This window comes from Spea bombifrons, chromosome 1, assembly GCF_027358695.1.
Source record: "Spea bombifrons isolate aSpeBom1 chromosome 1, aSpeBom1.2.pri, whole genome shotgun sequence".
In the NCBI taxonomy this organism is placed as follows: Eukaryota; Metazoa; Chordata; class Amphibia; order Anura; family Pelobatidae; genus Spea; species Spea bombifrons.
Window position 1 is genome coordinate 20228411 of NC_071087.1, and position 62368 is coordinate 20290778.

The following is a 62368-nucleotide window of genomic DNA, read 5'->3' on the forward strand; positions in this document are numbered from 1 at the left end:
GGGCTAAGATTGAATAGTATACAGTAAAAGGTACAGTGTAGAAAAGCACAATTAGGTTTTATATTAACCTCTTAATGCCCAGAGGGAAGGGTGGTTCTTTCCAGTGTCCTAGTTAGTGTGCACAGGTTTATGCAGTGGCAAAGCTGTTGTTTTTTTTTTTTACATAGTAAGAAGAGAAAATTATGTCACAGACACTGTTCATGGCATTGCGATGTCACAATAGAAGCTGCCTATATAAAGGGTTCCAGTCCGATATATTAATACTTATGTTGTGATCTTAGTGATTTCAGGTTCGCTGGCTACCTGGCAGTTTGTGAGATATCTGAAGATGGCTGCTGCTACTGAATGAGGAAGGAGTAACACCTACAAGGCGTATGAAGACTTCCGACAAGAGGCCCTAGAGATATCAAGTTCGCTGGCTACCTGGCAGTTTGTCAGGGTTCCAGTTGAGATATCTGAAGATGTCTGGTGCTGCAGAACGAGGAAGGAGTAACATCTACAACAAGGCGGTCACTTCTTTTTTTATTTCATGTTAACTTTCTGATTTACAGGGCTAAGAAACATATAGCAAATATTGAATAGACTACAGTAAAAGGTGCAGTGTAGAAAAGCACAGTCAGGATTTATATTAACCTCTTAATGCCCAGAGGAAGGGCAGTTCTTTCAGCCATGGTCCCCCAGAGATTTCCTCCAATGAGGTTTTGTCTCTCCTGCGAGCTGAAGAACGACTCTCTGTGAGTCCAGAGGTAGCCCAATATTTTACCTCCTTTGAGGTAAATGTCTACTTTTTGCTTCTGTCCGCATATTGTATTTGATTTAATAATAAACCTTTAGTAGTCTCCTAATTCTTTTTGTGTGTGTTATTCTTTTAAATATTGCAAAGGAATATGTCGCCTTAATTGTGAGAAAAATGTTACAATTGTCTACTGTTAAATAGAAATGTATACTGTACAAACATTTGGAAGGGAAGGCTCTTAATGGCCCTGGGTCCCAAAGGGAAAAAGACAACAAGATTTTTGCCTGGATGAAAAAAAGGAATTGTATACGTCTGTATTTAAAAAAAAAAGTGGATGACATGCAAAAAAAAAACAACCTAAAAACCCCCCAAAACATACTTTAATTCAAATAAAATTGTCTGCTACCCCCAAGCAGTAGCATAACACAAAAACCTTGGGACCCCTGGAAGGCTCAAGTGTGTAAATATGTATGTTTGTCTCGGTATGTGTGTTTGTGTGTCCGGGTATGCAGATTTATCTGCTCCTACGTTGCTCTTTACATTAAATCAGGGGTATTATCTTAGAGATAGCTGTGGTAATTGACTTTATGAATTGATTTATTACAATTAATACACTTAGTGCATCAAAACATTCAAAATAATAATTCCAGTAACCTTTATAATATTGAAACAAATAAACATTTTATATGCCGATGGAACCTAAAATCGAATATTTTGCGGTGTTTTGGTTTGAATCAGACTACTTACATAATCAACAAACGTATCGCTATGAAGAAACACTTTATGACGGTTATGCAGCCAGTAAAGTTCAAAACTAATTGACAGCAAGCTCTTAAGATCAAATCACAGCATGTAAAATAACATTTTTTATTTTGAGGGGTTATTGTCAAATGCACTAGAAGTGTAAAGATTGGCTAATGGGGCAGCTAGGGCTCAAGAGTAGAGATAGACTTCTGGGGTATAATTTCCGAGTGCAGTATAACATACAAAAATATCAAGTGTGACAACAGGAACTTTAATAAAACCCAAATAATAATAATAATAACAAATAAAAAATATATAACTTTTTTATTAATAATTATTATTATTTGGGTTTCATCATAGTACCTGTTGTAATATGTAACGGGTTCACCAAGAGAGCTGTAGTAACTCCCAGAGATCACCCAGATGTATCCTCCTGTTGTCCTCGAAATCACTTCCAGCACCAGCTAGCATGCACACCATGGAACCCTGCTATGAGTACCCAATAAGTAGACACAACTACCTAGAATTGAGTACAGCAGGAATGAACATTTAATAGTTGTAAAATATAGCCTCATATATCCACAGAACTGCATTAACATAGATAACCAGATACATGTATACAACCCAACCTTTAATCCCCTGGCAGCAATCCTATAAATGGGATTAGTTTAAGCACTGGGGTTCCTATCTGTGCTATCTGTTTGACAGCCAGGCTGGAGCCATCTCTGAGTACCTTGGGGGCCCTGTATAACAGGTCACATCATATATCATATTTTCCTATGTTTCTACCCATTTAATTAATATCTTCTTTCCCTCCACTTTTCATAGATGGGTAGTTATAGGTAAACACCGGGAATGGGAATAAAACTGTTAAGGCAGGCAGGGCAGGGACTATGTGAGAATCTAGTATTTCCAGTACATGCTCCTAGCTGCAGTTTGATTGAGTGATGTGTTATATACACTTTACATTTCTTTTTTTTTTTTTTGGTGCGTCTTCATTTTAGTGTTTAATTTAAAGTTACGTTTTTACAATCTATTTTTTTCTTTTAGTAAGACCAACAAATAAAATGCCTATGTATGTTGTAAACTGTGGACCCCTGAACACTGTCTTTGATGAATGATTGTTTTCACAGCTAGCCCAGAGCTAGTGTCCTAGTAAGTGTGCACAGGTTTATGCAGTGGTAAGTAATTTGCAAGGTTTTTTTTTTTTTTTTTTTTTTTTAGAGTAAGAACAGGAAATGATGTCATAGACACTGACATTGTGATGTCACAATAGAAGCTGCTTATATGTAGGGCTCCAGTCAGATATATTAACACTTACGTCGTGAACCTAGAGATATCAGGTTCGCTGGCTACCTGGCAGTTTGTCAGGGTTCCAGTTGAGATATCTGAAGATGTCTGGTGCAACAGAACGAGGAAGGAGTAACATCTACGACAAGGCGGTCACTTCTTTTTTTATTTCATGTTAACTTTCTGTTTTACAGGGCTTTCGACAAGAGAACCTTGAGATATCAAGTTCACTGGCTACCTGGCAGTTTGTCAGGGTTCCAGTTGAGATATCTGAACATGTCTGGTGCTACAGAACGAGGAAGGAGTAACATCTACAACAAGGCGGTCACTTATTTTTTATTTCACGTTAACTTTCTGTTTTACAGGGCTTTCGACAAGAGAACCTAGAGATATCAAGTTCTCTGGCTACCTGGCAGTTTGTCAGGGTTCCAGTTGAGATATCTGAAGATGCCTGGTGCTACAGAACGAGGAAGGAGTAACATCTACAACAAGGTGGTCACTTCTTTTTTTACTTCATGTTAACTTTCTGTTTTACAGGGCTAAGATTGAATAGTATACAGTAAAAGGTACAGTGTAGAAAAGCACAATTAGGTTTTATATTAACCTCTTAATGCCCAGAGGGAAGGGTGGTTCTTTCCAGTGTCCTAGTTAGTGTGCACAGGTTTATGCAGTGGCAAAGCTGTTGTTTTTTTTTTTTACATAGTAAGAAGAGAAAATTATGTCACAGACACTGTTCATGGCATTGCGATGTCACAATAGAAGCTGCCTATATAAAGGGTTCCAGTCCGATATATTAATACTTATGTTGTGATCTTAGTGATTTCAGGTTCGCTGGCTACCTGGCAGTTTGTGAGATATCTGAAGATGGCTGCTGCTACTGAATGAGGAAGGAGTAACACCTACAAGGCGTATGAAGACTTCCGACAAGAGGCCCTAGAGATATCAAGTTCGCTGGCTACCTGGCAGTTTGTCAGGGTTCCAGTTGAGATATCTGAAGATGTCTGGTGCTGCAGAACGAGGAAGGAGTAACATCTACAACAAGGCGGTCACTTCTTTTTTTATTTCATGTTAACTTTCTGTTTTACAGGGCTAAGAAACATATAGCAAATATTGAATAGACTACAGTAAAAGGTGCAGTGTAGAAAAGCACAGTCAGGATTTATATTAACCTCTTAATGCCCAGAGGGAAGGGCATTTCTTTCAGCCATGGTCCCCCAGAGATTTCCTCCAATGAGGTTTTGTCTCTCCTGCGAGCTGAAGAACGACTCTCTGTGAGTCCAGAGGTAGCCCAATATTTTACCTCCTTTGAGGTAAATGTCTACTTTTTGCTTCTGTCCACATATTGTATTTGATTTAATAATAAACCTTTAGTAGTCTCCTAATTATTTGTGTGTGTGTTATTCTTTTAAATATTGCAAAGGAATATGTCGCCTTAATTGTGAGAAAAATGTTACAATTGTCTACTGTTAAATAGAAATGTATACTGTACAAACATTTGGAAGGGAAGGCTCTCAATGGCCCTGGGTCCCAAAGGGAAAAAGACAACAAGATTTTTGCCTGGATGAAAAAAAGGAATTGTATACGTCTGTATATATAAAAAAAAAAAGTAGATGACATGCAAAAAAAAACAACCTAAAAACCCCCCAAAACATACTTTAATTCAAATAAAATTGTCTGCTACCCCCAAGCAGTAGCATAACACAAAATCCTTGGGACCCCTGGAAGGCTCAAGTGTGTAAATATGTATGTTTGTCTCGGTATGTGTGTTTGTGTGTCTGGGTATGCAGATTTATCTGCTCCTACGTTGCTCTTTACATTAAATCAGGGGTATTATTTTAGAGATAGCTGCGGTAATTGACTTTATGAATTGATTTATTACAATTAATACACTTAGTGCATCAAAACATTCAAAATAATTCCAGTAACCTTTATAATATTGAATTATTATTATTATGCAGCCAGTAAAGTTCAAAACACTGGAACCTGCGTTTGGTCTCCAAAATATGTCTCCGGAAATGAGGCTACGATCTTAACGCAGCTCTTGTACATAGAACTCGACTCAACGAGTCTCCCACCTTTCTCTGTTGTAATTGGCTGAGCAGTTGCTACGGAGATCGAAAATACTGTGTCGACTTGAACGCCTGCGGTTGCCAAGGGGACGCGCATGCGCAATACGGAGCTGTGCCGAAAAGGATGAAGGTAAGAAGGCCGTGCATGGGCTATCTTCGAGGGGTACAAATGGCTACAAATAAAGACAATTATATCCGAGTCATGGAGAGGAATCTGCTGGGTTAGGCGGGGGCTGCGCTCTTCAACAATTCCCGAAACTGATTGGGGTTCCGCTCTACTAGTCTGAGGGGTGCAGACAGATACACCGTGGCTTGCTGAGATTCAGGAGAGTTGTAGCCGCTGCAGCCGGTGTCCCATAGGTTAACCAGGCGTCATAGGAGTTGTAGTCCACAGCACGCAAGGCTGTATGTCTTAGGGCTCTATTCACTAAACAGTTGTGAGGAGAGTTTGGACAGGACAGCTGAGTTTCAGCCCATTGACTCTGTGAAGGGCCAATCCCAGGGAGCTTCTGCTGCAGAGACAGCTTGGCTGGTCCTGTATGATGTATAATACATGAGAGCTCATCAAAGTCTCCTGACCCATTGAACTACTGGAACATTCAGGGCCGGCTCGACAATGGAGCGGCCCCAAGTCCCTTTTTTATTTTTTATTTTTATTTTTTTTTTAAGGGAAGAGAGAGAGAGGGGCGCCGAGTGGTTTTCACTTACCAAGTTATCAGTACCCGCTCGGCGCCCCTCTCTCTCTCCTCTGCGAGCCCTCTAGCTCGGTCTTGGTGCCGGCTTGTAATGCTGAGCGCCGGAAGATGACGTCATTTCTGGCGCTCAGCATTACAAACCGAGACCGAGCAGGGTGACTCGCCGCAGGACTGCTGAAAGTACAGGGTGAGTAATGGTAGTTAATGGGGGGGGGCAGCATTTTGTCTTGGGCCGGCCCTGGGAACATTATACATGCCAGCTCAATCATTCTTGCTGGAGGAACCTGCCGCTGTTGGCTCTTCATAATGAACACTGGAGTGAGAGACTTCAAACCACAGCTCTCCTTTAGTAAATAAATCCCTTATTTTCAATCTATCCTTTGGGATAGCCATGAATCTTTGGTATAAGATGTGTAGGAGATTAAAGACATCCCTACAAGCTGTGTGTGGCCCCTGCCGCTGCTGTTCTCCTTAATGCTGATAGGACTCATGACTAACTCCTTACATATAGTTATGGTTATTACCATAACGTCAAGGCAGAGCTAATTGACAGCAAGCTCTTAAGATCAAATCACAGCATGTAAAATTATTTTGAGAGGTTATTGTCAAATGTACTAGAAGTGTAAAGATTGGCTAATGGGGCAGCTAGGGCTCAAGAGTAGAGACAGACTTCTGGGGTATAATTTCCGAGTGCAGTATAACATACAAAAATATCAAGTCTGACAACAGGATCTAGAATAAAACCCAAATAATAATTATTAACAGATGCGCTGTATAAACTTTACATGTGGTTTTTTTGTACTCTTTTTAATGTTAAATTCACAGTTAAGTTTTAATTATATTTTTTATCTTTTAGTAAAACCAACAAATAAAGGTCCCTTCTTATGTTTTTAACTGTGGATCCCTGAACACGCCTGTGTCTTGTGATCTGAATACATATAATCCTAAATTTAAGGGCAAAGGTTTGACCGGCATTTGGAAATCTTCATTAATTAGCTTTTGTTCTGCAGCGTGTATTTGCTTTGACGGAAAAGAGCTTGCTTGGATCTCCTATCCAGTATGTCTGGCAGAGAACGTTGGGGAACTACATTGCAGTGACAGGGTATGTCAAGGAAACCTTTTCTTCCATACTTTTAATGTCAGCGTAACTTGTTTTTATTCTCCAAACAGAAACCTTTTTTAGCGTATATTATAAAGGGCAATTACTTTTTTTTTTACTTTAAATAAATATATATACACACACCGATCAGCTATAACATTATGAGCGCTGACAGGTGAAGTGGATAGCATGGATAATCTTATTATCATGGCACCTGTTAGTGAGTGGGATAGATTAGGCAGCAAGTGAACATTTCGTCCTCAAAGTTGATGTGTTAGAAGCAGGAAAAGGATCTGAGTGACTTTGACAAGGGCCAAATTGTGATGACTATTTGACTGGGTCAGATCTTCTCCAGAACTGCAGCTATTGTGCGATGTTCCTGGTCTGCAGCGGTCAGTACCTTTCAAAAGTGGTCCAAGGAAGGAAAAGCGATGAACCGGTGACAGGGTCATGGGCGGCCAAGGCTCATTGAGCTCGAGTTGCTGAAAAAGTTAATGCTGGTTCTGATAGAAACGTGTGTGGAACACATAGTGCATCGCAGTTTTTTGCGTATGGGGCTGTGTAGCTGCAGACCAGTCAGGATGTCCACGCTGACCCCTATCCGCTGCCGAAAGCGCATCCATGGAGACCCTTCCTAACAACTTACAGGACTTAAAGGGTCAGCTGCTAACATCTTTGTGCCAGATACCAAAGCACATCTTAAGAGGTCTAGTGGAGTCCATGCCTCAACTCACACACATATAAATACAAACACCCACACCGTACACAACAATATTAAGTGTGATAAGTAAATGAAAGCTAAATATGTTTATGTATTGCTTAATCTGCCTGATTTTACCTAGATCATCTCAAAGTGTGAAAATCTATGATCGGCATGGGGTGAAGAAAGATGAAATTAAATTACCAGGGTGAGTAGTTTGCTCGACAGATCTCCATGCCGAAGCTGTTCATATAACTTTAGTTCTTTGACGTTTAAAAATTCCATATTCGATGTAATACTGTGTTGACGTTCGTGGTCTTTCATTTACTTTAACCCCAGCACGTGTTTTGCTATGGACTGGGACAAAGATGGGAACGCTCTCGCTATCATTGCTGATAAATCAAATTCCATCTACATTTGGGATCCAAACACAAGGAAGACCAGTCAGTTAGACAGCAGCATGAGGTAAGGGCGACTGAATGCCACGCCAACTCCAAGAGGAAACATTTCAACCTGACATGTATGATAATCTACAAGGAATCCGTGCATTAATTATTATTTCAAGAAATTGCGGTTGTCTAAATGAATGCCTCCACAAAGGACATAGTTCTTAAAATAGTGTCCTAGTTATTGTGTGCACGTTAATGCAATGAGGGAGTTAAACATGCATAATTAGCCATAAGGCTGTCCTGGATGTAAAACAAGTATAAGGGCCAGGTAATTCGCAAGGCTTCTACAGAAGGAATATATGGACCATATGGTGCTTTCCTGCTGTCAGATTCTATATTGATGATTCTGTTTCCCAAATATGAGATCCCTGCCCCTTTATCCTCAGTCCTGTATTACCGTACCATATATAATGTCGATGTTCATTGAAGGCTTATTTTCATACCTAATAATTAAAGGCAAAATTGAATTTGAGTAAAAATGTTTTAAAGCTCTGATACCCAAATGCAGTAAAGTCTCATGGACGATAGACTCTCTTCAACTAGGCCCAATTCTTGGTTGTATTCCAAAGTACGGTACTGCTGCCGAACCCTGCCAAATGTCATGTTGTGTACATATTTTTGTGTTGCTCGTTATTGAAGAGTTTGGTAAATGTCGCTGTTTATTTTAGGGATCAGATGTCCTTCTTGCTTTGGTCAAAGGCTGGATCTCTGTTAGCCGTTGGAACATCTAAAGGAAGTTTGCTCATTTACAACCTACAGACGTCTCGTAAGGTCCCTGTGCTTGGTAAGATATTGGCAAATTTCTGGGAGCTTTCTTTAAGAAATATCCTCTTCAGGCTATCATCCAGTACAGGTTTCCCCGCTCAAATATATATCTTCCAGTGCTTCCAGAATCTCCCGGTCCACAAGGGTTGCTTTCTCAGTTCTGCGGAAAAAGACTGCTTTGGAATTTATATGCATAATTGTGATATTTTGTTGCACTTGTGCATATGAATTTGTTTGAACAAATATGAAAAATAACCACACTTTTTTCCCTTAGCTAATCGGGTTTTATATTATAATGGCTTATTGCTTGCACATGACATCTTATTACATCACATCAGTTTAGAGTAGTGGTGTCACTGACATTATAATCTATAACAGTGTAATTAGGGGTTAATATGTAATTAAACTATTTTTTTTAAAACATGCTTATAGTGAAGTAATGTTTTCTTCTGTATTTGGTGTATGTTGAGACCATCTACAGCAGCTCCCATTCAGAATTATGGACTTTGCGGTTCAACAAAAGCTAAGAACTCCATGCTGACCACATCTGATTTTGTTAGCTGAGTGTACAATTTCTGAAATGTTATTGTTGTTGTTATATATGTTTGTTGCAGGGAAACACACCAGACGTATTACATGCGGTTGCTGGAGCTCTCAGAACTTGCTAGCCTTGGGCAGTGAAGACAAAATGATCACTGTCAGCAATCCGGAAGGAGATACTATCAGACAGGTATGACAGCCAGCAGTCTGTAAATATCCTCTAAATACAGCTGCGTATACATTCTAACCTAGAAAATTCAGATGGAATGACTGCACCTTTCAATCATTTAAATGAGGTTTCTGCTCAATTATTAAATGTGCATAAGCAATGAGAGCTTACATAGTTATATAGACTGAAAAAAGGCATGCGTCCATCAAGCTCAGCCTTTCCTATATCTGTAAATTTGTTGCTGTTGATCCAAAGGCAAAAAAGCCCCAGTTTGTGTCTCTTTCCAATTTTGCGCTAACCAGGGAACAAATTCCTTCTTGACCCCAAAATGGCAGTCAGATTTCTCCTTGCATCAATAAGCCGTTTCCCCATAATTAAAGATCATATCCCTGAATATTCTGTTTTTCCAAGTATTCATCCAGTTGCAGTTTAAACGTCTGTACAGACTCCGATAAAACTACCTCTGCAGGCAGAGAATTCCACATCCTTATTGTCCTTACTGTAAAAAACCCTTTCCTCTGCTTTAGACTAAATCTCCTTTCTTCCAGTCTAAGCGCGTGACCACGTGTCCTATGCATAGTCCTGTTTATGAACAGATTTCCACACAATGGTTTGTATTGGCCCCGAATATATTTATATAAAGCTATGATATCCCCTCTGAGGCGACGTTTTTCTAAACTAAACAGATTTCATGCATTTTCCAAACAATACATAAATAATGGCAGATACCAATTATGCAGGAATTGTTAGTCTACTTTTGTCATCAGAGGCAAGTTTCAAGGGTATTTCTATGAAAAAATGTGATTTTGTTTGTTTATGGCACAGACGTCGGTGAGGCTCGAGCCCAGTGATATACAGTTTTCTGTGATGAAGACAGACGAGCGGACATCGCCGGGAGAAAGCACAGTAAGACCGTTTTCTAATGGGCACAGGGCCCCTGGGCTCAGTAGCCGTGTGGCTAGGTTTACTACACATCTTGTGGCTATGTTTATTGATATTTTTCAATATAATCATGTAACGCTTTCATTACCAAACACTTAACTTTTACCTACGGGAAGGACATGATTTCAACGGCCTACCTACCATGAAATGGCTAATGAAAAGGCCTATATGATCGGAATTGCAATAAATTACAGTAACATAAGCTCTGTTTCTGAAAGTATTTTTTGTTAATCATATGCATAACCTCTCCCTAGATAAGTGTTGTTGTGGGGAAGAAAACGTTGTTTCTGTTCAATCTTAACGATCCAGACAATCCAATTGAATTGGCGTTCCAGCAGCGCTACGGCTCCATAGTATCACACAGATGGTGAGTAACGAAAGCCCACATTAGGAAAGGCATCATAACTCCCTCTTCTTTCTTATGTTCTTTTTTCCCCAATAAGTTAACTTTCCTTGCGGTTAATTTGCTGATTGCTGTTAATTGGTTCCGGCAGCCTTTTGTGGGGGGGGGGGGGTGCAGAAAATTGATCAGATAACTCCCACCCTGTCTCTATGAGAAGCAGATCTTGGTTCTATGAACCGTTTAAATTAAATATCTCCAAACCAATTTCACTTACAAAACAGAAGCACAAGCTATAGGTAGTTTTCATCCATGTAGCCATCATTTAGTAAAAGCTGCAGCAGTTCCTGTATAGGGATTTGGATTATTATACTTTTTCTTGCATCCCGCACTTTATCAGTTTTTTAATATGTACTTGGAGTAACAATAGGGTTTTGCTCATGGGGAGCATATTAATAGTTTAACATGTATGCGCCATTGAAAATAGAGGTTCAGAGGCTTTCTTTATAGCTTTTGTGGATCCCTCATTGTTAGCCTTATCACAGAGCGCTATACATATGAAGTATGAGGGCTGCTTGCACGCTTCATTTATCTGTCGGAGCATACGATTGTTTTAGTTGTTAATATCTTCAAGATGCTGCACATTCAGCTCCCTGATGGATTTTAGGCCAACTAGTGCAAGGACTATTTTCCTTTAAATGGTTTTCTACGCATTTTTATTTATGGCATTTCTTGTTAAATACATTTTTTCATGTAGGGATTGCGTTACTTGTTTTAAACTAAATTAGATTGTCAGGGCTTTACAGAAGACCAGGGCTTGAAAAATACCCAGAAGCTAGGCAGCCATGACTATAGATCTAGCTTCTAGCCAAATTTGTTGTAAATCACCCACTATGGAATGTGCATTTTCCAGTAGGCAAGAACCACACTTTCGATTAAATGAAATGGAAATATTACATAAGCTGGAGTATCGTGCAGTATTTCGCTAATAAACCTCTCTCTTTCATATTTCTGAACAGGTACGGTGATGGTTACATCATGATCGGGTTCTCTCTTGGATTTTTTGTTGTGATTTCAACACATATGCGTGAAATTGGCCAGGAGCTGTTTCAGGCGCACAACCATAATGATAACCTTACAAGTATCTCCATATCGCATTCGCTAAACAAGGCTGCGTCATGCGGTGACAACTGGTAAGCCACTGGGCAAATTATTGACGTGGACAAAGTGACTTTTTTTCTATATATGTTTATTATAGATGGGTAGTAATGAGCTTAACAAATAGAGACGCATGGAGTCAAGCGAGTAGAAACACTGCATGGTGCAAGAAAATATTTAAAAGGGTGTTTTTAAAGTCTATTTATCATTAATATTGATGATACTCCAGCACCCAGAAACAGTCTACATAGCTGGCTGAGCTTTTAGTTTGATGGCGCACTATTCTGTTCAGATGCGGCCTCTTGTGATTTTTTCAGTCTGTGTGATGAATAATTCCCTTGAAAGACCATGTACTGACCTATCATATAATGGAACAGTATTCAAGTTCCATTATATTTATCTTTTTTTAGTAGTGATTTTTATTTTACCTATGAAGCTGTTTATGTAGACTACAGTATTCTGTGATAATCTTTTGTATGTTTCTGTATATACACTGTGTTAATTAGTATATTGGAGTGTTTTGTGCACAACCAAATCTTCAATTTTTGAGTTGTATTTTTGTGTCTATGCTGTCACGTGCAACACTAATATTTTTATTATATTCTAGCATCAAAATCCATGACTTGACGGAACTTAAAGATATGTACGCCATCATAAATCTGGATGATGAAACTAAAGGTAACAGACCACTTAATGTTTTTCTTTTTAAAATGTTGAGGAAGAATTGAGGTTAATATTGCCCATTTATTAAACCTCGCATACGCTGCCCATTACTCTTCTGACACCGATGACTTCTTCCACCAATGGAGTACTTTAAACTGTTGTATCTTTCATGTAATGATGTTGTGCAGTTGTCATAAACATCTATAAAATATTTGTATTTTCTAAAATGCATTTACATACAAGATATTTATTGATAGAATAACTTTTGGGGTTCTTTTAATAGAAAATTTGGGCTAAATATATTCTTAAATATATTTGCTACTTTTCTCCTTTTTGGTCCCTGTTTGTGATATATTTCTTTTTTCAAAAATGCACACCAAATAAATAAAATAAGTAGGGTAAGGTGTAATGCTAGATAAGTCCCCTGCAGGCCATAGATAATGCCATAAATACCGTATATATAATTTAAAGCGTGGCCACCAAAAAGCAAAAGGAAAGACGCATAATAAATATGCTTAAATAATATTAACATGTATGTACATACCAAAATCAACAAGGCTTGATTATTTTGATAATTGTGCAAGTGGAATAGGTCAGGCAATAGGAGGACACTTGTTATAACAAGCAAATAACTAATAACTACACAGCTTTTCCCCTTTTAGAAAGCTTTCATTTCAAAACCATAACTGAAAATCTAATACGTGTCCCACATTCTGATTTTGAATCTTTTTTAGGTCTAGACAAACTTTCTTGGACTGACGATGGTCAGTTACTGGCTGTGTCCACGCAACGAGGCTCCCTCAATGTCTTCCTGACCAAGCTTCCAATCCTTGGGGACACTTGTGGTACCAAAATTGCGTACCTTACCTCTCTTCTCGAGGTGACAGTAGCCAACAATGTGGACGGGGTACGTGGCAGTTGTTGACTTTGTTTTATGCTCTTTGATTATATAGTATAGTTTATATGAGTAAACTATTACTAAGGTCTTAGTGCTTATTCGTAGGCAGTTAAATATTTGTGTGCATCGTGTGGTTTGTACCTTTATTTGCTGGCTCCTATAGAAGTCTCCTGTCTTCCTATTGTTGGTCGGCGCGTGGTGGTTGTTGGTCGGCGCGTGGTGGTTGTTGGTCGGCGCGTGGTGGTTGTTGGTCGGCACGTTGTGGTTGTTGGTCGGTGGGTGATGGTGGTTGTTGGTCGGCGCGTGGTGGTTGTTGGTTTGTTTGGACCAAGCAACGTGGGGAGGGTGTAGTCCACAGAAGTGAAATGGTATTAAGCAGGAAAATGGGAACAGCACATTTGATAGCTACCAGTGCCTCTTTGCACTCTTTATTTTGTCTCAGTTACCCAAATAATTCCTGATCTTTTGTGCAATGAATTTGCTTTTCAAACAGGAACTACCAATCGTGGTTTCGGTTGAAGTAGAGCCGAACTTCGTGGCTGTTGGTCCGTATCACTTAGCTGTAGGAATGAATAACCGCGCTTGGTTTTACGCTCTCACTGAAAACGGTAAGCAAGCCTGACTTTTCCTTGAAACCTGCTATTACCGTAGGTTATTACTAGATGTGGAAAGAATGAAACTGAGTTTATCATGGATAATTTGACTGTTCCAGAGCCTGCAGATTTTAAAGGCCGCTTCTGACTGTGATCCAGAATTTGCGGCATTCTCATCTAAACCTCATTTTTTTGCATTCAGTGTGTTATTGACATAATTGCTTGGTACTCAGCAGTAATATTTGTTGTTTTATGCCCCCTGTAGGGGTAGAGAAGTTAAAGGACATGGAGTACCTGGGATCTGTTGCCAGCATGAGCTTAAATTCAGACTACGCTGCCGCTCTTTTTGAAGGAAAAGTTCAGCTTCATATGGTAAGGATTTTGTATCAGGACTGTGGGTTTTAGAATGTGTTTGTAAGTACAGATAAACTGATATTCATACTTTCTGTTGTCCAATATGATGGATAGTAAGCTCCGCAAACAAAAACTCTTGCAAAATCCATGTGATCTGTGCTTTGTATGGCAAGAAATGTCTGAAACCTAATATGCCTGAGGCATAGGCAAGTATAATTGTGATAATAAAATGTATAACCACGCTTGAACTCTAGGAAAGTTTCTGGATTCAGGATCAAACAATTCTGTGAGAAGAGGTATTCATTACACATAACCCTAGATTTTTTTCTATAGTAAACATATTTTTATACCTTTGTAGGTCATTAAACATGGTAATTAATGTGTTTTGTTACAATGCACTTCCTGCTGGTGTGTTCCTATTATTATATATTATAATATTATATTATTATAGCGTGTAACAATCACGCTAATTGGTCTCCATCCAAAACACTTTCATGCTTAATTGGATTTTCCAGCCATCACATGCACTTTAATTAAGGCTTTATCACAGCCCGCAAGGTTTTTGTTCTGTTGAGATTGTCCGTCAATGTTATTTGCCGCACAGAACTTTTTGAAAGCCTCAAAGATGTGACAGTTTCCTCTTTTTCACTTTAGATTGAAAGCGATGGTTTAGATCAGGAGGAAAGAGAGACGCGGCTTTTCCCCAAAACAGATGATACGTATCGGATTCTGTGCCATTGTCTGACTTCAGATTTCCTTATTTATGGGACAAATGTAAGTGTTTTCTTGTCTTACTGCCACATTAGATATGTTCTAAAAGAGGTATTGTGTGCCATATGTGATGCTAATTAACAACATCCCTAACAGGATAAACATGGGTAGCTTTTTATTTACGATTTTACATAGGTTGCCTGCTTTAGCTAGAAATGTAAGCAATATTTTTGTAGATTTTGTCTGAATTTTCTGAAACAGCAACCTGTGGCAGTGAATTCCACATCTGAACAATCCTTGATGTAATATATTGTAATATATTACTTCCCAGTAATGTTAAAGGATGCTGCCTTGGCAGCTATACGGTTCCACGCATTCATTAATGTATAGTTTATTATTGTATTGCTATCATACTCTTCTTTTTTTTTATTTAGACGGGGCTTATCAAATACTTCTACCTGGAAGACTGGCAGTTTGTGAATGAGTATCGGCACAATGTGAGCGTGAAGAAGGTCTTTCCCAATCCCTCTGGAACACGACTGGTTTTAATTGATGAGAAGGCTGATGGTTTTGTGTATTGCTCTGTAAGAAAAATAAATGTCTTTATTCCGAACTTCTCACTAGTGCGTTTGCTGCTTAGATGTATAAGTCTTATTAAGTCCAATGACGATTCAGATTGCCATACGCATTATTTGGAATTGAATGTTAAAACCACATCATCACACAGCTAATTAGTGATGGAGAGAGGAATACAATGTACACATCAGTCTTAGTGTCTGTGTATGTATGTATGTGTGTATATATATTACATACACAGACACTAAGACTGATGTGTGTGTGTGTGTATATATATATATATATATATATATATATATATATATATATATATTACACTTAGATGTACATATATGAATAGCAAATAATCAACCTTTTTTTTTTTTTTTTTTTTTTATTTGCAGCTAAATAATAATTTATATGAAGTCCCAAATTTCCCTCCTACCATTAAAGGCATTTTATGGGAAAACTGGCCAATGGATAAGGGTGTCTTTGCTGCCTATGACGATGATAAAATATACACATATGTTTTCCATAAGGACACAATACAAGGTAAAAAAAAATTGTGAATGTTGTGAATCGCCATAACTATAGTGAGGGTGTCAGGGGCATTAAAAGTGTATGATCTGCTTTTTGTGTGAAGGCGTTGCTTTCTGTATTAAGAATTATGTGTTTGGGGTATATAGTTTTGGTCTTGTGGGCATTGTAAGGACAGATGGGTGATGCCTGGGAATGAGCAGATGAAACGGCTCTGTTCTGCGGGCCTGGCGTTACAGCAAACAGGGCCAGTGCCAGAACTCGGTTCCTGGGCCAGTAATCACTCAAACTGTGGGCTGATCTGCTTTAAATACCCAGGACTTACCTATATATCCACCATTATAGTATACGATTCTATTCTAAGAACAGGTTAGTATTACAAACTCGCCAAGGTTTAATTATTCTCACGTAAAGCCGTATATCTCGCCGTTAAATTTGTGTATCTTCTATAGGTTCCAAAGTGATTTTGGCAGGCGGCACCAAACTCCCCTTCTCTCACAAGCCGATCCTGCTCCATAATGGCGAACTCACTTGTCAGACTCAGAGTGGGAAATTAAGCAGCGTCTATCTCAGCACCCACAGCTTTCTCGACAATATCCGCGAAGCAGGGCCCGGGGAGCTCCAAAAAATGCTAACTCAGTCTTTAATGCTGCGGAGGTAAGAGAAATTCCCCAAAACGGTTTTGTTTTCAATAAAGGCGATTGTGTTATTTGACATGAAACGTTTTTGAAGTGATTTGAAATCTTCAATTATATTGGTCTAATATTCACATATAAAAGCAATGTGTTTGAAACTGTGCTATGATTTAATAAAAACCCTTCAAAAGATGGGCTATAAATATGTCTGCAACATAAGAACTAGCAGAGTTAAGACCTTTTTTTCTTAATTTAATTCTATATGGAATTGAGCAAATTGTGGATGCACTTTATCTACGAGGTAATATTGGTAATACTTGCTGACCGAAGTGTATAAAGTTCTGTGATTCACATCAGTGATGATTTACGGTGGCTCCAAGCTTGTTTCACAAGTATTTTTGTGGAGATAAAAATGAAGCGATAAAATCATATACTAAATGCATTTTAAACGTTCACATAAAATGAAGGGTTATAGATAATGTCCTATTAAATTAACTGAGTCAAAATCCTGATGAAGCCCAGCCTTGACGCATAGTACTATTTTTAAAGCATTTTACATTTACGAAATGGTGAGTAATTTCAGTTTAACTGATAAAGGGATTTTTTTTTAAATTTAAGTAACGATACATTTTTTAACAACATACTAAAGGAAAGGAGCCGTTTTGAGTCTGGTTGGCTTCAGCCCGCACTTGGTAGCTCTTTACAGCGATGTTAATATGGAGTCTGGCTGAGGCCCACGCTCGCTCGCTCAGCTAGAGCTTACGTTTTTATAAGCAGACTAGACTGACCTAATGGGTCTTATGTTTGTGTCGAATGAGCCATAGACCCATTAGAGATCAGCAGAGCCCCTAAATGTAACAGGTGGCGGGTAAAGAGTTTCCTTTGCCGGCACATTACTGTCCTACCGAAATGAAACTTTTTTTTTTGCCTGAATGTAGATTTTCCGACGCGTGGGAGATATGTAAACTCTTAGGGGATAAATCTAGCTGGAACGAGCTGGCGAGAGCCTGTCTGCATCACATGGACGTCGAGTTTGCTGTGCGAGTTTACCGCACCATCGGAAATGTCGGCATGGTGATGTCCCTCGAACAGATAAAGGTACAAATGGAGCAAAAAAAACCCCAAGACATTAATTAATTATTATATAAAGTTCTGAATATTCTGCCTCAATAGAATTTAATAGTCGCATACCCCAACATGCAGTACTTTTCTTCCAGGGTATAGAGGATCACAACCTTTTAGCAGGACATCTTGCCATGTTTACCAATGACTTCAACCTCGCGCAGGATCTGTACCTGGCGTCCAGCAGCCCGATCTGTGCCCTTGAGGTAATTATTGCTATCTGCCACGCTATATATGTGTGTGTGATAACTTGGGGTATTTTGCACACACTCCATATTGTTCTTTATCATATATAGTACATCATGTTTTCTAAAATATTCCAATTTCAATAACAATTCTGTGATGTTATGCTTTTTCAAAGATACACTATGACTATGACATAATAAAAATATACAAGACAAAATTAGTTCAATAATATGAAAATGAGAGAATCTGAGCAAGAACGGGAAAACAGAAGGGTCACGAAATTCATCTAACGTAGCTGCTGAGTAATAGTCTTATCATGCATAATGTTTAACCCTTGTGTGACTCGGTAGGGATGGTACTAACATTTAATTTCACCCATGTTTTTTGTGCCCCTGTTACCCATTGGATCAACTTTTCAGATAGTGTCCCTATTTTTTTATATATAGTAAAAAAAATGTATCTCATCCCCTCTTTGCTATATGAGCATTCCAATTGGAATGACTATTCCTCTCTTTATATATGCTTTATGGATTGATGCACTTGAAGTCAGTAGTTTCTATTATTATTTTTTTTTCGCGTGGATGTGTTTATGAAGTTTTGAGTAACTCGGCATTCACCCCCCGATACGTGTCCTGTGCAGGTGAGACGGGACTTGCAGCATTGGGACAGCGCCCTGCAGCTGGCCAAACGCCTGGCACCGGACCAGATTCCCTTCATTTCTAAGGAGTACGCCATGCAGCTGGAGTTCACGTGAGTTCTCACAGTCGATAACGATCACACTTACATCATTACTGTGTTATAAAGCACTGTGTTTGTCCAAATGCAACATTCTTTGCCATTGCAAGTTACAGAAGAAGGTTTCCATTACTAGATCAGCTAGTTTTTAAAGTCCAGAAAATGTTGAATACATAATGGTGTTCTCGGTAAACATATGAGTTTGCAGGACATCAGAGTAATTTACAGGGCCGGCCCAAGAGATAATGCCGCCTGGAGCGAATTTTAAAATACCACCCCCCCCTGCCGACGTCAGAGGTCATTATCCACCCTTCCTCCTCCTCCCTCCCTATTATCTACCCCCTTTGTACTTCACTTACCTTTCAGCAGTCCTGCGGCGATTCTCCCTGCTCTGCCACGGTGCGCGCTGCTTCACTGCTGAGCACCGGAATATGTTGTCATATATTCCGGCACTCAGCATTACAAGCCGGCACCGAGACCGAGCTAGAGGGCTTGCAGACGAGCCTCTTCAAAAGTGCCGCCTGCTGGGGCAATTGCCCCACTCTGCTCCGTGGTAGGGCCGGCCCTGGTAATTTACTAACTTCGCTATGCTCTATATATAAAGAAAGGCTGACCTGATACAATTTTATTTCTAATTCTCTCAAATATTAGTGCCTTTTTTTTAGTAATTGTGCCATTGACCGCACAAATAAAAAAATGATAGATACAAGCAATAAAAACACTGTTTTACTGCGGATTTAAGTGATCAATAAGCACTTGTTTTTTTGTAGGGGTGATTATGTGAATGCACTCGCTCATTATGAAAAAGGAATCACGGGAGACAACAAGGTGAGGCCTGTTACAAACACTTTCAACATTTCATCCAGAATGGCCACAAGTATTTTCATACCTGAGCAGTCACATTGAGAATCCAATATATAAGGCCGATCTGCACTACGTCGGCTATGCTTTATATGATCCTCGGACAGCTACTGTCATAGGCTGGTTAAGGATCATAGAAATTATAGATTAATACCAACTCAACCCAGGCACGCAAATTACTTTAGGTTTAGGTTACTTTAGGTATACATTGTTTTATCATAAGAAAACTCTGACAAGTGTCTCCGATAAGAAGGGTTGAGCTGGCCCTGCATATTGCATAGATTAGATAGGCGAGTTGCATGAAATCTCACTAATTTAGGTATGTATGTGTCCAAGGCCAGCTCGGCGCTTGTTGCAGGAGGTGGCTAGGAATGGCCCTTCATAATGCTTCATAAAGTTCATGGGCTGAAACCCCAACTATACTTTAATGTCCCTATTTTGTGAAAAAACATCCCTAGTGAGAAAGAATATGGTGTATGTGTATATATATATATATATATATATATATATATATATATATACACACACAACAATAGAAGACCCTAAGACAAAGGGGTTTGCAGGAGAGTTGTGGTTTCAACTCCTTGATTTCACTATACATTATGAAGGACAAACCCCAGTGAACTTCTGCTACAGAAAGAGCTTGCCCTGTGCAATGTATAGTTAAATCAGTAGGATTTTTTCACACTATGCATGGTCAGCTTGGTCCTTCATACTGTAGAAACCTGTCCGAGTTCTCCCATGTGACATGGATAAGATAAAACAATCCATTTGTGCGTCATGCTGGTCTTAATCCATTCATCTTCAAATACTATACTAGCATGTAATACACGAGTGCGATATGTTCTGCTGCGCAGGTTAATAAACCTATTACTTCAGCTATGGGGATAAGTGTTTTATGGGGTTGTATTGTGTGCCCTGAAGTACAGTGCTCTGTATTCCCTGCATGAGACCAGATGAACGTTCTAGGTAGACAAGCTGTATGTTGGTAATTGTTAAACCCCGTAAACTATGTACGTTCTGTCTGTGGTTCTTTCGCTGACTGTCTTCTTGCCCCCAAATTGAAATCTGTTTTGCCACCCAGTTTCTGGAGCACGATGAAACATGTCTAGCTGGTGTAGCCCGAATGTCCATCCGAATGGGAGACATCCGCCGCGGAGTTAACCAGGCCCTCAAACACCCCAGCCGATTACTAAAGAAGGACTGCGCGGCCATTTTGGAGAGCATGAAGGTAGCGGAAATTGCGCTAATATGTTAAATGTGGCCTTTAATGAAAAACACAGTTATATACAACTATTATGATTTCGTTCCACAACAGCAATTTTCAGAAGCGGCCCAGCTGTACGAAAAGGGGCAATACTACGACAAGGCGGCCTCTGTGTATATTCGCTGTAAGAACTGGTAAGGAAGCTTCACTTTGTTCAGTCGGATATATAACAATTTGTTGAATGTGTTTTGTAGCCTGTGTGATATCCTAGATGGCCCTGGACTGGTTTAAAAAATCATGTGTTATTTTGTAATGATGAATTCATGTTTTTTGCAATGATGAATTACTAGCCCTAGATCAGGTAATGTGTAAAAAGTAATTCCATTAGAAAGTTAGGAAAACCGGTCTCGACAGTTCTATCGCCTGATGTGAGATCAGACTTTGCAGCAGAATGACTTTTTCTTCACAATCCTCGGGACCTGGAATATACCATATGTTTTATTTCTTTATTATTGGATGTTTGTATTGGGGGAGCCATGTGGCTTGTGTTCTATGTCTTCCCAAATAATGAATCTCTATTGTATGATCACTCCCGTTTTTTATTTATTTTCAGGGCAAAGGTGGGAGAGCTGCTTCCTAATGTCTCTTCTCCAAAGATTCACTTACAGTATGCCAAAGCGAAGGAGGCAGATGGACGGTGAGAACGCTGGAGGAAACACTAGGGTTTTTAGTATTGCATGTAAGCCACTAGAGGGAAGTTTTGAAAGTTTTGGATATAAAGCTTCCAGTTAAGTGCAGTTTGAGATGAAGGCTGCGTTTGGTACATTCAGCATCTCTGGATTGGATTGTGTCCACACGGGGAACATATTTCAATGTTTTAGGTTAAAGGTCTATAGCCCCAAATGGCACTGAATGAAGTACCACCGAGCTAAAATGTTCTTTATATTTTGAATTATTATTTTGAAGGTGGGTGCTTTTTACATTTCTTATAGAAATGCCTCTACTAGAAACAGTTTAGCTAAATCTTTCTAATAAGGTCCATGTAGAAACAACGTTACTGTGAGGGTGTGGGGATGATGTGTGAAGTATCTTGTCTTATTCTAGGTATAAGGAAGCCGTCCTAGCGTATGAAACTGCCAAAGACTGGGATAATGTGATCCGAATCTACTTGGATCACTTAAACAATCCCGAGAAGGCTGTGGGTATTGTGAAGGAGACGCAGTCTCTTGAGGGAGCCAAGATGGTTGCCAGGTAATCATATAAATGTTTCGGCCTGCGTAGTATTCAGGGACTGGACTCTGCCCTTCGGAATCTATTTACTAATTTTCAAACTGACCCACGTTGTGTGCCTGGTTGGCATTACTCCAGTAACTGTCTGGGATTTATGGAACAAGCAGTCTGTTAACGGGATGCCGGAGGCTGCTCAGATGGCAGGATTTGGTGGAAATTCGATTCATGGAAAGTCGGCTAAATTTACATCAATAAAATATTCAGTTTCCAAAAGCTCCCAATTTATACCATATATACATGTACTTTAATCTGCTGTGGAAAAAATAATTACTGTATTTGCTCGAATATAAGACAAGGCTTTTTTCAGAGCAAATGAATTGAATTGAGGTCCAGATACCCCGCATCGCTGCAGGGGACCCGGATCCTCCTCTCAGGCAGCCGGTGAACATCTGCACGATGCACGCAGGCAACCTCTGCTGCTGCCAGCACTCCAGTGATACAACCTTCCGGTGCTCAGTCATAGAAGCCCTAGCGGAAATGCCGGGTGGAAGCGGAAGTTGTCCACGCACATCGCGCAGACGTCCACCGGCTGCCCCTAATAGACACCAGGGAGTCTGAAGCATGGGGGACAAGTCTGGGGGGCAGAGTGGCATATAGGGGGTTATAAGGCATATTGGGGGGCAGAGTGGCATATAGGTGGGTATAAGCCATATCTGGGGGCAGAGTGGCAAATAGGGGGTATAAGGCATATCTGGGGGCAGAGTGGCAAGCCTGGGAGCAGATGTGCATAACTGGGGGGAAGGTTGGCAAATAAAAGGAAAAAATAAAAAAGATTTTTCTCAATCATACTTTTTATTAAATATGATAAAATAGTTTACTTGTGAATCAATTTACTAGTAAATCTTTTTTCCTATAGGGTGGTCTTATACTCTACTTCTTTTTTTTCCTAAATTAATATTCAAGTTTTTTGGGGGGGGTCTTTTTAGAATTGAGTAAATACGGGATATGACTCGGGTCCCTGTAAACACATATCATGTGATTGTCACTTTGTGCTGCTTGTGGCTGGTTTGGTTGTTTGGTTGTCTTTATTTTTCAACCAGTATATATTGTCGTCTTAAAGACAACATTGTAAAAAGCGTCCCAACATACATATAACCTTTTCCGTCTCAATTAACGTGGCGTACAATGTAAACAAGTTTAGCCTCTAGTATGGTCAGAGACTTACCTGAACCTTTACTGTTTAATACAAGTTTGGCCTCGTGCCTGCGTCTTCCTTTTCCGGGGTCTCCAAATCAGGTTCTTCTTGCGGCTCAGCGACTACGGCTCTGCCATCCAGTTCCTGGTGATGTCCAAATGTAACGACGAGGCTTTCCAGCTGGCCCAGCAACATAACCAGATGGAGATTTATGCGGATGTTATAGGTAGGTACACCGCCGGTTACCGGTAAACTTCTACGCACATCTTGGAAGAAACGCCGCATTTTAAAACCACCGGCCGGAGACAAACTGTGTTCATTCTACTGTCTCCAAGCTGAAGGACTATGCCAAGTCACAGATATTCCTACCTGTATGTGTATGTAAACGAAATATAATGGTACAGTAAGTTTTATATTTATATTAGAAACGTGGATACCATGGATGGTGTCAGGATCTGCATAATTATTTCTCTCCATTTAGTTGGGTCTGTCTTTGTTGGGAGAAGGGAGAGAACTAAAAGCCATTATAATAACTTAGGCCAACGAAGATAAAAATATAGCTTTACATCTTTTTCTATGTTGGGCCAATCAAAGGAAAGAACTGTGACGAAACATCCATTTTTCTTTAACTACAGAACAGAAAATCCATCGGTGACATTTAATTAAAGCATGAATGTAGTGAGTCCTTTATGTGCTTTTATACAGGATCCGAGAACACCAGTAATGAAGATTACCAAAGCATCGCTTTGTATTTTGAGGGAGAGAAGAATCATTTTCAAGCAGGGAAGTTTTTCTTACTTTGTGGGCAACATGCAAGAGTAAGTGAGAAAAATGATACATACATACGATATTAATCATATTATTTTGTAATCTCGGGAATCACAATGCTATTAATCATTATCTGTTGTGTTAGTCGTTTCTAACATCGTTTTCCTGTTACAGGCGCTGAAACACTTCTTAAAATGCTCAAACACTGATGAAAATATGGCAATAGAAATGGCAATTGAAACTGTGAGTAAATGCTTTTTTAAGAATTCTGAAACTAATAGCAGAAATATGTTAAAAGAACTGTGAAAATGTATAAGAAGTTGGTGAAATCATAGTCTGTAGGAATCACTAGACAGGTTGTACAGCTGTATAAATAGGGCCGCGTTTAACGGGGGCTGCACTGAGCCCAGACTTACCTTAGGTGTCCGGAGAAGCTGGAGGTAGGGGGCCGCTCCACAAACACGTATAAATGCCATCCCTATTGCTTTTTGAACATTGTTTACTTACAAGCAGGACATGTCTATTCACAGAAAATGACTCACCTGGTTTTTACGTTCAGTGCCGCAGGATGGTAACGTTAGGGATGGTGGAACAGGAATTTTAAGCAGTGTAAATCTGATTTTTAAAATCATAAATATTGGTTCGTTTTTGACCGATTTACTATCATGTCCTTTTATCCCTTCCATTAACTTTGTTTTCCGATAGGTTGGACAGGCGAAGGATGAGCTCCTGACCAATCAGCTCATTGACTATCTGATGGGTGAGAGTGACGGGATGCCAAAGGTACCAGTTCTACAGTATTTTAGCGGTTATTGCCCCAAAAAAACAGCCCTAACCAGCGTCTGTCCTCCTAAAAGTCTGAAACTTAATGCAGAGTTTTAAAATCATGCACATATCTGCCATTCACAAATGTTTCTTATTCTAACTCCTTTATTGCAGGACGTATTTAATCTATTATGGTCTTACCATGCTTGTGTTTCATTCTAGTTACCTAACTCTGCATGTGTCTGAGTATAGATTTTACCTCTTAAGCCAAACAAAAATGGGTCTGAACATTGTTACCTCCGTGATCCTCTGCAGTTACCTGTAGCAATCTTTCATGTGCCTTTATTAACATGTTTTATTATATTTATTAATATGTTATTGTATTTGTCCCCAGGATGCGAAATATCTCTTCCGCTTGTACATGGCTCTGAGACAGTACAGAGAGGCTGCCCGGACGGCTATAATAATTGCAAGGGAGGAGCAGTCAGCAGGTAGGTTGTCCAGAGTTCTCCGTCAGTGTAAGGCAGCGGGTGATAAACCACTCTGTAACATTAATGATCATTATTTTAAAGCACGTTGTTTGTTTGGCCGTTAAATCTCTTTGCTGGAACCTTACAGACCCCTTACTTGCCTTTTCCCTCAAATTACAGTGAAAAGAAATCTGGATGAACACAAATAGTTAATAGTTAATTACTATAAATGTCTTAAAAGAGCTAAAAAGGGAAGAAATGTAAAATCAGAAATAAACAAAAATAGTATTTTCAGTCAAAGTGAGTGAAGGGATCGTCTAATAAACTCTGATAAAACAGTCAAACAAAAAGTACAGATCCCTCTCTCCCTCAATCTCTCTCTCCTTCTCTCATTATTGTTAGCGGGATGTGACACTTCTTTACATTTGTGTGCCAACAGATTCAGATGTGGGTAAAACTACAAAAAAAATAAAATTCTCTATATATAAAAATTCCAAGGCGTGGTCTTGGAATTTGAGTGACCTGTCTTTTGTGTATACGTGGATGACTTGAAGGCATGAGTTGAAGTTCACTTTCTCTGTAAGTATTTACCGGTAACGATTTCTTTTATTTCTTCCAAAAGGTAATTACAGAAATGCGCACGATGTCCTTTTCAGCATGTACACAGAACTGAGGACCCAGAAAATCAAGATCCCGTCCGAAATGGCCACAAACCTGATGATCCTGCACAGCTATATCTTAGTAAAGGTATTCCAGCGGTTCTGAATGGCCTACATCCTAAGAATTCATTGTTTTTTTTTTCTTGATTTCAAGCCAAACTAAAAAGTCTGTGATAACCCCGTTATATACTATTCATGGTCCTAGCAGAGTCACCCTGGCTTTTATCTAGACCAATGGAAGGGCAACCAACATATCCGTTTAGATGGACTTGTGTCCGCTTTACTAGTTGTGTAACTATAGTGGCTTGCATGTTCCGTCCCAATAATAATGAATGCTCATTGCCCGGCAGATTCATTATTTAGTAATGGATGTTCGTATACTGAATCTTGTACTTGGCTGGAGCAGTTCATTTATACCTGAATGAGGAATCGTTAATATTTCCATTTAAAAGTGAAAGCCATGTTGCGTTAAGCACTGCTTGCGTATGGCAGCTTTATTATTGATGGCAGAGAGGCACATGGGTTCCCCAGACTACAATGACTATGGAATTGTTGGACGAATGCATAGAATGTGATGATAAGAACCACTCATTCCATTCAGTCTGCCTGTTTCTTCCCGTTGGACTCACACGTTAATCGGTCATTGGTCTTGTCTTTTTTATTATTATCTATAAGTTTTCAGTAAATGAGAATTATGGGTCCTTTAGCGTCTCCACTGGTACGAGATTTCTCGCGGTGTTTGGAAGTATCTGAAGTTCACACATTAGAAACATCACATGATATAAAATGCCATTTGTATTTTTTACCCATTTTCTCCCTAATTTCTTTCTTTTAGATCCATGTAAAACGCGGAGACCATATGAAAGGAGCCCGCATGCTGATACGCGTTGCAAATAATATTAGTAAATTTCCTTCTCGTGAGTATTGGCAGGACGTGCCGCTGGGTTTCAGATCCTTTTATAATATTATTGGGGGTTGAAATAACACAACAGGCATGAAACACACACAGAGTATTTATTAAACGCGAGCATTTATATATAATGTGTATGTGTAATAAGGCTTAAACATTGACTATTTTTCTTCAAAAATGCCTACCCAAACACCGCGAGTAACTGATCCACTCACTCATCGTGAGTTTTCCCTTTGCGATAAGCAGCTTTGTGACTTGTTCACGTAAAGTTCACCTCTGTGGATTTCGTTATCACGGTTTCTATGACGAATTGTATAAAAGTTCTGTTTATGACCAATTTTTTATATTCTACCTTTCAAAGAGGTCGTGAATTAGCGTTAGAGTAACTGTGGTCGGAGCAGAAATTTGTAACTCCTATTCATTTTTAGATGGTGGAATCTGAACTTTTGAATTTTCAGGGTTCTTAACCAGCCATCGCACCATGGAGATTCGTCCGTATCAGACAAGGGGACTTTACAGGGCATTGTGGTTTTACCCCTACCATTTTAGGCAAGGGCGGTATATAGTGTGTGTTTTGGGGAATTTAGTGGGAATCTTTGTACCGTATCGCTCTGATAAATTGGGTGCAGGGTGATCTGAATACTTGCTCTTTGTTTCATCAGACATCGTCCCGATCCTGACATCTACTGTGATTGAGTGTCACCGAGCAGGCCTGAAAAAGTCTGCATTTAGTTTTGCAGCCATGCTCATGAGACCAGAATATCGGAACAAAATAGACATCAAGTACAAGAAAAAGATTGAATCGATGGTTAGGTGAGCAGAAAGTGGACAATTCCGCTCTATACCTTATGGTGGTAGTAGGAGGCACATCATGGCTTTTTACCGGTGCTTTGTTCTTTAGGCGACCTGACACCACAGAGGTGGAAGAAGACACCAGTTCGTGTCCATTCTGTGGCTTCCAGCTCCCAGAAAGCGAACTTCTCTGTCCGGGCTGCAAGAATAACCTCCCGTATTGTATTACCACTGTGAGTACACGACTCTGCACAGCCAGAGTAGCAGTGTATGGCAGATGTGCAGGTTATAACAAGACTGACATTGTTATTGGATACATAGAGCGGCCCCCAAATGGTTAAAACCTTATCACCTCCTCTCTTTGGATTTCTGAGCTCATTGAATGATGTAATGAAGCTATGGGACCAACGATACATTTTGCTTGTGTTTTTATTGATGTGTTGATCAGCGGCCTCCTGATCTGTCCAGCCAGGGCCACCTGGTATCTGTGTACAGCATGTTTACACCGGGGAATGTGATGTACCCGGCTGCCACCCTCTTCATATCTGAGCTGAGCAGCGACGCATGAAAAACACATTGCAGGCCACGGGAAATCTTGGCTGTTTGAATAGAAGGGCATTTTTTTTCTTTTATAGCCTGGCAGGTTGAACTTCTGCTTTTAACCACATAGAAAATACGTAACCTGGTTCCTTACCCTCCCAGCATGTCTGAAGATGCACTAAGCTGTGATAATGTACATAATAACCCAACGTGTCTTTGTATGTTTATTCCGTAGGGTCGGCATATGGTCAAGGAGGACTGGTGTGTTTGCCCTCACTGCGAATTCTCAGCGTTATACACAGAGTTTAAAATGTAAGCTGGAAGGGGTTTACTAACAGCCAGATATACAGTGTGAGACCATCAGACAACAACCGCAAACGGTGTAACGGGGGTGTCTGTATGACACATGCGTGCAATCTGTGCGCTTATTTGCATGAGTATGACATGTACAATAACAGTGTTTTCTGACCCGATCAGGTTGCTTGAATCTGAAGCCACGTGCCCCATGTGCTCGGAGAGAGTAACTGCCAGCCAGCTGAAGAAGGTCCTCGACTGCTCATCATTTCTCCGCCAGGACCAGGAGGACTCTTAAGGCGCTGTTCACTCGCACAGCATCTTCTGATTTCCCCATAGTGTAATGTGGGGGGGTTAGTCAACAAGCAGGGGTAACCTTCCACGGTACATTATTTCTACATGGTAAACATTTTCCTTGGTCCTGCTACATGTCTCCATCCCCACGTGTACTGAGGTTAAATTAGCAAAAGTGTAAATTTGCTTCATTGGTATTATAAGATAGTTACTAAAGGGTACCAATCTCTTCCGTGCAGGCTTGCCGTCGGTATCCTCCCCCCCATCTATTTGAGGTGTTTGAGTTCTAAGCACCTTCAGTGGGTGTTGTACCTCTTTCATCCTTGGCCTCCTTCTTTGGGGGAAGGGATTATTTAATTGACCAGTACCATGGGTCACACCATTAATCAGGGTCAGCAGGAACCTCAGGACCAAGGCCACAAAGTAGATGCCTTCACCTGTAGGCAAGGTGGGAAATCGGTAGATGGGCTTTTAAAGTCCACATGTCTAGCAGGATTGGAGGTGGGTCTAATAGAGTACACTTTATCTTACACATATATGTACCAGTTTCCAACTAAATTTTGCCTTTTCCCTTAGTCCTAGGAAGTAGCTTGGGATCATAAAAACCAAAGTCAACACCCTATGGGGCAATTGAAAAATTCAGATGGGTGTCAACTGGTATAAGCAGTTTAAATAACTCTGCATTAGATGTTATAGGAACAGTTCAATCAATCAGTCAGTCAGCTCTACAGACCTGATAAAGTGCTGCTTTTGTGCTTATTTCTCATACGAGTCCGCATTCTTTTTCTAGGTCTTTCCTTATCAGAACATTGAATTGTGTGTTTAAGGCTTTTAAGATATATATTTATATAATTCAGTAATTATGTATTTTTCTAAACCTATTTATTGTATAATTATGGATCATGACAAACAAGCAATTTGAGGAACCGTATGTAAAAGTTTCAAATAAATCATTTTAAAGTTATCTGCGTTCCAACTCATCCCAAAGGTGTTTGATGGGGTGGAGGTTAGGGCTCTGTGCAGCCACTCGAGTTCATTCCTGAAAACCCAGCTTGACCCATTTCAAATACCGTATATAAAGATATTAAAAAGCTATTCAGAAAAGTTCCAACCGTTTATCTTCCTATTAATCAGTGGGGTCACTAAACCTCTTAGCTATTGATACAAAAATGTGATGTAAGATTTGGTATGGAATATGTACATTACATGTAGGTTTTGAATGGAAATCACACAAACAACAATTACCCCGAGTGACAGTGATGGTTGGCGCTGCAGCCTTTGCCTGATGATGTCATATTTACAGAGCATTAAAGTTGAAACCTCTAGGCTCAGCGAGCCGATGTGCACTGCTGGGTGCCGTAACATCTCATGGCGTGTCAATGTATAACAGAGTACCCCAACCTCTGTGCCCGTGATGGATGGCCGCACACATCCCTCAATTTACTTATGGTGTAAACATTGATGTAGAACCCAGCACAGAGGAATCAGTAATTTGCAATGTGTACCAACCCCTATCACAAGAAGCCAGGTAAAGGAAGGTTTAAATAGTATCTAACATTTGTTTCATTTTTTTTTTTTTAAAAAAGGGTTTGATTTGCTCAACTTAATCTAATGATTGTGGTATTCAGTCCATTTTGAAAGTGGTTGTGGCTCTTTAATAGAGGCTGATTAAGATTTAACAAACATCACGTAGAAGCCCTGAAGCAGAGGGCACTGGAAATGATTCGGAGAGGAATTACTCCAATAAACACAATAAGCAAAAATGACAAATAAAAGTCAACAGGTTTTCTGTTAAACTAATTTTAATGAAGATTTATAGTTATATTAAAGTATAATACAAAAGGAAATGTTATTTTAATATGTTCTATGTACATACAGAGCGAGGCTCTGTAAAATAAGCATCAGGTCCATTTATTCACCTGTAAATCTGCTGGAGAGAGGAACGTAACTATCATGTAACTATACATTATTCCGAGGGGCAGACTCGGGCGCCCTCGCAGGAGAAGCTCACCGGGGGTGGATCTGCATAGTAAAAAATAAACTCATGCAGCCGAAACGTTCAATTCTCCTCCAGCTCCTGGGTTCCTAAACGCACCCGGATATAAGCGAACTCGTTAAAAAGAAACTCTCCAGCACACTATGGAAGCCGGCAGGCTGACTCTCGTATATACAGTAAGATGTACGCCTGTGATGTACCCGCATCGTATCATATATCCTGGCCACAAGCTTCGGGGGGTAAGGGAAGCAGATCAGATGCTGACCCAGTTAAAAAGTGGAGCTTTTGCTGCCCTCCCCCGCTTTTGTATGTAACGATACGCGACATTTCACACAAGAGCCAAGTCGCTTCGCTTACTAAATGAATCATTTGGCTTTCTTTGCTTTAGCTTTTGCTTGTTTTTTCTCCCCAACTTTTTCTGACTTTGAAGCTTTGGAAGTCTTCGCCTTTTTTGCCTGCAAACAAAAATATAAAATGTAATTACTCTAAGAACGTCTTATTGGTTTGCAACGCGCTTGGTGTTTAAGCCATCACTCTGTTTTCATATCCGATATTATTTCCCAGTAGGTGAAACATTATTATTATTATTATTAACACAGAAGTATATGAATAACACCCCGATTTAAAGCTCCCACCAACTGCTTGGAGCAAACGGAACCGACTGCAATCATAATGTAGAGAACCAATATAGCACACAATGCAGAAGGGGTGGGTCAGTCTCACTACAGCACTCCAGCCCTCTTTTCTATATAGTCCGATCCATTTTACTTTTATAAAGAGGGTAGCAGTTAAGTGGAACAGGCTCCCGGCAGAAGTGGTAGAGGCTAATAAAGTAAGGGAAATGTAAATATGCATGGGTTAGATTCGAACTTATTTTATTGATCCTGCACATGATATTTTGAAGAAGAAATATAGTTACATAAGAATACATTAAAAATAATGCATTAAGAGAACGTGGCAAATTTCCCACCTTGATCATGGCATCTGTTTCCATGTCATCTGCTTTCTCTTCAGTCTCCTCGGTGTTTAACTCTTCATTGTACTCCGTGTCCAGTGTTGGCGCAGCTCCCCGTTTGGAAGTCTTAACGGTTTGTAGCGAGTAAGGAGTCAGGTGGGATTCCTTGTTGTAGCCCCGGGTGAAGGCAGCTTTAACCTGGGAGAAAAGATCACGGCTTTCATCTCACAACGTGACGGACAACCAGTGCAATATCTTAACAGCTTACGGATATTTCTGATCCGCTTCAAATTACAAGGAAGTGCCCAGTGATTCATATGACAGATTTACCTATACATTGTCTAACTATAATAGTCATATGGCATTCTCTGTCCTATCATCTGCTAACAATACAGCTCCTACGATGGTCAGAGATTTGTTTTATCTCAGAGTGAGCTCCGGGCTGCACAATGTTTTCGGGTAAGAAATGGCCACCCTATTACCATTAGTACGCAAGATTCCAATTCCTAAATATTCTACCTTGGGATCCAGTTTCGAAAAAGGACTTGGCTTTCCTCCCCAGCTGCAAATTTCCATAATGTTATCAAAGTCTTCTTTCATTAAGTAGTAAGCGTCCATAAAATCCACCACTTCCTGCACACCGTCCGCTCCGGACTCCGACAGGGGCCGGACCAGCGCGTCCCTCATGTAAGGCAGATAATCCAAGTTCAAAGCCACCTTGCTTGTTCGTGTTCTGGAATACAAAGATCCCGCTTATAAAATTCATCTGTTTCACATGTATTGCGGAACAGGAGCAGAAAATAATGAAGTAAAGCAAATCCTCATTTAAAATTAGTGCTAAGGGAGCCACACTGGGCTGCAGCCAATACCCGACTCGGCCCAGATAGACGGGGGGGCAAGATAAAACCAGATTAGATTTGCCGAAATAAGGCAAATCTAAATCTTTTAAAATCAGTGAAATGCCTGGACGTATATTTATATCAAAACCTTTACCTTTAGGACCATTTTTTATTACCTGTTGAAGCGTTGTCTATTCTACCCCATATTGCATCTACGATGCCCACCTTAGTCCCTGGGCGGCTGGGGAGCCCATGCACAATACATGCAGCCGTTTTTCCTAACAGGTAAAAGTTTGGTGGATTACCACGTATATACAGAATGTTCTTCTCATTGTAACCACGCTACCAAGGTTGCTGTCTGTCAGTTTGGCCCTCAGCGTAATAACGGGTATCCTAGGCACATCCCTTTGTATACAGATTTTTCAGGGTCCATAAACTAAGCATAGAAGGCGACACAAGCCTCTTACCGGAGACACATATGCATTGCGAGCTCCTGAGTGATGCGATCGTGTTTGCCTGTTGATGAATACTTCCCTAACCAGCTCGGAAAGTTAGGAAACTGAGACATGTAGCCTCTCATCAGCTCTCCGGGCAGCACGCTGGCATAGACTGCCTGCAATTTAAAACACATAATTGTCAACGCGCGATAACAATCCTAATGCCAAGTAAACCGAATCATTCAAGAAACAAATGGAATAAAATTCTGTTGCATTTGTTTGCCAGTATTACAAACAACAATCTCGCAAGTGGTCCCTTCATTAGTAATTACACAGTTCTGGATCACATTTTTCTAGTGATAAAAAAAAAAACTATAATTTGCCATATCAATCCATATCTGACCACTATAAAGGCCAGGTTCCATTAACATTTAGATTAAAAGTAACCCCATCACGTGCATCAAGAGGCCGTGTAAATGTTCTCCCAGTGCAACAGCCCTGATGGCATCCATCCATCCGCCTCAACAGAACAGGGGGCTAACAGGACAGACTGTTTCTATGTGAAGCCAACGCCTGAGGGATGCTACGGCCCAGCAAACGGAGTAGACGTTGCCATTTGTGTGTTCTCTACATTTTAGCAATTAATATTTTTAAACTTATGCTGCAGCCCGTAACAAATGAAAGAAATGCAAGTCTTAGGAAGCGCTGGATACCCAAACTAAATTAGCAGTGATAAAAAGAATGGGTAACTGTCAAAATCCTATCCGCTGGGGCAAAAGGCAAGAAACCGTATATACCTGTGTGGGCAGGAGGCTCCAGATCTGCCTACTCCGAATAGCCCGGTCGACAAGGTCCCCGTCGCATATGCTGTCGGCTGTTTTGCTTAGGAGCAGTAGGTGTTTTTTCACGTTTCCACTAAATACAAAATACAAAGACGGCTGGTTTAGCCAGTCAGCCCGTGCACAATAAACACAAGAAAGACCCGTAGACGCTCACCCAGCCGCAGCAGGCTTTACGTGGACATAGTTCTCCTGCACAAAGAGAGGCGCCAGCGAGTAGTCGTGGAAAAACAGATCCGATTTATCGATGAGAGTCATGTGAGCTGTTTCCTCCCCGCTGCTAAACACCTTCCGTACCACGTCAAAAGGACCCTAGAAAACCAGCACATGTCGCAACTAAACAGCTTGTATTATGGTACACGAGCAAAAGAAACCAACATCACATCTTAGACGGTTTCAGTCCAAGAACCCCAAGATCTGAAAACAAAACGCATCCAATTTTATCGCAGTGTTCCTTACCACTTTAATATCCTTTTTAGCATTTTTGGCACTACTCTTGGCTTCATCATAGGACAAAGATTTACTGCTTGAACACCACATACTGAGGTTATGCAGCACCTGAGAACATATAAGGCAGGTGTTTGTATGCAGTAAAGCTAAATTCACACAATGTAACAATTTTAAAAGCATTCACCTGGCGGATGTCCTGATTTGCCCCAAGAATAATTTCGTTCATGGCTGGCGGTGGAATCTTTAATCCTTCCTTAAAGGCCACAGACATCATGGCGCCCTACAGGATACAAATTATAAATGTGGAGTTAACGGCAAAATAGGAAAAGTTTGCGTGTGACAAAATAATGCAATAAAGGACAGTTTCCTAGTCAGTAAGTTTCCATCAGTAAATCAAAACAAACCTTGATCTGTTCAACTCTTGGTCTCTGGAAGCGAAGATCAAAGCAGTAGTTTGCCAGGGACCGGATCTTGGGATGGTTTCGGTCATTACACATGCAGATTATGGGTATTTTAGACTGTTTGATCAGACCAATTAATTCCTGAAACAAAAGTGGAGAGAGACAATGGTAACAAGTGTTACGGCATCACGTTGAGGTTCCTACCATTAAAAAAAAAAATGTAACATCAGAAATGGTCTCAATGTAAGGCTGTCGTAATCTTTACCTGTACTCCTCCCCTGTCTTCATTTCCAGCCATGCCATCTACTTCATCCATGATCAGGGCGTGCTTCGTGCTGACAGATTTTGAAGCCCCTGACGGGAAATAAAGAAATCTGTTAACAATGGCCTTACAAAGGCTGGGGGCCTGTGCTGGAAGGTATTTTTTCCCATCCTGGATAAGTATTTGGTACAGAGCATACCTGAGTAAAATCCTTTAATGCTGGTGTTACTGAGCGACTCTGCCACCACCTCCTTCATGCTGTTCTTACTGCGAGTGTCACTGGCATTCAGTTCCACGTAGCTATAGCCCAGCTCCTAATCCAAACCAAGAAGAATGCTATATCCACATATACTGTATCAGATCAGTAGCGTACCTAGCGGGGGGCGGGGGGGGCGGTCCGCACCGGGTGCCGCTCATCAGGGGGGTGCCAACTTGCCGGCACCCGGCACCCCTCCAGAGACGGACAGTAATGTCCGCCGCTGGAGGAGCAGGCTCGCAAGGGAGCGGTATCGGAGGTCTTTAACAGACCACCGGCTCCCTTGAGTGATTTTAAGCCGGTTCAAGGATCTCCCTTGAACCCGGCTTAAAATCACTCAAGGGAGCCGGAGGTCTGTTAAAGACCTCCGATACCGCTCCCTTGCGATCTGCGCGGCAACAGCTGTTGTGCGCCGGGGCTTGTTGTCAGATCCCGGCGCACAACACTGAAGCCGCGCCCACCGCTGTCCGTGCCCTCTGACCCGGAAGAAGAACTGAAGAAGAAGAGGAGAGAAGAGCAGGAAAAAGAGGCTGTAAGGAGAAAAGAGGAAAGGTAGGAAAGCATACAGTGAGAGTGGATTGGTATGTGTGTGTGGATTGGTATGTGTGTGTGGATTGGTATGTGTGTGTGGATTGGTATGTGTGTGTGGATTGGTGTATGTGTGTGGATTGGTGTATGTGTGTGGATTGGTGTATGTGTGTGGATTAGTATATGTGTGGATTGGTATGTGTGTGTGGATTGGTGTATGTGTGTGGTTTGGTATATATGTGTGGATTGGTATATCTGTGTGGATTGGTGTATATGTGTGGATTGGTGTATATGTGTGGATTGGTGTATATGTGTGGATTGGTGTATATGTGTGGATTGGTGTATATGTGTGGATTGGTGTATATGTGTGGATTGGTGTATATGTGTGGTTTGGTGTATATGTGTGGATTGGTGTATATGTGTGGATTGGTGTATGTGTGGATTGGTATATGTGTGTGGATTGGTGTATGTGTGTGGATTGGTGTATGTGTGTGGATTGGTGTATGTGTGTGGATTAGTGTGTGTGTGGATTGGTATGTGTGTGGATTGGTATGTGTGTGGATTAGTATATGTGTGTGGATTGGTGTATGTGTGTGGATTGGTGTGTGTGGATTGGTATGTGTGTGTGGATTGGTATGTGTGTGGATTGGTATGTGTGTGGATTGGTGTATATGTGTGGATTGGTGTATATGTGTGGATTGGTGTATGTGTGTGGATTGGTGTATGTGTGTGTTGATTGGTATGTGTGTGGATTGGTGTATATGTGTGGATTGGTGTGTGTGTGTGGATTGGTGTGTGTGTGTGGATTGGTATGTGTGTGGATTGGTGTATATGTGTGGATTGGTGTATGTGTGTGGATTGGTGTATGTGTGTGTTGATTGGTATGTGTGTGGATTGGTGTATATGTGTGGATTGGTGTGTGTGTGTGGATTGGTGTGTGTGTGTGGATTGGTATGTGTGTGGATTGGTATGTGTGGATTGGTGTATGTGTGTGGATTGGTATGTGTGTGGATTGGTATGTGTGTGGATTGGTATGTGTGGATTGGTATGTGTGTGTGGATTGGTATGTGTGGATTGGTGTATGTGTGTGGATTGGTGTGTGTGTGTGGATTGGTGTATATGTGTGGATTGGTGTGTGTGTGTGGATTGGTGTATGTGTGTGGATTGGTGTGTGTGTGTGGATTGGTGTATGTGTGTGGATTGGTGTGTGTGTGTGGATTGGTGTGTGTGTGGATTGGTATGTGTGTGTGGATTGGTATGTGTGTGTGGATTGGTGTGTGTGTGTGGATTGGTGTGTGTGTGTGGATTGGTGTGTGTGTGTGGATTGGTGTATGTGTGTGGATTGGTGTATGTGTGTGGATTGGTGTATGTGTGTGGATTGGTATGTGTGTGGATTGGTATGTGTGTGGATTAGTATATGTGTGTGGATTAGTATATGTGTGTGGATTGGTGTGTGTGTGTGGATTGGTGTGTGTGTGTGGATTGGTGTGTGTGTGTGGATTGGTGTGTGTGTGTGGATTGGTATGTGTGTGGATTGGTATGTGTGGATTGGTATGTGTGGATTGGTGTATGTGTGTGGATTGGTATGTGTGTGGATTGGTATGTGTGTGGATTGGTATGTGTGTGTGGATTGGTATGTGTGTGTGGATTGGTATGTGTGTGTGGATTGGTGTGTGTGTGTGGATTGGTGTGTGTGTGTGGATTGGTGTGTGTGTGTGGATTGGTGTATGTGTGTGGATTGGTGTATGTGTGTGGATTAGTATATGTGTGGATTGGTATGTGTGTGGATTAGTATATGTGTGTGGATTAGTATATGTGTGTGGATTGGTGTATGTGTGTGGATTAGTATATGTGTGGATTGGTATGTGTGTGGATTAGTATATGTGTGTGGATTAGTATATGTGTGTGGATTGGTGTGTGTGTGTGGATTGGTGTATGTGTGTGGATTGGTGTGTGTGTGTGGATTGGTGTGTGTGTGTGGATTGGTGTGTGTGTGTGGATTGGTGTGTGTGTGTGGATTGGTGTGTGTGTGTGGATTGGTGTATGTGTGTGGATTGGTGTATGTGTGGATTGGTGTATGTGTGTGGATTGGTGTGTGTGTGTGGATTGGTATGTGTGTGTGGATTGGTATGTGTGTGGATTGGTATGTGTGTGGATTGGTGTGTGTGGATTGGTGTGTGTGTGGATTGGTGTATGTGTGTGGATTGGTGTATGTGTGTGGATTAGTATGTGTGTGGATTGGTGTATGTGTGTGGATTACTGTATGTGTGTGGATTGGTATGTGTGTGTGGATTGGTGTGTGTGTGTGGATTGGTGTATGTGTGTGGATTGGTGTATGTGTGTGGATTGGTGTATGTGTGTGTGGATTGGTATGTGTGTGTGGATTGGTGTATGTGTGTGTGGATTGGTGTATGTGTGTGTGGATTGGTATGTGTGTGTGGATTGGTGTATGTGTGTGTGGATGTGTGTGGATTGGTATGTGTGTGTGTGTGGATTGGTGTATGTGTGTGTGGATGTGTGTGGATTGGTATGTGTGTGTGTGTGGATTGGTGTATGTGTGTGGATTGGCGTATGTGTGTGGATTGGCGTGTGTGTGTGGATTGGTATGTGTGTGGATTGGTATGTGTGTGGATTAGTATATGTGTGTGGATTGGTATGTGTTTGTGGATTGGTGTATGTGTGTGGATTGGTATGTGTGTGGATTGGTATGCGTGTGGATTGGTATGCGTGTGGATTGGTAAGTGTGTGAGAGTGATGGGTGTTATGCTGTACCATTTCCAATGTATTTTTCATTATATAATTATGCTCTAAAGTACATCATAACTCCCATCACTCTATACTGTTCCATACAGTGGCAGAGCTGGGAGACAGAGGCCTTGCACCCCCACCGCAGGACTCCTGAAAGGTAAGTGAACTTCAAAGAGGGAGAGGGTAGATAGTTAGGAGGGGTAGATAGGGAGAAGGGAGTGAGAAGGGGTAGATAGGGCAGAAGGGAGCGAGAAGGGGTAGATAGGGCAATCATACTCCTATCATGCCAAGTCTGCGAGTGCCTCCTGGAATCTGGGTATGCCTGGGCATGATAGGAATGTGATTGCTGTTAATTATATATATATATATATATATATATATATATTGTTATTTAATTGTTTTGTCCTATTTTGGTGTGTTACTTACTTTAAATTTAAATAAAAGTGTTATATTTTTTATGGTGTGTGGGGGGGTCATATTCAGTTTCGGCCAGGTAGTTTTAAAGTGTGTGTGTGGGGGGGTGCCATATACAGGATCCGCCCCGGGTGCCAAATACTCTAGGTACGCCCCTGTATCAGATAACATCAATTATTTCCCTTCCTTTGTAAGCAACTGTTGCATTGAAGGTTTGTTTCACTAACATGAGGGTTGTTGGGTAAATGGGCAGTAAGGAGAGAACAAATGGACAACTAAAACATAGACATCAGCATCAGTCCATCACCGGTTTCTTTGAAGTCTAATATTTCGGTGACAAGCACCCCATATTAATGACGACTTGACACGGACATAAAAATATGGTTCCGGATCTTTGGTTTTTTTTAATCCTTGAGTAATGGCACCTAGATTCTTTATTCAGTGAAGAGCTTGTCTTCAGGTACACAGGATTCCAGGTCTGTCCTTCATACCATCTACCCATAAAACACCACATCAGCTTCATACAGCTCATTACTATGACTTAAACATGTTCACCAATTACAATAACTCCTTATCTTTGTTTTTAGTGATGCCAGCATATTTATCTAACCGATATACCTGAGTGAACGAGAGGATACTCGAAATCTAGGTAGAAGCTGTACCTCCTTAATGCTTTCTCCTTGTGGTTCAGGATATTTGGAAGGAATATGACCATCTGTAAAAAGCATCGCTGTGGAACAATGGATTAAAACTATTTACCTGGCATACGAGGACTGCTGTTGTTGTCTTCCCGACACCTGGAGGACCAGACAATAAGGCTGCCTTAAATATAGACCCGTCATCCTTTCCTCCAAATTTGTTAGGTTTTGCTGAAATTCAAAATGTAGAAATAAGACTCACAACGACCCCCAATTATCAACAATAAAACATATCAAACTACAGCGTTTCAGTTACTTTAGTCTTCTTTGCTGGCAGCCTTTTAACTTAAAGAGGAAATGACAAAAGAGAGAAAAATAAAACATGGCCACAGAGAGGTTTGAAATAAAGTATGGCCCTAAACAGGCGATCTCTGCGTGATATAGTATGACACAGTATATTATATACTGCCAGTTACGATGTGTATTTACCGGCGGGTTTCTTCTCGTCAGACATATGGTTCTTATGCCAGTTTTTAAGCCATTTTATGAGTTTGTTGGCACAGCTCTGATCTCCTTGCTGTCCGATAATCGTCTTTACCGAGGTCGGTTTGTATTTATCCACCCACAGCAGGCTCTCGGACTTGCTGCCGCTTGGCTGGAGATCCTGGGACTTGGTAGATAGATTCTTTGCCTCTGGCTCGCTTTTCGGCGTTGCCATCTTGTGTGATACACTTGGTTCTTTTTTTAGCGGGGACACTCGCTTTTCAGGAGTTTTCTTCTTATTTGGACTGGGCCTCTTTATTGCCTGATCAGTTTTTTCGGGTGTTCTTTCTGTTTTTAGTCTCTTTACCTTAAGTATTAAACAGAAAAATGTAGGAATCACTAAGCAGAAGACCAATTATTCCTGTGTTTTCTCTGATGTGAGCATTTTTTCTTTTTTTTAGCTAAAAAGTAGGATGTGGGATCGCACATATGGACTCAAATACATGAATAAGTAAAACAAATATTAGACAGTGTATCAACCTGACCTTTAAAAGGAGTCCATGAAGGTAACCGTAGGTAGTCAGAGTCTGGGCTTACCATTGGTTCTGCCTTGATTTCATACTTTGACCTCTTTCCAGGCAGAGTTCTGATTAGATTAAACAGTCCATCCTCGTCGATAATCTTTGTCCCAAAACCTTCTGCCTAAATAGAGAAAAACATTTAAAAATGTAAATAACGTCTGCAGCTCCAGAGGACTTGAATGGTCCCCGGTCCACCCATGCTGTTACGAGTTAATAAAATTTGCAATTACTGCATGATTTCCATCTATAGAATGCAGTTTTAGCTACTGTGTCACTTCTACCAGAATTATATTAAAAAGCTTCTTTAAGCCGTCTTGTCATGATGTTACAGTTATCTCACACAAATAAGTATGAGTGAGGTAACTAGTGAAAATCAGCCAGGCTTTACAGCTATGCTCCATAAACATAATATGTGCACTTACCTTTTCTCGTTTGGACTCCCCGCCATCGCGGCCCATTATAAGATAATTAGTCTTCTTGCTGACATTTCCAGTCACTTTTCCTCCATACCGTTCCACTAGTGACTTCGCCTCATCTCGTTCCACAGACTCCAAGACGCCAGTGATCACAAACGTCATGCCTTCCATGCAGTTATCTGCTCCCTAACATGGAAAAATAGACATTTATATAAAAAAGGCCAACCCAAAAGCAAATATGGAAACAGCAATGAAGTACAATTGTGGGAGATTTTATATGGTTTATACTGGAGCAGTAAGTATAACAAGAGTTGCAGAGACTTCTTAGCTTGGACATCCCAACCATAGCTGCAACAGTTCCTTTTTGGGGTTTTTTGTTTAAAAAAATTAAAAATAAATTAAGGATGAAACTTCTGTACCGGTTAAACATCTTCCCCCAACCTGCAACAACTGGGTCTGTAACAACCGCCTTAAACATATCTGTCCCTGTTATATATTCTGCTCTCCCCGGCCGCCATAGGCAGCACACTCAGCGAGATATTAACGCTCTTAACGTAGACGAATGGTGACAGAAGCCATCAAGTGTAACGACAGCAGCAGAATATTAGATGAAATGACTATTATTTCTTCCTTCGCATGAGGGTTATTGATGGTTTAGCCTCACAAGCGTAAGAGAGACATGTATATATGGTTGTTATTATCGAGGCAAGTAAAAGAAATAACAATAAATGAAAATCCCGGCTGTGTAGCTGCCTGAGGCACCTGGATGGTTATATCTCTACCAGTCCCCTCGGAACACACAATATGTTCTTTCCGTGCGTATTGCATTATTGGTAACGAACGGTCTTTTATCTCGTCCTCAACTCTCCTGCCACCTCAACAAACAAGTCACTCACCACAGGAATCTCCTTAGAGCCCAGCGCTTTAGGACCCTCTCTATTAAGGTAATTCCGATAGGCTTTATAATTGCCCTTTTTCTTCTCAGAATCCTCCGGACTTGACTTTAAAATAAGAGAAAGCAATGAGTTATGCTCACTTGTTAAATCTACAACACAAGTTAAAGACTGAATGGAAAATCATTTCCTAGACTACAGTATTTATAACACATTCTAAAATTATTGTGAAAAATGTATAGTCCCTGGAATCAGCATATGTTAAACTACTTGATATTACGTAATGTTATATTCTATTTTCTTACCTCTGCCTTGGGAGAAACTTTTACGGGTGTAGTCTGCTCCTTCTTTGGAGATATAGTCTTTCCTTTATTCACCGGGGTAGCTTGCTCTTTATCTTTATGGTGGCTTTCATCCTTTTGTTTCATCATGGCCAGCTTGGAGCTGGTCTTCACAGGCGACTGTTTATCAGGTTTTCCAGCATTTCCCGCTGAGGATTCAGAATGCGAACCACGAGGAGCCGTTTTATTCTCAGAAGACACGGAGGTTTTCCCCTTGGTCATCTTGTCTTCTGACAAGTTTACGGTCCTGCCTTGAAGTTAAAAACAAACGAGAAGGTAAACGTTTGTATAAACAGGTGACCCAACAACAGCACTCTGTAGGGCCAACAGAGCAAGTCTCCTGCAAGGACTGAGCTGGCCCTGTACAATGCATAGTTAAATCAGTGCTGGCCCTTCAATAATGAATTTGGTAAATGTCAGTGAACGAGACCCAAACAATATTTCAAAAGGAATCAGTGATTAGATACTAGATCCATCTGATTATACAAATATTAACAGATTCCCACATACAGCATCATACAAGACTTTCTAGATTAAGTTGTAAAAACAACAACTTCATTAACTCCGAATTGAGGAGAATCGTTAATCCCGTACTTGCTCAAGACGACCCTGATTATAAGACTACCCCTGAAAATTTTAATATTAATTTAGGAAAAAAACTATTTTTTCATATTTAATAAAAACTACATTTTTGTTTTTATTTCCTTTTATTTTCCACTCTGCCCCATGTATGCACATTTGCCCCCCCCCCCGAAATGCCTTATTTGTCACTCTGCCCCCCCAGAAATGCCTTATACACCCTATTTTTCACTCTGCCTCCATAATAAGCCACTCTGCCTCCCAGATATGCCTTATACACCAATATATGCCATTGACCCCCCCCAACTTACCAGTGTATCCCTTTACTTGTGACCCGTGCTTCAGACTCCCTGGTGTCTAGTGGGGTACCCGGTGGAGCTCTGTGCGATGTAGACTTCCGGTGCTGGTGGCCAGTACTTCCGCTGGGGCTTCTATGACTGAGTGCCGGCATCACATGACCTTCTGGTGCTCCACCATAGAAGCCCCAGGTTGCCTGCGTGCATCGCACAGACCTCCACCGGCTGCCGGAGAGGAGGATCTTAGTCTTGTAGTCAAACCTCTATTTGAGGTCTGATTAGAAGACGACCTGGAATATAAGACGAGCATTTGCTCTGCAAAAAACCTTGTCTTATACTCGAGCAAACACGGTAATTCTAATAGTTACCTGAGATCGGATGTGCATGTCTTTCTGTTTTGATTGGGCTTATTTTGCTTTTCGGTTTTTCACCGCTGTTCTTCCGGGACTAAATAAAGAAAACAGAAAACAGTCACAACCATGCTTTTGAAAACATAGAAGTAAAGCAAATAAGGGCTGTCACCTAAAACATTAGACTTATCTCTAAGGCACAAATAAAGATGTCTGCAGGTTCTGGCCACATTTTAATGGGATTCATCCATTTTTAAATAAGGAAGCAATTACTACAAGTGTCACATTACTGGTTTCAAATTCGGCACGCTGGCAAAGTAACTTCGATGTAGGTCACACAGGACAAAAATGCCCCAAAGGATAAGTAGACAACCCGGGGCATTTCATTATGATGACTGTGGCCCTTTTCATTCACCCACTTCACCACAAACCGTACAACATTAAAGGAAACTAAATATGTTCACACGCATGTCATTGTTGCAGATTTTAATGCGTGAAACAGGCCGGCTGGAAAATACATGGGGGGTCATCATTATTCATTAAATACGCGGAGCACTTCAATTCACACCTTGTTTGATGGCATCTCATCCAACATTGCCAGCGTACGAGCAAATTCTTCATCCTCATGAAGCTGCCTTTCCAACTGAAGAAAGAAAACTAAACGTAAACATGTATTTTTACACAAGCCGAGCACATATTATATTAAAAGAACATTATTTTGATACATAAGGTACTTTCACATGTTTCCTTTTCTCCAGAAACACATCAATAAGAAGACTCACAATACTATAATCTTACCAACATTAACATGTATTATATATATGAAATCGGCAGTAGAATGATAAGCAGGAAAAACAGGTGAATGTTCCCTGCCCTTCAGTGGTGTGAACCAGCACCATTTAATTCACCAAGAATATTAGTTTTGCTATAAATCCTAATTGTAGGTCCATTCATCAGTATTGTCTCCTCATACCCACGGGCAGCTCACCGAAATCTGTGTAGATTACCAATGCCCCAGCAAAGCGGGGGGGGGGTTAATAAAAACACAAAAAACACCTTTAAACTACATTAATGTTTAAATTTCAGTGGTCTTTGAAAGCGGTTTCATAAACAGCTCTGTGGACGCCAGATTTTTATGTAACTAGCAGGTCTAGGGTTACCGGTTATTACAATAACATACTACACAAAACAAAATATTACGAACAAAATGCAAACTAAGGAGGTTGTGGAGGAGGCGTATCAAGAAAAGAAAAAAAACTTTATAAGAACAGCGCAAACACTTCTTTTATATGAAAAAGAAACACAATCCCTAAATTATTGATAAAATAACTGAAATGTTAACGCCATCCACATCAAACTGAATCAGGACGAGTGGACGCCGCCGACAGGGAACTGCATAAAAACGATAAAAAGTGCTCGATTGCGTCAGATCTCCGGACCGGCGCCCCGCTGCCGCCCCGTTCCTAACCGCACAGTAACAGAACACTGACGGCCGTGCGCTCAGCTAACCCGCTTATGGTTATTAGAATGTATTCTGTGTTATAAATCACACGGTATCAGAGAGCGTTAGCCGGCTGTGTGTTTTGTACGAGGATCTAGGAGTCCAGTTTAATAATAATCGCCCCAAGCGCTGTTCTAGGACAGCACCGGTTACCAGCCATCAGAGGCAATATTCAGAGAGAATAAATGTGTCCCCATCATCACTTATTGTGGCAAAGCGGCTGCATTACTTTTCTGCCACCGCGAACCACATTTCTATAATGATGATGGGACAATTGCTGAAAGTGTCTTAGACCCAACTAGACACATGAAACTCATTTAACAGTCTCTCTCCTCTGCATAGGGTAAAAAGTGCAGGAGATGATGTAACGCCGGGAACCATGACATCATTATCCATTTTAAAAAGTGGCAGGACATTCTACACCGTGAGAGATTTCCTTTACGTTTGTGGGTTGTACTCGCCTCTGAATCCTCTGCAAGCTGCAGCTCTTTAGCAATAACCTCATCATCCAGCGTGGAGTCATCGGTGCTCGCGCATGGCTGTGACGTAAACACACAGATTTAACACGTGAACAACATATACAAGTAAAACACAACATTTTACTACATATTAAAACACACACTGCTTATTCTACACGGAGGCTTGCATGATACATCTCACCACATTAACAAATTGGACAGGAATGTAAGGTTTCATTACTAAACATCGTTCCTTGCGATATGAAAATCTTATCTCTTGGCTAGGAATCCATGACATGATTTTGCAAATTTTGATCCATTAATAAGAGATCATAAATATTCTTGACGCCCTTGCGCTGTGATGTGGACAGGGTAAAGTCCCCTGCGGGCATGTGGATAGCGCCAACTACATATTACGCGTGGGCTTTTATTTCACAAGCCTACATCGAAGGGATTACTGAAGAGCTGCTATACTGCAGTAGATTAACCCAACGGGGACTAGTTTGTCAAGAAGCTTTGGAAGTAAGTCTATGATAATAATATGATTCATACAAAGGATCGAGACGCATTAAGCTTATGAACTCCATTAATGACACAAGGCTTACTTCTTTCCTCTTGCTCGCTACCAGCTTCTTCTCTGACCGTTTGACGCTGTCCGTCCCAAAGTAATCCTGCAGAGACATACTTGACGCTTTCTCCTGGGACGTGGGCTTTTTGATGGGCGTCTGTACTTCGGCAGGAGATTTCGGTTTGTGTTGGCGACTGCTTAGGGAGGTCCCATTTTCCTTGGGTTTCTGTGGTTTCTTCCTCTGTGCAAAGTCTTCTTCGTCTGAAAAGGAAAAGGTTGCATCTATTTATTAAGCATTTTATCCCTGGCTCATTACCAAACAGATGTTAGTACCGAGGAATTTCTCATTGGCGGCTGAGCTCCTGTAAGTCAGACTGAATCTGAACGCAGACATTCTGCTCCCGATATTTATCAAACGAAGATAATTAATGTATAAGGAGAAACAAGGAGCAGAGCTAAAGCTACTAAGAAACTACAATTCCCATCAGGCAGCAGAGTGGGCCATGTCCCATACAGAGTATTTTTTCTTTCAGATGATGGAGAGTTCTGGCGAGTCACAATGTTATTAGACCGCTCTTCTATATAAATATAATGTGAGGAAAACAGGCCAATCATCCAGGAAAGACAGACCTTCTTATAAACAAACATCAGAAAGACAAACAGATCGTAACACTTAACAATTATAACGAATGCCTTCGCATAAGATCTCAGACTAATCACAGCTCCAGTCCAAAGACACAACCGTATAACGAACATTAGAGGCGCCACGGAAGCCCCCTGGTACCAAAGAGCGTTTCTCGTAACCCAGCGGCCCTCCACAGACCCGGGAGGCCTGGAATCGGTTTCACGAAGGGCTGCAGAAAACCATTATTAATTATTACCATTATTATTATTATTATTAACTCTGTTTTGGGCAAAACAAAAACGCATTAAAAACAAAATAAACCAGATAAACACATCCAAGAAATGACGCCCTCCCTTTGTGATGTTTAAACCAGACTCCAAGCAGGAGCTCGTACCGACTGCCCCGGGCCCTGAAATATCACAACATGCGACGGGCGCACGGCTTGCCGAGATCAATGAATTAAATACAGTATTATAACAGACATGGACCAAAAAAAAAAAAACACAAAAATCAAACAAGACCACTACGGCCCAGAGTCCAAAAAGCCCGTATTGGCAGGTTCATAAAGTGGATTACCAAGCCCTGCGGCGTAATAGATATTTGGGGCGGCTGCCTAGTGAAGGGACCATCATAAATACGGCAGCAATAATATGTAAAGAGTTAAAATGCAGTTAATTGGGTTGTTTTGGACTTGTGTAGGAGGTGTAAAAATAACCTAATAGAAACATTTGGGCTACAGGGAGCTGTGGGACGGCTAGATCCGTCCACATGATATAAAGCAGCCCGCGCATGCAGTCTTACACAAGGACTCGCTAATGCTGACGAGCGCCACTTTGCCTACTGAATTGCGTGTTTTCTTTGCTTTTGGGGAGGGATGCTATGGACCTTATGTGGGGCTGTTAATAGTGTCATGGAAAGGTCGCTGCTCGTACCGTATTACTTGTAGCCAGCGGTCACTTTGTAATAAGCCGCCTGCTCGGGGCACTTGTTTGGCAGCAGAGAACATGCGCTACCGCTAGACTCCACCGGCGATACACGCTCTAATCTCTGTGGACTTAACAGGTTAGGATCGAGGAACCTTGAACAGCAAAACATCTCCCTCCCACCCCTACCGCCAGACAGCCTTGACCAACGACCCCGGTTAGCTAAAGCCCACGCCATCGGTATCTACATTAACTCTTAACTCCATATTGTCAGCCGTCACCCCAGCCTTCTGAACAATAGGAGTTACATGTAAAAATAGTGATTCGGGTGCAAAGTCTTAAAAGTAGCAACCAAGGGAATCTTCCTGCCAATTCATCACCATGGCAACAGTATCAGATGTAAAACTTTGCATCAAAAATAGTTTTATGCATAACCAGCATATTAATATTTCGTTTCTAAGATAAGGTTTTGTGACCATCAAGCTTGCATTATGTCAACCCAAGAACATCCATGGTACAGAGGAGACCGCCATTCAACGCCTCGTCTTACGAGCGTCTCCTCTTCACTGTAAGCGCTGCCTTCATATTGCTTCATGTTCAATGAACTCACCTAACAACCCTCATCACACAGCAACAGGCGGGTGAAGTGCTGCAAAATGCAACCAATATATATATATATATATATATATATATATATATATATATATATATATATATATATATATATATATATATATATATTATATATATATATATATATATATATATATTATATATATATTATATATATATATATATATATCATGCATATAATAAACATTCCATACACCCGTGATCTAAGCATGACAAAACTGCCAGGTTTTACACGAATCTGTACATCGGTCACATTCCAAAGCCAAAATTTTTTCTTCCGCGGCCGAGGACTTTGTGCCGGTCATGATTACACAGTAAGAAAAGCTCTGCACTATTACACTGCATGCGACACTCTGCCAGGGCTGCCTCGTGTTATATATTGTGTTATTATACCCCCCTCGCTTTGAGGCAAGCCAATTTAAACAGTAAGCAAGGACATGTCATAAATCAAGGCTATTTTGCACAACAGCCTGAAAGATAGCCAAGGTCCCCTAGTATTAAAAACAAAAAACACACCAAAAATACGCAGGATTCACAAGCTGCACTAATAATTTTATATATATATATACACACACACACACACACACACACCACATATTTATCACGTGGTATGAATACAGTATATTTTATCTAACATTTTAGCACAAACCTAGCTTACAGTTTTGCAGTCCTCACCTTCTCTTAATGGGGAGGAATAATCACGCAGATCATAATCATGTAACAGGAACTTAAGGTAACTGGTCCCATAGCCGGCGCACATTCCATCACAAGTAATTTAGGGACAGCCAAGCTTTTATATAGCCACACGTGACACACACACACACACACACACACACACACACACAATAGAACACTTCTCCGATAAAAACCTAAACATATCAATATATTTTATTCTTAAATGGTCTTATGAGCTTTTCGGACCACTCTCATCACACTCAGCCAGAATACTGATTCCCCAAGTTCCTAAGGCATTGGTACAAAATGTTGTCTACACACACTGACCCACTTAACAATAAAATCGGGCTTATTAGTAGACAGAAGGTAGAGGCCCTTTTCCAGTGTTTTAATCTGAAAACATCCACATGATTTTGATATGCATGCGACAATTTATTTATTTATTTATTTTTTTTTTGAACACTGAGGTTGGGCTTTCTTCCTTTATATGTCTTTATTTGGCCTGAAAACCAGGCCAAATGAACAAACCCCAGATTAGTTATTAAAACACATATTCCGTGCTCACCAGCGTCACAACTCCCAAAGAGTGATTACGCACGCAGCCATCTCTACGCAAATATTACTCGTTGCCGGGTATGAAAGGTATGAGACATATAAAGGAAGAAAGCCCAACCTCATTAGCCATAATCTCCTAATATAATCAAATCAAGAGAGATAAGTTCAACAGGTGGTTACGCTCCGAGTGCGTTAAACCCTAAACCCACATAAATCGATACTGATGTGAAAGAGGTACAGAGAGCTCCGGAAAAGGCAAAATGAAAAAGACAAAACGTAAAATAAAATGAGGCTCTCCCCGCGGGTTCGCACAGGGTGCAGCGCTGCGGGTATCGTACCCTCTACCTACCGGTGTCAGACACATAGCAGACCGGGTCCGGTTTGAGCGTTTTCACCGGCCGCACAGGCGAGGGCGACTTTTGCTGCGGTGTTTTAGATTTTTTATTAGGTTGCGCCTCCTCTTCAGAATCTACCAGGGAAACAGATTATTATTATTAGCGTGGATCAAAACCGGGGTCACGGATCAGTGTGCATTCATTGAATTGGATATTTCAATCCTGGACACTGATCATTAAATATCAGGTACTTGGACTGTATCATTCACAAAAAAAAAAATCCTGTTTACTGAAAACATTAAGTCTTTTTATTCCCTACATATAGCAGTACCTGGCTGGCAACATACCGATAACATTTAAACACTGGAGTGTGAATAGATTGCACTGCAGGCATTTGGGTCGTCTGCTTACAAGAACAACTGGCATTTGTTCGTTTTGCTCTTTAAAGAAGTGTTACGTTCTCCCTCCTACTCGGCAATGTTTCTAACCAAAACAGTCTGCCAATTCTTGCCCCATGGCATAGCAGCTTGTTGACCAGGCTGGCACTTCAAGGGCAAGGATAGATGCCAGCAGAGCTCAGTCGTGAACCTTTTGGATAGTATCTGACAGCGGGCAACAGCTGCCAGTAAGCCAAATTAGCTTGTTTCACTAAATTAAGTGAAACAAATAACGGGGGGAAAAACGCCTCATTTAGTTTAATGACCCCAACCCATTCTTACCAGAGTCTAAAATGACCCGCTTTTTCTTATTTACTGGCTTCTTTTTTAGGTCATCAACATTCACTGGACTCTTTACCTGAAGAGAGAAACATTGTTAACATTTCCAAGAACACCTAAGATATGTAACAGGAACCGTGTAAACGATTGGTACAACATGGTAAAATAATGTTCATGAAAACAAAGCATGCTGGGAAACTTAGCCCTCTCAGGTGACAAGTGTATGAAAACAAAGCACTTTATTTATTTAGATTTATACTAGAAAGATACAGTTACCAGATTAAACTACTCGCTATAGAAACTAAAGTATATTGCTAGCAGCTGAATGTTTTAGAATGACCTGTAAAGCAGCAAAGCCCTACAAAGGGGTATATTCACTAAATGAAGGGTTGTGGTCACTACCGCTTGATCTCACTATATAAGAGCAGCTTGGCTGCTTCTGTATAATGCGTAATCCTCAACCACTGAATGCTGCATCACACGAGGGCCGCTCATCCCTTCTCATCCCAGCGTTGGTCTTTCGTACGTACGATGACATGAAGAGCTAAAACCAAAACTCTATCAAGTTATTGCCTCGCCATCCTCCATAAATAACCCAGAAAGCCTCAAATACAATGTTTGTGACACACAAGAGAAGATAACGCCCAGAGAGTCAACCCGGGCTTTGTTACTATGAAAACAGGTCAACGGGAGTAAATACTTATTTTCTAATGGAACAAATTACAGCAATTAGTAAATTAAATATTATTGTAAACTGTGTCAGTGACCGGCTTAACAGGATGTTCCATAATAAAGGCTACCTGCCCTTAACCACGACAGTTAATCCGAAGCTGCCGTGTTCTTACTAACAGTGTCAATAAAAGCCATCAAGATGAATTTCTGAGAACAAAACATATCTGTCTGGATACAAGCATATTTTTCCAACGAGCATCGTATCCTTTATCAAACACCATAATAATAAAGTACGTGCGGGAGATGCGGCTCATGCAGCAGTGTTAGACAGAATGAGGGTTTTTTTTTATTGCGCTCTCATTTGTAAGCATCTGATGGCACCGAGCACTTTTTAAAACTAATTATTAATGTTCTATATGATAATCACAGACCTTTATTTTCAAAATAACCTTTCTGCAACACATTAGTACGGTACAGAAGAGACACCACATATAACCTGGGGCATTGTTCTCAATAGTTTTTACACACTGATCCTTATGTAGTGTTCACCTCCCCGGCACTGCTGCGCATGATGGTGCTACATACAATTAATGAATAATCGCCAAACAGCAATGGGAGTATTCTCCACGTGCAACAGATTTATTGTGTATGACTTTAACCCCTTACGGACGAGTTGTCCTTTAACCCATTAATGAAAATGCATTGTGAGCCTGTACATGTATGCGCTTTGTGGTGAAGGGGTTAAAAGATTGTAACAGAGCTACTATATAAATTAATGTAATATACATACGCACCTCATGGATTCCAAGGAAAGCAGTGGGCCTGCTTTGGGGATACATGGGGGTTGGGGCAGAGTTGTGTTTTAGAACGTTTTTATTATTTTATATAAAAATTATTATATTCCATTATTATAATTATATATCCCACAGCATTATACAATGAGTAAACAGGACATAATATTTTAACATAACAATCTGACTTCCAGAAAAAGGTGAGGGTCCTGCTCAAGCAAGCTTACAATCTAGTGCATGTTTACTAAATATTGCAAAATTAAATAGAAATTGCATTTCCTTGTTACCGTTACTGACCCCAACGGATTTTTTTTTCTTAATTCGGATAAAATCTCCTTTGCCACTGCAAGTCCTGCTTTGACGATTGCTACAAAATCAAGTAACCAGTCCCATAGAGATACTGATAATATAGTTGAATACTCATAAAAGTCTTACTTTATTATCCTTGGATTTCTGATGCCCAGCGCTCCCGTCCACACTTTTTGTTCTCTCTTTCTTATCAAGGTTTCCAGAACTGGTCTTTTTTGCAACTGGGGCAACGCCAAAAAACTTTCGGATATCCTTCAAAGAAAATAAAAAGTAAAAAATACAACTTTAATAAGCAGAAATAGTGTTATATAGCCTCTAAATAGCACACTGATTAGATTATTGATAATGGTTAGGATTCTGATGCGCCACCATGACACACGCCGAACATGAGTGTTAAAAAACAAAAAAATCATTAAGGAATAAAGACCCACAAAGATCACTGGTTACTCTGAAAAATAAAGTTCTTCCTCAAACTTCGGACATTTATTCAAGTCTAGAAATGCAACAAAGTTAACTCAAACTCTAGTGTTACATCGCACCATCTAACCAATAACATGTAGCAAAAGTCTACGTTACCAGATTTTATTAACAACGGTACACAAGAACCCCGTGTATATAACAACTTCAGAGTTACAAATGCTCAGTACAATAAAAAAAACATCTATACACAAAGCACAGTTATTTGACAGCTCACATCATGCGCCATTTCTTTAGTAAATGCACGGGGTGTTGTGCAGAGACCTCCTTTATACATTTGCCCTGCCTGTCACCTAGCTAATTCCCATGCAGGGGATGTGTTTGGCCGGATACAGCTCCATGCACGTCACATCCTCGTCTCACGTGCTGGCTCAGGGAAAACTGCAGGTGTGGGTCCTATTCACACACAATCCCAAAAGGGGGGACACCTCCCCGCCGCTGATCCCAAAAAGGGGGACACCTCCCCGCCGCTGATCCCAAAAAGGGGGGACACCTTCCCGCCGCTGATCCCAAAAAGGGGGGACACCTCCCCGCCGCTGATCCCAAAAAGGGGGGCAAAGCCTTCCTCCCGCCGCCACTGATCCCAAAGGGGGAACGTCTTCCTCCCGCCAATGATCCCAAAGGGGGAACGCCTTCCACCCGCCACTGATCCCAAAGGGGGAACGCCTTCCACCCGCCACTGATCCCAAAGGGGGAACGCCTTCCACCCGCCACTGATCCCAAAGGGGGAACGCCTTCCTCCCGCCACTGATCCCAAAGGGGGAACGCCTTCCTCCCGCCACTGATCCCAAAGGGGGAACGCCTTCCTCCCGCCACTGATCCCAAAGGGGGAACGCCTTCCTCCCGCCACTGATCCCAAAGGGGGAACGCCTTCCTCCCGCCACTGGTTGCCGGCTTCTAACAGACAATCGGCAGCAAGAATTGTCAGAACACCGAGGGCAGCTGCAGCTTTTATAATCGATATTTAAGTATTCACAGAGTATTTCTTGTTCTTTAGTAGTGCTGTGGGGTAAAGGCTTCACAATTGTTTTGTCTCAGCTCACCGCAGACACCGTACTATAAAAGTTTTACCCTAAAAGTTTTGATCAAAACAAACCCAGCATAAATACAAGTTACTGTATGCATGGATCACATGACAACACCCAAGCAGCCAATCAGAGCCGCCTGCACAGGATGTTGACGATATTCCATCCCTCTGATAGAAGCTGTAACTTACAAGCCAGCACCCTGCGCTAATTGACACAACTGTCTTCCATGCACTATTAACCCTTGCAGTGCACAAACTGCTGCTGGGAAGGAAGCCTTGTGAGGCACACCTGGCCGGTCAACGAGAAGAACAGATTTATTTATTTTTTAATGGATAGTGCAAAGCAGGTTTATCATCTACGGCACACAGTTTTTTGGTTTTTTTTAAGTGACAAAAATAGTCAAACACGTGAAATTGCAAATTTGGCGCTGGGGAAAAAGATGCACTATTTTTAAACATGTCTAAAGATAACACTTTTTATAAGGTATTAAAAAAAACAAAGTTTTGATTTTGGGGCAGTTATCGCAGAATTCCCTATTTACTAAATGTGAGCAGTTTATACTTCCACCGACTTATCGATTCGTCATTAGGGCTTTCCTATTTCCCACACGGCGATGGCGATTATGATGATAAAGTTTTGACTGACTATATGATGTATATTAAAAGGAACGTAACGTGAGTGAATAGGCCTGTATAACTTTCATTGCCCCAGAGCTCTTAGACGCAGCTTCTTATATTTGATTATTTCCCGGGACGATCCGTAACACAACCGAGGGGAGCTGTCCTGCGTGCTTACTGCTACATCGTGTGCTTCCCAGGCCGCTCTGGCAGCTGAAGAGTTACATTATTAGCTGTTGCCGCCTATCAACCTAACCGACACCTTCGGTTTACCGGTAAACTACAAACACTAAACACCGGGACGCACGTTCCCGTCCTTACCATGGCTGGGGTTCAGAGTCAGCCTCCACCAGCCACCGGAGCCCAGGAGGCCACGCTTGGCGCCAATCTCCTAGGTCGCGGTAACCCCGCCCCTTTCCAGCGTCATGTGCCAGCGACAGGCGCGTGCTGTCACAACACCCCGTGCCCGTGGACTGTGCCACACTTACGGGGGTGTAACCGAGCCCCGCGAGTACTAAATATATGTACGATAGCCATGACAAGTCTGTATAGTGACAGCCCGGCATCCCCTCGGTCAGCAGGGGCCGCCGTTACCAGCTCCACGGTTACTGAAACTGTGTAATAAGTTTAGTGAAGCCAGAATGCATATTACGTTACTAACGGATAATATTAAAATGCATTATTCTTTAGGGGGTGTCAGGGACATTAAACGGACCCTCTAAATGTGAGCATTCGCTTTTAGAATAGAGCTCCTAGTAGGACATCAGAACCCTCCCCCATCATCATCATAGTTTCTCCCTCATCAAAAAAAATAATAGTGATTCTAATATTAAAAATAATTCAACAAATACTTGAAGGCAACCCCTGCTGATATCATCATGACGTAATTTCACTTCATTTCCTCTGGTTTCAAGAAAATTAATGAGGTATAGGGATCTTTAAAAAATCAAACAAAAATATGATCCTGTGGATGTTTTAGAAAAGATGTAGATGGCCCCTAGGACAATAATATGTGAAATCTACTAGATAAACACAGTGATTCTTTATCATACTGCCTGTGCTCATCAATAGAATGGCTCATTCTTAATCACCCAGCTGGACACTCTGACTAATAAAAGTCTATGGAGGAACAGATTTCATTAGGATTGCCTAAAGCATCAGCTAGTGCAGGGAAAGTCACCTAAAATATCAGATGACTGATAACAACGGCCGCCTCCAGGTCTGCGGATAAAGGAAATTTATTGGAATAAAATGATATAAATCCAAGTTAATGTATGCAGCACTGGGAACTCATGGAGAATTGTTTCCATGTTACTTCCCCCTTTAAGGAGCCGTTTGATGGTTTGGGAAGCAGTAATTACTTTTCATCATTTAATTGTGGCTAGAGTTTTCTATATCACAATTTAATGGTGGATAGGCATCTTTGCTGGAACTTTGGGTGCATGTGTTTTGAGAATTTTTTCTTTGGATGGGCATATTTCTTAAAATGTTTATTTTGATTCCATCTCTGTGTGTGAGTTTTTAACTGCTATTATTAGTTTTATTAATGGAGTCCCCACCATTCTCTGCACCACAGTGTGACAAACAAATCTGGATCAGAACTCGAAAGCAGTTATATACCGGCATTCAGCATCAATTGCCGGCACACGGTGTTAGGGTGCGCTGAAGCAACTGCCGATTCCCAGGGACATGTTCCCGGACACTGAAGCACCAGGACAAGCTCCCAAATCACAGGGAGATCAGGACAGTTGGCAACTATGCAATAGTGATAGTCATGAGGCTTCTTTAACACATATATTAGACAAGATAGATGATTTCAATAAAATATTGAGGAAAGTTAAAGGTCTACTCAGGCAGTGACACATCAGACGCTCATAGCTTCCCTTAGTAAATCATCTCAGGCTTGTGATATACTAATATTCCAAAAGGAAATCTTGGAAAGGTTAAAGTTGATATTTTTTGTTAAATGTTAACCTCACTAAATATATAACTGTAGGACCAAGTAATTGGACCAGAAAGTGTATGTGTTCAGACCTGGGCATACCAGACAAGTGCTTGATAGATTAGTGGCCAGAAGCTCAGGTGGGTGATCCACTTGTTTTGTGTGCCGGGACGCGCTCTCGGTCCAGCGATGTATGTGTTTGTGTATATCACAAGACCAGGCCTGTCTGTAAAGCCATGCCCTGTTCTGCCATTCTGCTTAAGGAACGCTTGCACTTAGTAAACAGCATGCATGTAACACCACTTGATGTGGGTTAAAAGTGTCTCCACACGTCTCTCTCCATTACACTTGAAGTGAGATGAAGGGTCAATGTCTGTTTAACGGTAAAATACAAGTACTTGTACAATGAACTGGATGTTCTCTCATGGTTAACAAATCGACCTGCTCCGTGGAGTTACAGATCCCCAAGGTACATCTATCACAAATACTCTCCCCGGTGGGATGGAAAGAGGCCACGCTCATGTGAGACATGGGTGTTTGTTTTTTATTGCAGTTTTATATATGACCAAAAGGTCACAAAAGGGTTTTGTTCAACTACAACTACCGCAGTACTCAGACAGCATCCTAAAAAAGAGCAAGTGTCCAAGGTTGTCTAAGGATAGGAGAAGGGAAGCTTTTTATTGGTCAGGGATAATCTGCGCGCAGTAAGGGTACGTCGTGCCCTTCTCTGGAAATGGGAAATCTATTGGACGTATTTAACTTCCTCCCTGGACACACTCATTCTGTCTTGGGGTTTGCCATTGGTTTCTGCTGCTTGCATTACAGATATAAGCTTTCCGACTTTTAATGCAAGAAGTCTTCAAAAATCTGTTCTTCTTTCTCCTAGCAAGATCGGTCTCATGAATGCCGCTACCTCTGCGCTCAGCAACAAACGCTGGCCCATCGCTAGGAATCGCTAAAGCATAGTTGTGAAGAAACAGGCCTCATTCTACCAGTTAAAGGGAGGCCCGGCATACCCAACAGCGATAGCCTCTCCCCCATTCCTCCAATTGGGGTGTGGGTTGTCCCCGCGATGTGCATTAGGAACCACCATGTTGTGGAAGCCCTCCAGGAGGCCATGTTAATGAAGCAGATAGGAGGGAGAAGTGGACGAGGAAAGAGAGAACAAGAAGATGCAAGACAAGAAACAGTTGCAGAGAGGAGACAGGTCACGGAAGCAGTCCGTGAGACATTGAAAGACAGCATGCGAGGGAGTGTGAGAGAGCTTGAGATAAAAAAAAAAAAAAAATTGGAGGTCTCTACTTCGTTTTCATTTGTTTTGTTGGGGTCCTGCCTTTTTTCAGACATATGAACAAAGAGGCATATGGCTATCCTGAATATGAGATGAGGCCAAGGACTAATTTGGGTCTTCAAAAGCAGGAAGAAACCGACAGGCTGTATGGGATGAATGGTTCTTATCTGCCATTAGATTCTATGTTTCGTTGAGAGTGAGTGTCCATCTGGATTTAGTTCATTTGTGGGCTCTGAGTCTGGCTCCCAGCCCATCACACCTGGGTTCCTCAACTAGGCTGTCAGCCCACCACTTTATAGGATACGTCTAATAGAGACGAATATATATTGTAACCCAACTAGCCCCCAGAAAGGATGAAAACAATTAAAGTAATAATTAAAAATGTATATATAATTAATCCATAAATATACTTTTACAACAATTCTCAAACTTTTTAATTGAAATCTCTGGTTGCTCTCAGTATATTAGATCCTTGTTTTACTCTTAAATATCAGAAGACCAATTTAAATCTACACTATATATTACATAGCTCACCGAGTTCTTTAGAGTTCACAGAGTTCTTGTTTAGGTTAATCTTTTAATGGAAAACAAAGTTCACGCTATCAGAGAAAAGTTAACAAGCACGAAAAAACAACTGATTGCAACGCATGGATTCTCATAAATATGACCATAATAATAATAATACTATATTTCTCATAGATACCAGGGAAATTCTTTTCACTCTACAAATGAACGATAAACATATTCTTTGTATTGCCTACTTCTTGGCTATCCAAAGAATGACAAGCACTCTACAGCATCCCGGGGCTAGTGCCATATAATAGGAATCTACTGGTTCCATTACTTTTTTGGTCAACTATTTTCGAGGTCAAGAAGCCAGACTCATCTTATCAAGTTGGATTTGTTTCATAATGTGTCTATTACTGCCTGCAGGGAGATGGAAGAAAAAGATGGTAGATAACAAACATTCCACCTACATTGACATTTATTGATTGAAGTGACCCTGAGAACAGCTGACTGGTGCAGGTATTGACATGCCCCCTGTTTGACGATTATCTGGTATAATGAGATACCCCTGGTTGCTCCATGGTTAGTTGAGCTTTAACAGCAAGCTGAGAGCAAGCCGTTGCTTACTTCTGATTATGGAGCCATTTCATAATGGCTCCGTAATCAATGAACTATTGGTATTGTGAATTCATACAAACAAGAAGAATTTTTCCTCCAAAACCAAAGCTATTTATTCATTGACCATGATAGTGGAGGTGATTATGTCCCTTTGTAAGGCCGCAGTGGACCACTGGGTCCCCAAACGTCTTCTTCTGGGACCACATGCTGCCCATGCGGACATGCAAACCCTTCTTCCCTTCTCGGCTTGCCTGTAAACTGTAAATCTGTGAAGAACAGGTTCCTTTCCTACCACTCCATTTTGTATGGACTTTTTCCAGGGTGCCATTAAAGAAGCCGCCAGTCTTATCTGCTGTCTCGGAATAAACGTCACATGTGGAACCATCTGTAGGTGAAACACTTAGCTCACGTACTTTCACCCCTGTGCAGTGCTCTAAGGCTGTGTATAAAAAAGAAGAGATATGCAAGCACATCAAATCATATGTAAAGAATGAAAAAAGCCATACCCTGTGTCTTTGTGTTTTATTCTCAGACATGTCCATATTGGCACATACTACTACTACTACTACAAATGATCTAGTGAAGTAGGAGTTCAAAGAAGTCCATCTCTTCTTTAAAAATATTGAGCTCAGTGACTTTAAACATGGCACTGTCCTAGAATGCCACCTTTGCCACAAGTCAGTCTGTGAAATGTCTACCTTGCTAGTTCTGCCCCGGGCCACTGTAATTGCTATTGTTGCGAAGTGGAAGCATCTAGGGGTAGCAGCACCTCAGTACACTCACAGAGCGGGGCTGCCGAGTGCTGAAGCGCAAATTGTTTAAAAATCGCCTGTCCTCTGTAGCATCACTCACTACAAAGTTCCAAACTGCCTCTGGAAGCAGCATCAGTACCAGCGCTGTGTGTCAGGAGCTTCATGCAATGGGTTTCCATGGCTGAGCAGCTACACAAGGTAAAGATCACTATTCGCAATCATAGTGCCTGCTGCAAAATTTGGTGGAGGAGGATAATGGTCTGGGGTTGTTTTTTGGGGGGTTTGGGCTAGGATCCTTAGTTCCAGTGAAGAGTTACACTATATGGACCAAAGTATTGGGACACCTGACCAATACACCAACAGGGACTTTTATGACATTGCATTCTAAATATGAAGACATTAATATGTAGTTGCTCCGACCTTTGCAGCTATTCTGGGAAGACTTTCCACAAGATGTTGGGGTGTTCTTTGTGGGAATTTTTGTCTATCCATCCAGTAGAGGATTTGTGAGGTCAGGCACTAATGTTGGGTGAGAAGGCCTGGCTCACAATCTCTGTTCCAGTTCATACCAAAGGTGTTTGATGTGGTTGAGGTCAGGGCTCTGTGCGGCCGGTCAAGTTCTTCCACACAAAACTCCTGCGACCATGTCTTTATGGACCTTGCTTTGTGCGCTGGGGCGCAGTCATGCTGGAATAGAAAAGGGTCTTCCTCAAGCTGGTGCCACAATGTTGGAAGCATAGCATTGTCCAAAATGTCTTGGTATACTGGGGAGATATTTTGTGAATGCTGTGAACTGTCATCTGCTGCACCTGATGCATCTATTAGGCATGATGTGTTCATTATTATGTATATATATATACCTTTTTGCAGCTTTATTAAAGTAACTATTATATAGATTATATAGGGTTATTCTAACTACAAGAAATAGTGGTTGTATCACCATATCACTATATTAAATAGTTGCTTGGGTTTATGATCCCTTGATGCAGCGGCTTCTTTTTAAGCTCTGCACTGCCAGTTCTGCCCCATTTTTATTACTAGTATTACAGTAGATACATTTTAAAAAATATTGTGTGTCCTTTTTAAAACATTTCTTGTTTTTCCATAATGTTTTTGGGCAACTACATATTATCCATTAGTATGTGTGACTCCTTATCACACTCCCTTGCAGTAAACAATGCAATGGCTCAGTCTTAATCACCTAGACCTGGACCTTCTGACTTATGAAAGTCTATGGAGGGACAGACTTCATTAGCATTGCCAAAAAGCATCAGCTCAGTGCCGTGTTTGAACATGGAAAGTTACCCAGAATATCACAAGACTGACAACAATGGCGGCCTCTAGGTCTGCAGATAAAAGAGCAATTTATTAAGGTAAAACCAGGTTTTTGCCAATGCTGCATTTCTGTATACTGCACTGTATTTTACGCACAATGGTATTTTTTCATGGCACGTCTGATCATTTCAAAGTGAATTTCTGCACAGTTTAGACAGGCGCAATGTAGCACTCCTCACTGATCCTCCAAATGAAAAAGGAAAGAATAAACCGTATTAATCTGAAACATGTCCTTGTCTCATATTCCTAGTGCCAGAACGTATGAGAGAGCAGAAGACGTGTCATAGATTTGTAATAATGTCTGATTTTTTTGTTGAACAGGTTATTTAAGTATGCATTTACAAAGCTCAAAAATAAAACCCCACCGCGTCGCTCTACCTTCCATTGCATTTAAATGTTATATTCAAACGTCAGACGGAATAAACGTGGTCCAAATGTGAGCTCTGGGTGTTGTCCGGTCTGAACTGCTTTAGATGAGTGAATAGCGGCTCCCCATGGGAGACTGATCCGAGCCACAATAACCCTCTGCCACCCGGAGCTCATTCATTAAAATCATCGCTGTCATCGATGTATTAAAGCTATTTATTTCTTTACATCACTCTTGAAATGAAGGCAATTGATCAGAGTCTGCTGTCTGAAAAGCTTGGGAACATAAAAGCCCGTTGACCCCTCGGAATCTACGTTCCTGATGGATCTGATGCTGATATATGACCCACGATAAGCGCTTAAGCACATCTTTTTTTGTGATCTCTTGCATTTATTGTTCAGTAGGGTAGCTTTGATAAATTACCCAGTATAAATGTTTCTCGAATACAGTTGATGGGGCATTTTGTTGGAAAACACTTTTCTATAGACCATACGCAAATAAAGATTGACTTAGCTTGATTTGTATAATATATCTATATATATATATATATATATATCCTAGTGATTTATAACATACCGATTTATAGAAACAATTTCCGCTTAACTGTATCGTTTTGTACAATGATGCGGAATGCGGTGACTCTATATAAATCGAATAATAAAAATAATAATAATTGGCCGGGACAGATGTTTAGCAAGTCCCCAAATCCTTCAAATTCTCCTTCATAGGATAGACAGAGAATATATATAGAAGACATGTCACTGTGAACTTTAATCCCCGGTGTCCTAGAACAGAATCCAACCCGCTTCTTTTTTTATTATTATTATTATTATTATTTATATTTTGTTAGGAAAAAAATAGACCAAGTACAGGAGAAAGAGATTGATTAGAAGAAATTACAATATATTATACAGCCAGTAATTGAATTATATTTTTATTATCAAATCCCAGAAACCAGGCAGCCGTGGTTCCTAAAACCCAAATGAATTAAGTTGCCCGCACAAAGCCATTCTCCAAACCCAGCGTGCACAATTTAGATTTATTTGGGATTTATTTTTGAATGGGTTCTGCTCCTGATCACGCGCTCCTCGTTGTGATCCATGGGACATCTCGCTTGAGTTTTACGCTGAGTAATAAAGCATAAACGATTACTATCTACATGCTTGATAACATCTGTGCAAGAATAACATGCTAACCATTTTTTCTCGTCCTTTGCTTTTCTTTGTGCACAAGGCAGAGGTTACGAATAAATAGTGATTCTGGTGCAAAGTTCTTATCACCATAACAACCACCAGGGTGCT

At 40.9% G+C, this 62368-nt stretch overlaps 2 protein-coding genes across 2 annotated transcripts; one reads left to right on the forward strand and one right to left on the reverse strand.

The window, feature by feature from the left end:
- The first annotated feature begins 4927 nt into the window (after positions 1–4927).
- On the forward strand, positions 4928–28714 carry WDR19 (WD repeat domain 19). The gene is made up of 36 exons (XM_053458366.1): positions 4928–4969; positions 6545–6636; positions 7476–7541; positions 7673–7798; positions 8451–8566; positions 9162–9277; positions 10082–10162; positions 10453–10565; positions 11558–11731; positions 12304–12374; positions 13094–13266; positions 13751–13865; positions 14116–14222; positions 14859–14978; positions 15350–15499; positions 15875–16022; positions 16460–16664; positions 17581–17740; positions 17860–17970; positions 18591–18700; positions 19456–19513; positions 20631–20777; positions 20865–20947; positions 21367–21450; positions 21858–22004; positions 23280–23404; positions 23884–23996; positions 24121–24189; positions 24652–24729; positions 25106–25202; positions 25804–25928; positions 26676–26757; positions 27413–27563; positions 27652–27775; positions 28318–28394; positions 28560–28714. Exons 1-36 carry the CDS (start codon positions 4964–4966, stop codon positions 28672–28674), a joined length of 4035 nt encoding a protein of 1344 aa, XP_053314341.1. The 5' UTR covers positions 4928–4963; the 3' UTR covers positions 28675–28714.
- Positions 28715–31008: 2294 nt separating this feature from the next.
- Positions 31009–54677, reverse strand: RFC1 (replication factor C subunit 1). Its single transcript, XM_053458367.1, has 25 exons — positions 54577–54677; positions 52260–52385; positions 50365–50440; positions 49660–49779; positions 45937–46160; positions 45335–45412; positions 43941–44015; positions 43391–43469; positions 42112–42398; positions 41810–41914; positions 40920–41099; positions 40514–40618; positions 39923–40283; positions 39555–39664; positions 35049–35163; positions 34853–34941; positions 34591–34728; positions 34371–34466; positions 34196–34294; positions 33894–34048; positions 33695–33812; positions 32928–33073; positions 32141–32354; positions 31637–31819; positions 31009–31121 (listed from the first exon to the last, which is right to left on the reverse strand). Exons 1-25 carry the CDS (start codon positions 54577–54579, stop codon positions 31032–31034), a joined length of 3372 nt encoding a protein of 1123 aa, XP_053314342.1. The 5' UTR covers positions 54580–54677; the 3' UTR covers positions 31009–31031.
- Between the last annotated feature and the right edge of the window lie 7691 nt (positions 54678–62368).

What these genes read in the sequence shown, in the direction of transcription:
- WDR19 (XM_053458366.1), top strand. An exon ending in CATCGCCGGGAGAAAGCACA is followed by an intron (nt 10,163 to 10,452) that starts GTAAGACCGTTT and finishes ACCTCTCCCTAG; the next exon opens with ATAAGTGTTGTTGTGGGGAA. An exon ending in TCCATAGTATCACACAGATG is followed by an intron (nt 10,566 to 11,557) that starts GTGAGTAACGAA and finishes ATTTCTGAACAG; the next exon opens with GTACGGTGATGGTTACATCA.
- RFC1 (XM_053458367.1), bottom strand. An exon ending in CATTAAAGGATTTTACTCAG is followed by an intron (nt 34,942 to 35,048) that starts GTATGCTCTGTA and finishes ATTTCCCGTCAG; the next exon opens with GGGCTTCAAAATCTGTCAGC. An exon ending in GGAGCCTCCTGCCCACACAG is followed by an intron (nt 33,074 to 33,694) that starts GTATATACGGTT and finishes TTTAAATTGCAG; the next exon opens with GCAGTCTATGCCAGCGTGCT.